Source organism: Chaetodon auriga, chromosome 11 (genome assembly GCF_051107435.1).
Source record: "Chaetodon auriga isolate fChaAug3 chromosome 11, fChaAug3.hap1, whole genome shotgun sequence".
In the NCBI taxonomy this organism is placed as follows: domain Eukaryota; kingdom Metazoa; phylum Chordata; class Actinopteri; order Chaetodontiformes; family Chaetodontidae; genus Chaetodon; species Chaetodon auriga.
In genome coordinates, this window is record NC_135084.1 from 17,494,183 (window position 1) to 17,548,401 (window position 54,219).

The following is a 54,219-nucleotide window of genomic DNA, read 5'->3' on the forward strand; positions in this document are numbered from 1 at the left end:
GTGGGAATTGTTTTGGTGCCCATTTAACTCCACAGTGTAGCACTTGCGGGCAAACATTGTTCCCAAGTAAAGGCTTTCAGAGTACAGAGCAGTGGCTTCATAAGGGGATTTGATCACTTTTACCTGTAATGCTGACAAGTCTTCCCTTCAGTTCAAAAGGAGGGAAAGCGGATGACTGATCAATATAAACGCAGGTGTTTGGAGAGAAGCTGCGGATTGATCAGTAATAGTCCCTCAACCCGGAAAAAAAAAAGAACAAATCACAGGAAAGAAAGTGAAAAGTTAAGTAGGACACTGTCAGGGATTCCCTGGATACGAGTCTTGGAAAAACTGCACAGCACAAATGAAAAAGAACAGAGGAGAGCTGGTTGGGGAATTCAAAAAAGAATAATTAAAAACTCAAATCGGGTTTTTAACTGTGAGAAAGAGAGAGAGGGAGTGAGTGAGTGAGTGGGTTTTTTAAATCCACCAACAAGAATACTCTTGGATGATAACTGCCTCAGCCGTAGGCTATTAAAATATTAACCACCGCTGTCCGAGCTGGGACTTTCCAAGCGGTACTGAGCAGTATCCTCCCCGGATACTGGGCCTGAGAGAAAGGCTCTGCTCCCGTTCGCTGCCCTGTGGGAGGCTCTGGCTTGCATGAGGAAGTGTTTTAATGTTTCTCAGATGCCTGGCTCACTGAGAGAGCTTTGACAAGGCAACTATCCTGGGTGTGATTTAAAGGTGTGCACAGAGGGAACCAGGTACTGGAGCTGAGGGCCTGTTAAGCTACCAGGTGTCTTTCTAGAGGAAAAGGAGCTAACTTTTTTTTTTTTTTCTAATTCCCCTGTTGCTGAGCACAACTTGGTCCCTTAAGTTTGAATCGTTATCATAACATGAAACAGACGCTATAATGTCGCTACGACCTGATATTGTTCACTTAACACTTGAAAATATACAGTGAATACATTTACAGCACTTATCGTGTTGGGAAAAAAATGTGAAAGACTGCAAAATGTTCAGAAAATGAAAAGCCAACAGATTGTTGATATCTGAATTATTTTGGCTTCACACCAGATTTGCATGTGTGCAGAGTTTGTTTCCTTGTTATTTAGTTCAATGAGTGATGCTTCCAATAGCCTCCAATTGCCTGGAGCTTATTACACTCATAATGTATAAGCAGATACTTAGTGAGTGTATATCTAAATCATTTAGTGGGACTTCGTTTAGGGGAACACATGGCAAGGAGCACACTCTTATCTCAAATAGTGCAATTGTAGAGGTTTTATTGACTCTAACAGATAACAGCAATTATTTCTCTGAGTGCGCTTTCTGGTCTCTGCCAAATGTGAGCTGGCAGATTATTAAAAAGACAAGTGGTCTCTTTGATACCGAAACAAAATACAAGGGTGTATTTTTAGCAACTATAAAGGGGTGCCAGCTTTGTTCAGGTGAAATTTCTGCACAGAAAATAATGTACGTTCATGTGCTGCCTGTAGCGAGAAAGTCGCGCATTAAGATACGGTGGTACGTTGAGAAGCTGTTGAATATTCAGAGTGGCAGGTTCTTTGAATGTTTCATGAGATTACAGAATCATGGCATGTATCATGGCGTTGACTGAAATTGTTAAAGTAGCCTGAAGTTCATCGAAAGGGTGAGGTCTCTAATCTTTTATTCCCTAAACTGTGCAGTAGTGTGTTTCTGTCTTCTCCACTCAACTCCTGCTGTCCCGTCTTTGCCTTCACCTTTCTGACGTCCCCTCGACCCGTCTACCGCTCCGGGTTCATCCCGTGTGGCGTCCCAGTTCTCCCGGCTTCCCCCAGTCAGTCCAGCTTTGTCCCCTCCGTTGTCTCGCGTCCCCTTCTCCCCCTCTCTCCCAGTAATGTCCCATCTCTCCCTGGAATCAGAAGCCTGGCTGGCTGGCAGGCAGATGGGACAGATGAGGATGGCAGGGATTGGCTAATCCCTAATCTGCTGTCTCCTTGCCACTCTGGACCGCAGAGGAGAGAGCGAAGCAAGAGAGAGAGGGAGAAAGAGAGGGAGAGGGTGATGGAGCCAGCTAGATGGAGCCAGCTGTCAGATGGAGAGTCTTTCATGGTCCTGCGCACACAACAGCTGCACAGGGCCCGCCTGCACGGCTCTGCATTATTAAGCATCTTTTTAGTTGGTTCCAGATGCAGACCTAGCTGTGTTTACCCAGGCTTTGTGCTTTCTTGCTCCCCCACCCCGCTCTCCACCTCCACTTCCTACTTCAGCGTCCCGTCATTGCCCTGTTTCCTTGTTGCTGCGCAGCTTGATGTGGTCAAAATCACTTGACTTCCCTCACGTGTCTTTGCTTAAGTATAATGTAACGTTCAAGCGCGTGACCTGTGCACCCGGAGGTAGCATTAACACCTTAATAGTTTAGCCTCATTAACGTATTTCCAGTGAGAAGACAAGCGTTGGAATCATTTAAACACGTGAGGACTTTTTCAGGTCAATGCTTTTTCCTTCTTTTTGGGAAGAAATAAAAGTTTAGCTGTGGTGCAGCTTTGCAGCACTCTGCCAAATGGTTACACTGATATCTGCTGACATCAGATGAAAAGAAATCTTTGCTGTAGAACAGATATGATAATGGCAGAGATGTAAAATGTAATTACAACATAATTAAATGGTTTCATTGCTGTAATTACGTACCATTTAATGTGCGGCTGTCATCACGACTGTACGTGTCTGCATATAGAATGTGCAAACAGGCAAACTTGTTTGAACACCAAAGCACAAGCGCACACAAACACACAAACATATGCGCACACTCACACACCACTTCACACCAACATTCAGATATTCACACAGCAACCTTTTGCAAAAGCCAGCTTTGAGAGGGCTAATCTGTGCCTCGGTCCCGTCTCTTGTCAAGTTCAAGAGGGTTAACAAATCTTTACCTCCAGAACAGCCCTCCTCTTCCCCCTTTCATGTCCACATTTGTTCGCTGTATGTCCAAAAATCTACAGAGGCCCGTCCCGACTCAGTTGGGATTGGTTTAGCTGAAGAGCTGGAGGCTTTTCAGTTGCTGGCATCTGTTGTTCCTCTTCCCAGAGCTGCTGGCAGTCAGTTAATGGCCATGCTTGGGACCCAGAGAGAGAGAACAGTGGCTGATTTCCCCATAGCCATCGCACCAATCCCGGCACACCACCAACTGCAGATGAGCCACCAGCAGCTAGAAACATTCAGGCTAATGCTCCGCTTCTCTGAGAGTTTGGGGCAGATGTTCCTCACTTTCTGTGTATCGTCACATAACTCAACACTGTCAAGTCTGTCTTTTGATTTACTCCAGTGTTCAGAAATGCTCCATTTTGGGTCACCTAATGAAAACAGCCGCACGATTAAAAATCTGAAATCTTTATACCGAACAAAAACTAGACAGCAGCCTCAAGACAGCAGTTATTTTAGTTTCACGTATTATGATCAAATCAACAAGTTATTTTTTTCTGCATTTCAATCCTGCGACCAATGCGTGGTTCATCTCGACTTAGCGCGGATCATGCATCTTATTATTGCAGCCACTCCAGGGCTCACTCCTTGGCATCTGCATAATACTGAAGGAGGTTGCTACAGTTTAATCAGTATCTTGTTACTCTAGAGAGTAAGGCTGGATATGTTATCACTAAGGAGGAAGTTCAAATGAAGCTCGATAAATAAATTAATGCCTTGATGATTAGCTGTCACATAAGCAATTAAAATGACTTCAAATTATTCATTTTCAAACAGGTGCAGCGAAAGAAGGGTGTGATTGTTGTAGTAATTGTCAAAATCGAACAATTTGTTTTGATGAACCTTCCATATGCACCTCTTATGAAAAATTCAAGCTAGCGTGCATGAAATAACTCAAAGTCATTTAATAATAGAACCCCATACAGCTTATGTATCAAGGGTATTTTTGTCTCTTGCTTCAGTCATGCCTGGGCCTTTTTTTTCTCTCTCTCTCTCTTGCTCACACGGCTGGTATGAATACTCTGGGCTTTGGAAATCGCCATGACAAAACTGTGTATAAAACTCAATCACATTCTTTTAGCAAATTATTAATTGTGACTGTCATAGTCACAGCATCCTCCTGACAGTCTCACAACTGCCTCAGAAAAATACACTTGACAGCTCAGGACCCCAAATCCCACAATGAATTCGTCCTTGACACATCCTTAATGACGATCATCTTGATGATTGTAAATACATTATCATATCAGATCACGTCTGTGTTGCAATCATCACCTCCATTTCCTTTTAATTAAACAGCAAAGCTGACACCACATCTGTCAAAAAGGAAGTGAGACTTTTTGAAATCGGTGTGAACTTCTTCTTTTTTTCCTTATTCCTGTTCCACAGCAAACAATAGAGAGGAAAAGGGCTTTGAAAATAACAAGCTCTATCAGTGCCTATCTCCTCCTTGCCCTCTCCGTCTCTCTTCCTTTACCCCTTTCTCTCCCCTCTCTTTCTCTCTCTCACACGCTCTCACCCCTTCACCGTCTCGTCTCTCCCCGTCTCTCCCTTTCTCCCACCACTTGAAAGGCAGGGTAATGAGACAGCTAGAGAGCAAAGGAAGGTGTCCACGGAGCATCAGTTGTGCATGGAAGAAGTGAAAATTTACTGCAAATGAGACGATGCCCGTAAATTCATTTTTATTCAGATTACTGTCATCATACATTACAGCTTCCCTTGTAAACATTTGGCCTCGGTCTTTGTGATGAGGTGTCATTATTTGCCAGATTACGTTATTAAGCTATTAACACGTCAAGCACGGCGGGCAACAATACAGGGGCACGCTTAAACAAGCTGAAGAGAATGGAGGAGGTGTCACTGGCTTGACATATGAAGGCACTTAATAGCTACTGCTCTGAGGACAGACGAGAGAAATTAAATAGACAGCTTTCAGCGCAGAATGGAGAGAGCTATTCACAAGTACTCAGAGCTGACTGAACTGTCTTTTACAGGGTGATTATTTACCAGGCCACTAAATAAAATGCAGCAATTTAAGTCTATGGAAAACATATTTCCTCTCACATGTATGTTTATAGCACCTATTTACATGTTATTGGTGTCATTATTAAAAAAGGGGCCCATGTTTGTTTTGATTTTCAAGGCTCAGCAAACTGTTTTATAACACTGTAAATGATACAGACACTTTAAAACCCAAATAGTTTTTAATTCGATGCCTAAAAGAAAGTTTGTGGAACGTGAAGATGTTGATTTAGAGTCTGCAGTTTTAAAACTGTCTGACTGACTAAAAAGTTTCCCTTTATGTGTTGTTGTGTTGAACTTTAATTTTTCATCAAATCTCCTCAAAAAAAATGTCAGCATTATGAAATAAACTGGGGTCCCACTGGTGACATGAAGAGGCTGTACACGGACAGCCAAGTCAGCGGTTTTGAGTGGATAAATCCATGGTAACCTATTGAAATGGTTCAACCACAGCCAAAATCAGCCACGGCAGCCAATGGAGCCAGAGCCCCCCGTTCAGCCAGCACAGCAGCTTAGCAGTCTTAACAGAGAATCCACCACTTATCATCATCGGCATCCAGCACCACAACACTCCACCATGAAGAGGCTTGAGTTAAGCCGGTTAAAATAACACGAGACAATACATCAACAACAGCTTCCTCTTCCCTTTTGATGCCTGCTTAATTTGAATGGTACAATGGGCTGAATCCTGTTCTGGTGCTCGACCAGAGGACCACAGAGCTCTGTCCATCTCTCCTTCACATCAGAGGCTGCTGGAGGAGCGGGGGGCCCCCTGATACTGTGTGGGGTTGGCTGATAAAGGCCTTATTTCAGGGTCTTCCAGTGAGGGGCTGGATTCTACTCCCCAGCAGGGACGGCATGGACCGCGCCGGTTAAGGCAGATGCTAGAAACTGCAGTTAGAGCGGAAACAGCGAGAGGGGAGGGTGGGGATGGAGAAAGTAAAGGAGAGAGTGGGAGAAGAGATTGAGAGAAGAGGGTGAGTGAAAGAGAGAGGTGTTGACTGATAATGGATGCTACCTAGAGAGTTTACCATGCATATGACACCTTTAAGCTATAAATTGGGGAGTTTAAAAGTTCAATCTTTCCACTTTCCCTTTTGTTTTGGGAGGCTGTAAATGTGGCCTCATGGTATTTGACTTTTCTTCCAGGCGCTGACATATGACTGAGGTCCCATTACCACCATCCCTGTTTGCTATTGAGGCAAACGATACCCATTGACTGGTACGGGCCCTGTGAAGCATTTTACCTTGGGCTCATCCAGGACTTGACATGACCTTTGAACCTGAGGAGCACAGCTGTCAAATGTCTCCCCTGTCATTCCCTTTGGAGACGCACTGATTCTTCACAAGACACCACACACACTCAGTGACCATGAATGCACTCACACACACACACACACACACACACACTTTCACCACATTCGTTGGACGAAGAGACTCACACACAGCGAATTCAAGGTTACATATTCTGGTATTTATGGTACATATGGAGAAATATTAATAACTTTTTTTAATGCTATACGGAAACTCCAAGATTAAAATAACTGAACATGCATATGAATATGGATTCCCTTTTTCTTAATTCTTCAGAATATGGTGTAGTAGGGCTTCATGAATATCCTCCGTCATCTTATAAACATGCACATGTAGTGGGAGGAGAAGATGGGGATCAGATTATGAAAAGTGGGAGTGAAAGAATCTAAAATTAGTAGCAGCAAATACAAGTTTCTATTGCAAAAGAGGAGAAAAAGAAACAATTTCTCAAGCATGTCTTGATATGAAATCTAAATTTGCATCATTGTCTGCTGTTTCTCCAGCCCAGTGTGGAAAAAGCCAAGAGTGTATTTATCTGAATCACAGAGAGAGCCAAGCTTGTGAATTCACTGTGACAGGAGCACCACCAACTGGTCAAAACATGCCTCCTCACCATTAAATACCTGACTACTCTCTCCTCTGATGTGCATTGAAAGATTAGTCACATGCATCCAGTTGCAACCTCTACATTTAAACAGTCTTGATTTATTCTTAGTGTGATCTGAAAAACAAGCAAGGTTTTTTTTTTTTTTTTTTCACCTCAAAACCCCCTCGGAGAGGTTGACTTCATGGTATCCATCATCATGCATCTTTAATGACGTCAGGCCAGGAGCATGGGGTAAAATCACAGTAGTGGCCTCAGGCTAAAACCAGCTAAAATGAGGTTCCTCTTACCCCTTCCCACGCAGAGAGAGCTGCACACAGGCCGAGAGGGAGGGTACATCGCACCCATCGATCGCTGAGGAGGCTTGGCGGCTGGCGGCCACTCGGTGGGGTTGATGGATACATTTGTGCCGTAAAAACTCCGAGTTGGAACGCGGTGGGCCCGAGCCACGAGCTGGGAGACAGAAGTGTGACAAACGATGGATGCCTTGATTTATGGGTCCTTCTGCAAGACCAGGGAAAGGACAATCTCCTCTCACCCAGTTTGGTTTAACTGTAAAGGGCCTTTGGAGACCCACCACACAAAGCCTAAAAAAGTAGAGAAACTTCACTCTATTCAAAACACATGTCAGAAATTGGAGCAGGAGAGTAACACTGTGCTTTTGTCCGAGTCTCAATTCTGTCACACAAATCTCCACTTTTCCCATCACCTATAATTCTATTAGTCACGGCTTATCCACAGACAGAAGAAAAAATACTGTTTTTCACATTATGGAGATGAGAAATGGACTTGAGCTCAACTCAATTACATACAGTAACCCTCAAACAAATAAGTCAAATATAGCTCAGGGCCAAAATGCATTTTATGTCACAGAGAGCAAAACAAAAGAGCAAGCAATAAAAAGATCTCCCACATTTCACAGCGTACAGTATTTCTAAGCCGTTTCCTGTAAAACTCTATGATAGTCTGAGTGTGGCTTGGAAACATCTTTCAGTTGCCGAGCCCCCAGCCTTGACCTCGGGGGTCAAAGTCAGTCAGGCTCTTCCTGTCTGTGGCTTTTCCCAGGATCCCCTGCCTGTCGGCATGTCAGCACCTCTCCTGTCTCCTCACCAACTCAGGATGTTGCTTTTGCCTTCCAAGAGTTTCCTGAAACCGGAGGAAAAAAATCAGATCGGTTTCCATGCAGGGGTCACTTGGTGTGAAAAAAGAAACGTCATTAAATATTGCTGTTTTGTATATTTGACTCAATTTTACAAACTTGCTGACCTTTGACTGGGCCTATTTGTGGATGTGAGGATGCGTTGGCCTGTGGGGAGTGAAGAGCGCATAGAGAGAATCGTTTTTACGAAGGGTAAACACAAGACCCACCTTCCTCATTTTCCTTCCTTTTTTTTTCCAGACAGCAGCTACTCATTCAGTTTATTTTCCAACTTGAAATATGGAGTGCAAATAATTTCATTTGGGACGAGGCGCCGTTGACATTTAACCGTTACTCTGATGAAGACCATGCAGAAAGCCTCGGTCGGAAGCAGCTTTTTTCACCAAGATAATTAAAGTTAGCACTAAAATGGGGTCATCTTCTTAATGGTCTGATTAGAGGGCATGATGGACAATTAAGGGTGACGTTGCTAAAAAAGCAGCCTGCTTTTGAGCAGAGGTGACTGGAAATGGGGCACATCATTAAACGGCATGTAGGTGCCTCTCTCTCTTTCTTTCTCCAGGTAGAGAGGAAGAATGAGGGCTAAATGACAAGGTTGCACCCCGGGCAACAGACGTCCTGATTACTTTTTGTCTCAAGCCTCACAGCAGCCCCAAATAAACCAAAGGCTCAAAACCTATACATTCATTTAACAGCCGTGTTTATGATGCCGAAGTTAGCTACACACACCTTTGTCTAAACTTTGATATTAAGTCTGTCATGGATGCTTAAAAATTCTTCTTAGCCCCTGCAGTATACCCGTAACTCTTATTCCCTTGTTGAGCAGCCCAAAGAGTATGTGTGTATAAATGGAAGGCCTGTCTTTTCACATTCATTAAAAGTGAAGTTCCAAAATTAATAATGTAAAAATATGGGTTTTAATTAGTCTTCTATTCTGCCCAATGTACTTAAATTGGATCATCTGGTCCCCGATGCCCTTTCACTTAATAAAGAATTAGCCTGTGATGTTCTGAGCTTGACAGGTAGGATAAAGTGGAGAAAATCACTGCTGTTATATAAAGGATATATCCGTTTGTACGTAATTTGCAGCTTAGTCAATTTGACAGGGGGGAGGTTCCCGGCCATGGATCCCGTGCAGGTTTCCATTTAATGCATTTCTATCATGTTATGGCGTGACCACACCAATGCCTTTCACCGCTCATTTCTGTCACATGATTAGTGACATTAATCCAATTTGATTGGATATCTGCCTCACTTTGGTTCGAGCATTACTTTGGAGTAGAATCTGCACCTACGTAGACAAGCTTCCTGCTAAGTGTGATCAAGTGAAGTTTATAAGTGCTATTAAAAAATTCACATTTCTTTATTTAATTTTATATTTATTATTTTTATTTTAGACGTGATAATTTTGACTTTAACCATGAAATTTAATTATGTTTCTGGCTGTGTGTCAGATTGCACACATGCACGCATGCACACTATACATTGCGCATTTGTGCTTTGAACTTGGACAGAAAAAAAAAAAAAAAAAAAAAAAAACAGCTTTTCATTCATGATCGTCCAAATCTCAAAGCTTGTTGTATCTTAGAGGTTAAATAGGGGGGTTTAAAAGGAGGCTTTAGTTGAAAGCATATGGCATCCATGAGTGATCCTTTACATTCAGTGGCCATATACTGGTGTTTGTGTGCGGTTGAGTGGGTGTTGTCGCGCTATGCTCAGGCAACGAGCCCAGACAGCCCTCACCCTCTCTCTCTCTCTCTCCCTCTCTCTCTCGCTCTCTTTCTCACTCTCTCTCACTCTCCCCCTCGCGCGGGACAGGCACAGCTGTCAGATCAAAATCAATCGCATTTTAAAGGACGTGCGAGCTAAATATTTCATTCTTGCCTTGGGAACCAATTAAGTGCTACATATGAAGTCAGAAGGACTGGTTGAGCCGGAGTCGTACTGGTGCGTACCAGCTGCTCCATTGCTTACACCAACCCCCCTTTACCCCATGCAAATGTGTCAGTGTGAACGTTCGAGTTCAATTACCTAGTGATGTTTTAAAAATGCACCAAAGCCAGACTGGCAGTCCGGAATTGGAGGGGATCCACCCCAGGTATGTTGTTTATTTAGTTGTTGTCTGTTGTGCTGGCTGTAACCCATTTGCCCTGATTGCAGATGTAAAGGATCGCAGCGATAGGAGGGACTGGGGCCTTCAAAGTGCCATGTGTCAGAGAACACCTCACACCGGATGGCAGGGACAACTGGCATCTATTCCTCAAACCATGACCCCTGCCTCCATCTCCCATTACACTGCATCACTATTCACACACACACACACACACACACACACACACACACACAAAAGTTATTTTCAAACTTAATCTTTGTGAATGTTTCCTCTGGGTGTCCTCTATATATTTTTTGCTGATTCCAATTTTTGTCCTTTTTATTTGCTCTTTTGTCCACTTCTCCATTTCCTCTGCACTTAAATCTGATTCCCTGGGTATGATAAATCACGGGCTATGTATTCCTTTTGGAGTTGGAACAAGGTATCGCGTTCTTCCTGAGCATCTGCTTTGTCAATCTAAAGGACAAGTAAAAAACATTTTTAGACTAAACGTGTGTGCTAAGATGGAAGAAAGGCAGGGGTGAAACAGATTAGAGGGTGAAAGAAGGAAAAAATGTCACACTAGGAAGGTTAAAGCATGTATATGTGAGGGAAGGGGGGAAGCTGAAGGTGTGTGCAGTTTGCGACTGAAAACGAAAGAGAGCTGGTAGCCTGAGTGGAAAAGAGGATATCTGAGAGAGGAGGGGAAAAAAAAAAGAAAAAGTGATAGAAAAACAAAAGCAGAGAGTAGAACAGGGAACGACAGAGAATAAGGCAAAGTGAGAGACAGTGGCAAAAGGAAACAGTGTGAAAGAGAGAGTGAGAGAAAGGAAAAGTGGGAGAGAAATGGAGAGAGAGAGACAGGGAGGGAGTATGATTGATAACGGTGCTGACAGAACCCCTCTGGCCATGCTCTCTGTGGCAGTTTGGGGAGACAGGGCCTCCCCGCGTGAGACCGAGCTGCCCCTCGCACTTGTCCCAGCACACACTCCACATCTGGTGGGATCGCCCACGCTAGGTCAGGGGTCACGGCACCATGGGGCTACTTTCGGACTCACATCCCCAGAATGCTCGGAGAAAAACACAAGGCCTGTCGGGTCCGTGCAATAATCAGCATTTTGAAAGTACAAGCATGAGCCTAATCACTCCTCAGGAATATGTTTGCTTTGCACTGACCTGGGGAAAAGGTAGAAAAAAAAAAATAGGAGAAAAATATAGCTTTTTTTTTTTTATTTTTTTAACTACGCTGTGATGGCATGGTGTATCACAAAAACAAAACCTCTGCTGAAGGTAAGCAGAGATTAATGTGCTCATGTGCAATGTGTGTCCTGTGTGTGTGTGTGTGTGTGTGTGTGTGTGTGTGTGTGTGTGTGTTCACATTCAGTATATGTGTGTGCATTACTGCCCGTGTGCGAGGAGACAACACTGATGAATTAGAGATAAATAATGAAGTAGCTCAGGGACTGATTTGTGATAGCAAGAGGGCCCATCAACAGAGAACACTAATACTTTTGAATGCTATGCCGTTTGATGTTGATCAAGTTCAACTCGGTTGACAGGGCTGAGAAGACTGTGGGGAACACAGGGACCGTACTAGAGAACCTACTCAGACAGGTGAAAGAGGAGAGGGACAATACCACTCAGACACACTCACGTACGCAGCCACTCACACATACAAACACACACCTAAGCACACACACATGCCGAGGAACCCTATTACTGCTCACAGAGTTATTTAAACATTTTCCCTTTAAACAAAAAAGGTTAGCACTTTGCTTGTATCCTTTTCTTTTTTTTTTTTGCATTTTAGAAGCCACTTTTTGATAATTAACTGGGTGAAAGTCTTAAGAAACACACATTAAAATGGCTTAGTGCCCTGCCAATTTGTGTCTATAGACATTCATGACATGCCACTGTTCCTGCATTGCTTGGGGCACGGGTCATTTTGAAAGTGTCACCATTTAACCGGGGGGAGGGATGGGTCTCCATACCTCCAGCATTAGCCCATGTGGGCAGAGTTCGGGTGTGTGGAGAGCGTGGCCTCATTATGAAGGAGATAAAGACCGTTAAGGCTGTTTGGTCTTGGGCCGGCTCCAGCCCCTATGGTGAAACACACCTGCTCCCCTCTTTAAAAAGCCCTGCTCCAGTTTAGCTCTTGGCCACGGACGAGTAATGACCTATCCAGGGGGCCGTAACGCCCGCTTCGTTTAGCCTGTCGTTAAGACCCAGAGTCAGCAGCATACTGCGGCACAGTACCGTGCCAAAACTCAGTACAGGGTGTCCTTGCCAAAGATCTAACATCAAGCCTACTCTGTTAGAATATGGATAACTAACTAGCTAACCACATTAATGAAATGGCAGAATATATTTGGCAGCATTACTCTCCACTTGAAGAATTTCTTTTAGGCATATTGTCAGTTGGATTTGGTACTTTGATAATTCAACTGAATCATCAACATGAATATAAATCAAAAAATAAGCCCTTGTATCTCAGCCAATAGGAGCACACTCAAGAATACAGTATCCACTTAGTAATTAGAGAACATAAAGTTGCAGCTTGACACTGCTTGGTTTCCCATTGTTGTCCTGTCTTTGTTGTAACATACACACACAGGCACTTACAGACATGCACAAACACACTCAGCGAGGACCCACACACACATGCACGCGACATGCACGTGCACACACAAGCGCATAGAGGGACACGCGCACGCACGCACACAAACGCGCTCACACACATATAAAGATTTCCCAGTTTCCCAGTTATGTTTTCATCAAAGCTTTTCTTTGGCACTACAGAGCAGCGTCAGTATGGTAATGTGTTGTGCTGCCTGGAAAGCTGTCAAAAAGCTCCCACCTTGGATGAGAGACCACGGTAATTCAACTGGGCTCCTGTCTTCTGTGTGTTCAGGTCTCCTCATTATTCCGCTTTGCAGGGTAATGGCGTCTTGCACTGTTTTATCTGTCAGCTCACAGCAAACTATAGTTTTTTAGCCCTGTATATTAGATGCTAACATCAAAGGCAGCTGTCTTGACACAGGAGAGAAAGAAAAAAATTGTTGCGTAAAAAAATGGAAACACTCCCGGTAGGCGAAAATTGAATCTCTTTACGTCTGGGGTGATGTGTGTATTGAGAATAGATTTGCTGGTTGGCGTCTATGTGTTTGTTCTCGAGTAAACAGCAAGGCTTGTTTGGGTGTAACTGTCAGGTATATGCGTGTGCCCCGTGTGAAAATGGGTTTGTTCGCAAAGTGGGAGTTAGAAAAAAAACAGCAACACAAATTCACTCTCGCTGTCTGATCAATGGGGATTTAAGTTACCAGTGACAACTGCATAGCAGATGTCAAGAGACATAGACCTCTCGCATACCGTAGCAATGCTAGCCGCATATTCTATCAGCAGGTTTTTTGACTTGTCTCTTTTTACCCAGCTGAACGCCTCTGAGAAGTGATTTGTACATGCACCGGTTAGATCATTTGAGCACACATTTTTGTTTGGAGTTTTATTCAAGTTTCAAGAAAAGTGTGCTTCCAGAACTGAAGTCTGGCACCATCCTGTTCTCCCACCTGCAGTCACCTCTATTTGGGCATGCAGGGCTTTTGCCCCCTTGGGTAGTGGCAGATTTGTATACAGTATGTGTGTGTTTATTGCAAGTGTGTGTACTGTGAAGTAAGATTTGTGTTTATACGAGTAGATGAATGTGTGTGAGAGTGTGTGTGTGTGTGAAGGGGGGGGGAAGTAGGGTTCTTCAGAAGACGCGGGTAGAGCAAATTAAAACTCACCGCAGGAAATGAGCGCCCTTGGCACTCCTCTTCCCAAGCAGCTGCACACACCCCAACCATCATCTGCCATTTTGACACATCCACGGGGCGTAGCAGGCAGCGACAAGGGGGGAGCGAGGGGTGCCAACGCGACACCCACGGCTGCGAGCATCGCCGGGCCGCAGCCTCCAGCCAAACAGGTGTGTGACATCATGCCGCTGGTTCCTCTTCGGGGGCCCGGGGAGCAGGCTGGGGGACCGGAGCAGAGAGGGGGGTGGAGGAGGAAACAAAGGGAGGTTAGGTCTCTACCTGACAAGCTCATTGATAACGTTTGGGACATGAGCCCTGAAGTCGATGGCAAATTGCCTCTAATGTCTCCCGGAGATCACGGGCCAAAGTCAGGTGCTGGGCGCTAAATGGGCTCATTAGTTATGATTTTTTTCTTTCCTTTTTTGGACTTTGCAAGGAGTTTCACACACACACAAACACACGTATGCACACGCACACCATGTCAGAGATAGTTGAAGCCAGAGGGCTTTTGCAAACTTGGGACGTCATAACTCAAGACAGGGTTATAGTTGAGTCCAAGTGTTGAGACCTTTTCCTCTCAGCTCCTGTAGCACATACCAAACAGGACATTTTTGGTTTGGAGTTTGACTATTTCAACAACTGAGAAATGCCGAATACACAAGTCACATCCAAACGATCTGAAATCAATCCCACGCAGACAATGAACACTGCAATTTTTTTTCTTCATCAAATCTGTAACCAGAACAAAACTTAACAGAGAGACAACAAATGAAATCAGCACGTACATACTCAGAATTCTCGGCACGTTTCCCACATACACCCCTCTTCACACTTCAGTCGAATCCCCCAGCGACAGATCCTGTAACAGAGGAGAGGGAGGCTGTGAGTAGCCTGGGGGGTTCCTAAAGGCACCCGTCTGGGACCTGCTTCATAATCAGTGGACAGAGAGGATAGTGGTGGTACGGCTTCCCAGAGCCACTCTCTCCCCCTGGCTGCCCGAACTCTGGTAAGCACCCCAGGGCTACCTGTTAAGGCGTTCCCCCCGGTCCAGTCTCTCTTCCTGGGCAAAAAACTCACATGCAGTCTGCTGTCTACAGTCTACAGTGAACAAGACCTGGTTGCTGATTGGATGAGGGGGACAAGGAGTTTGCTTTTTGTATTGTTTATGTGCATTTGTGCACAAATTAATGTCGATGTACACATGCTTATGCATGCGTGGGCGCATTATGCATGTGTGAGCACAAGCACACGCGTGCGTACCTGCTAACGCATGCACATGTTGCTGCGCATATACAAATGCTGTGCTTGGCTTCTTGAGTTACTAAGAGGAGGTATATTATTGTTAGTTGTCAAGGAGACATTGCAAGGGAGCTAGAATTACTCACCCACATGGACATAACTGTATGCCAAGTATTGTAACAGCCTGGACAATACAAGTCTCTCTGCAGACCTCTTTGGCCCTTATCAACAATAATGCTTGTTAATAATGTGAAATGCCTCTAATTAGTCTGCAGTGAAATTAACTGCTGTGGCCTAATAAGAAATTATCTTCCTGATAATAAAAAATTTTAAAAGACAGCAGCTCAGAGATAACGGACGCTAAAGTTGAAATATGGCCACTAATGTGTGTCGTTGGCTTTTTTTGGCTTTTTAGGAAAGTACATTACGACATGTTGTCCAGGATCTGTTTTATCTGTCTGGGTTTTTATTGTAGTTACTGTAGGTATATGTAACATTGGCTGTGTTTCTGTTTCCATAGTCAAGAACAACATTCCCTTGACTGCGCCTCAGGGTATATCTCCTCCTTTCCGCTGTTCTACAGCAGACCTCAACATCACCGCTGCTGTTGTAGATGCAAAAAAACACGGTAGTGGTATGAAACCAAGGAGGCAGGTCTGGGGCTGCAGCCGTGGACTTTCTAATTCAGGCCCTGGCCAAGGGATCTGGGAGAGAGTGTAGATTTTAACAAACACACTGGCCATTTCCAAATCTGCCGTGTGTGCTCAGCCGTCCATGGTTCTCCAAGATATCTGGAGGAGAGGGAGGGTGGGTGGGAGGCTTTGGGGAGGTGGGGTGTACAAGGCGGAGTGAGCCAGGACTGTGCCGTCTCTCCAGTTTGGTTTGGTCCGAGCACAGAGCCAGCTGGCCTCATTAGGACTTGATGGGAGGCGGGCTGGCATGAGACGTGCACATGCATGCACACATCAACAAATGTAGTGTGAAGCGTGGCCTGATGCCCGTGAAAGACCCACACGAAAGTTTTTTTTTTTTTTCTTTTTTTTCTTTTTTTTATGGAGTGCACTGTGGCTTATGGGCAGAGGGAGTGTGTATGATGTGGGAAAACATGATCATTAGTTTATGTCTCTCTTTAAGTTGCTGTCTTTACCTGGCTCACCTGAACTACCTCAGTGCGCTTGAGTGCTTGTGTGAGGGAAGAGCGAACCATGAACAGGGGCAATGAGGGTTGGGGTTGGATGGAGTGGAGTGGGTATAAAGAGACGAGAGGATATGATTCATGGTAGGGTGGGTTCATCACGAGAGACGGCCGCTGACCTACAGTCTGAGGGCCGTTGGACCGGAACCAAGGCCTTGTTCCGACAGAGCGAGTGTAGCGTGAGCTGTGACGGATGGCGCCGGTCTGTTTGAGAGCCCCTGAGCAGGTGTGTGTCTCGCTCACATCTGCAGGCAAGCACAGTGAACCGAGACCAAATGGCAGACGCACGGGGCCCATCGGGTACCTGTGCACTGAGACACACTAATGATTATGGATGCAGGCCTATTAACGGTCACATCTGTAAGGGAGAACAACAACCAGCGCAGTGGGAGTGAGTCAGCAGTTTTAACTCCCCCCTGGAACACAGACATGCTGGTGTCAATGTTTGGATGAAAACTCAAGTCAAAATGCTGCCTTCCCCTCAGTTCAGGTCCAGGTACGGACCTCGGCTCTGCTCAGGCTCCATCGAAAATGATGAGGCGCCGTGGCCTCCTTGAGAAGAGACTTTAGGAAGTTAACTTGTTGAACTTGAAAACTGACACCTACTTGTTCTGGATTTCAGGACAGAAACTGAAGGACATTCAGAGCAGAAAAAAACAAAAAAGAACTTGCTGTTACAGCTCACCACTAAATTATCTAATGAATTCATCAGCTTAAAAACAGCGTTAAATATTCATTCTAAGAGTATAGGTAATAAATTAAATATTACTCATTGACTCATTATTTAAAAATGCATAATATGATTTGCATAGTTTTATCCTGATAGGAAATAATAATGGGTAGTTGTCTTGTAGCGTCTTTCATGACGGATGAAGCTTGCGTCTTTTTGTTCCCTCATCATCCCTCTCTCCTACTTGCTTCTCATTAAAGTTTTAACGGAGGCTGTTTTAATTGTCAATCCTTTGACAGGTTGATAAAAGCAACTTGACAATTAAGTTCATTGGCTCTGCTATGCATATTAATTAGGTCTTATTTGGGTTTCTATTGTTATTGGAAGGAGCACTCATGGTGTAGCAAAATGTCATCCATTAACTTCCCTCTTCTCAGAACTTAATGTAATTAAGCTTGCTATTGTATGACTACGAGAGGAGACTCAAGAGAGAGGAACTTTTAGTATTCATTGTATAAATGAGTAATGCCATTCCTGTGACAGTGCAACAACGCTATTTCTCCAAAATCAGCCATTCACAACTTTATTATCTATAACAAGTGCTGCCAGCTCTTGTTTGGTTAACAGACAAAGGAAGCTTGCTTTCATGTCATTGTGTGTGTATTCACATGTGCATGTACTGTACATGTGAGTGTGAGTGTGTGCGCGTGTGTGTGGGTTTGTTTATGTATGTGTGAAGCGGAGATGAAGCGAGGGAGGGAGTGTGTGTGTCAGAGGGGAAAACGAAGCAGGACATAAAGGGTGCAGAGAGGCTCAGCATCGGGAGGGAGGGGAAAGGAAAACGAAGGAGTGGTGGGGTTGGAGGTGGGGTGGGGATGTTCTAGCAGATTACCCAGTGCACCTTGCTCAACTCTGCAGGCCCACACACTCACATCAAAGTGGTACCCCCTATCTGCCCGAGGCTTAGTCGGCCCCTGTCCACCCCCCATGTCACTCCATACATCCTCCTGTTCATGTTGAATAATTGACAGTTCTGTTTTACATGCTCAGCATTTGCCAGGACATGGAAGTGTGACTCCAAACAGGGCATGACTCGGAGAGGTGCTGTGCGTTGGGCTGACTTCATTATTGTGCCCTACTAATGCTCCGCACGCACCCTGAGCTGAATACCATCAAGCACAATCCATGGAGGAATTGTCTGTTGAAACAGAGAGGTGGCTGCGGTAATGAAGATGCATTTTTGCTGCGGTTTTATCTAGACTTAATTGTCCACATAGCTTAAAGAGTTTCCCTTCCCACATGTGAGTTGACAGCAGGTTTCATTTCCTAGCCAGGTTTATGAAGGGAGCAACAACTCCCTTCATTACAATGCGACTGTTTCAGCTCCTTCTTTGAAGATACTATGTACTGTCTGGTGTGCACTTACATTCTGAATCTGCTGAACTTGTTGGATGTCACTCAAGACTGCCAGAATGGCCGTGCATAGCAAAGGACAATGACTGCCATGGGTGTGTGAAGGGGGCTAGAGTGTTTGTGCCAGGGCGATCTCTGAAGTCAAATAAGCCATTATCAGTCTGTCAAGCCAGGTCTCATTTGAGGTCTCTTAATAACAGTTAGGCAGTTTGGTGAAGTCTCTATCAATGCCCTGGTAATAGCTTTTTACAACTACTGTAGAGAAATTAGACAAAGAACTGAAGTGATAAAGTAAGGTTGCAACAGGGTGGCAAGTTTCTTAAGTTCTAATCGCCTCACGTACACGTGCCGAAATAAGAAAAAATGGAAAAGCGCGTCTGGTGTTCTGCCTTTGCACCACTTGGTTTGTATGGAGATGAAGGCTTTTTTCTAGGAGTGTAGTACAGTATGGTATAGTCCTTACAGCAAGGGAGGGAAAGGCCAGGCTGTTCATTTGATAGTTTACCTTGACCCCTGAAGTGTGTCGCTCGCACCCTGAGGGCTTGGGCTGGCAAAACCTTTCTCAGCCCCCCCTGGGAATGATAATCTCAACGTGGGCGTTTACTCCGGACACCAGACACAACACCATTAGCCACAGCTCCGCTGCTGCTCATTAGGACCCCCGATCGATATAGGCGGCCACAGAAATCGCCAGTGCTGCGGAACCAGCTATCACTCTTCAGAGTTATTATCGTAAACAGCACTGGGCAAGATTTAGGGCAGTACCCCACTTTTGCTGTTTCTATTGGAAATAGAGGGTTGGGAGGGCAATAACTGACTGACTGAGGCCCTTCTAAGGACATTATATTGTATCACTTGTTCTGAAACTTTGCGCTGTGTGGAGTCATTGCCTTGCAATAAAATTAGAAGCAGTCAGGAAGCATTACTGTGTATGCTGCTCTGCTCTCTCTGGGGTTTGGTATTATGACATGGTCAGAGCAGAAAAACACTGACACAGAGGAAGTTCACTCATTACTGCGAAGATATGTGAGCACTGATGTCTCCCTTATTGAATGTCAAGAACAAATGAGTAGGTTTAAGCACAACTTCTAAATTTGCTGAGTTTGCAAAGCATCCAGGAAGATGACACAAAATGTGTTGTGGACAAAAATGGAGCAATCTATAGGGTTAAAATGGGAGCAGCTCAATGTGGAACAGCCACACTGCTTTTCAAATGTTTCAGTGCACCGTGGGACCCCTGTTTGATATCACCATGACAAGATAATTTAATTATTTTCCAATTCTTCCCTCCAAAACATGAGGTGTGGAGACATTAGTCACAGGAAATTGTAGATGAAAAGACAAAAAAAGGATAGTCCATTGGTTTCTGGCAGAGGAGAGAATAATATTGAGGCAAAATTGTGAAAATAAGAAAAAGGGGAGATGTATTGATTTTTGGTGGAGCCAGGGAAAGAAAAGAGAGGGAATAAAGAAGTGCTCTTTGGCCGATGTGTCCAAATGATGTCTCAGGGGAGGTTCTTAATGGTAGGGGGAGGGGTGGAGGGAGGTTAAGGGGGTGAGGTGGGGGTGATGGGGGCAGGTGCCTACCCTGACTAAGGCATGGAACTGCCCTTAGGCTAGGGCTAATGGTATTGGCTGAGCTTACTTTAAGCAGCTCTTTCCTAATGGCCAACTATGAGTGTGCCACAGGATAGACAGGTATTGATTGGTTCAAATGCTCTTGAGTTGACAAGAACTGAAAGTCCCTCAAGCATATACAATCTTGCAGCAAATTATGTCACACGGAAAGGTGATTAAAAACAGAAGCTTGGGGCAGGCACACTCATTAAAAGTGTATATGATATTTTTCTTGTCCTTGTACTGCTCTGTCTTCTTTGTGTTTACTCCTCTCTCTGCCAAAGCCTTTGTCTCTCTGGTGTTTGTTTTTCAGTTTTCTTGAGTGAGAAATGTCTGTTTATACATTGTGAAATTCCACCAGCAACACAGTCTTCAAACCTTGTTTTCCATATTAGAGATCCAGTGCATTGACGGTTGAACCTCCATTGCATCAGTCAAAGTGGTGCACATTCTCTAGTTATGCACTTCATCAGTGGTGCCGGGTAGTCGTTTGAATAGAGTCAAATGGTCTGACATTTTTTAAAAAATGAATACAGGTGTGATGGTTGTATCCCCGTTAAAAAAAAAAAAAGGTGCAGCATGCGGGTATAGTATACAGAGAACAATGCCATATATTTGCTTTGTTGTCATGCCCCCCTTCCTCATACACACATACAAAAAATGCTGTGTACAAGATTTTCTCTTATTCACAAGGGGCGCTTTCTAGACTGCTTGAGGCATCTGCTTTGATTGCATAATTCCCAAGAGACGAACAACACAAAACAAAAATACTGACTGAATTCAGACTTATAATATACCGAACAAATAACATACCAGCTCCACTCTTCAAAACCATAGTTCTCTAAAGAAAAGGAATTGGAGAGTAAATTCAAAGTTGAAAGCTTAGCTCTTTCACAGCGAATGCAGGGATAAGGGTTAAAGATGAAATAAACTTTTTCCTGGCTGAAAATGTGCAGCATTACCAAAACAAATAGACCATAGCATGCACATTTACGTACACTTTAACTTAAGTGGCACATATCAGAGTTGCTATAAAGCATTTTTTTTAGCCGTAAATGCTGCAGATAGTTCAGCAATGACTGGTGAGGAAATGTTTTATTATGCAGGGGTAATACAACAGGTCCCCCACGTCATGTGGTGCTTTGCCAAGTGTAGCATGACAGTTTCAAGCAAAGTTAACAGTGTTGAACAAATGAAAGTTAAATGAAATGACGGGTCGTGTTTCCTCAGGAAAACACGAGACGAGAGAGAGAAAGATTTTCTGCATCCAAATGATACGGCTGCACTCAAAGCTCACAGTTTTCTTCTCTTTCGATTAAATGCTCTTTCTCTGGCTGTTTGTGTTTTACAGTGGAGTGTGCTACATCGCTACTTTCTTCTCTACAGGGGCCCCTGGGCTCCCCAAGCAATAGGAGTAAATTAGAGTGCACCTGTTCCAGCTCCAAGATAAGCCATCTCCAGAGGATTTCCTCTGAGTAAAATGAAGTGAGTGAAGAATAAACAGAATATCACAGCATTACTCCGCCAAGGTGAAGTTGCTGCTGCTCTGGGGACACGGTTCGTTTTGCACAACACCCAGCAAAATATCCTCTATAAACCTCTGGATGTAAGACTGTAGGAATGGTCTCTGCTCACAGCGGAGAGAATAGGCGCTGCACTTTTGTGTTCCAACCAAGGCAGCGAGTCTGCTTTTCGACTGTATCTACTCACAACCTTGACTTGAAATGTTCTTATTTGTGGTCTGGGTTTTGTGGTTTGTTTCCAGCATGTTTTGACTCTGTGTCAACACATCTGCGATAGTCAAACATCAAACCACATACTTCCCCTTTTTCCTTTCCTGTACCGCTGCCAAATATTTCTGAAAGTATCTAATTAAGTCAAGTAAGAAAATTGTCAGTACATCTCTCCCCTCTTCCCATCAGCTTAGCCACATGAGTAACTCCTTGTATGTTTCTTAGAGGAAATAAAAGATGTAACCTCAGTGTGATGCCCAAAGACCACTGACCGTAGATGTCTAGAATGCAAAATTCACTCAGTTGGTTTACACATAAAAGGCAAGGATAATTAGAGGAAAAATGTAATTCATCATACGTTTGATAATCAGTCTGATTTGGTCTCCTATCTGCACCAGGGTATTCAAATAACCCCCCTACTATTAGCACCCCACTCTCCCTCACACCAGTAGTCTGTTTTACCCTCTCTTTGTTCCCCTACAACACATTATCATTATTGTAGCTAATTGCATGGTTTGCCTTGAAGTTGTGCTGGAGACTCGTGATCTGGGGTTGAAACGTGGACAGGGATCCAGTCTTCTCCACAGCTTGCTTTGCACTGCTAATTGCCGTTACCACAGGATAAGGCATGCTCCTCGCTGTGGCCAGCCGGACGAGGCTGGAACAGTCATGGGGTGGGTTGGGTGGGGGGATACTATCACACAAGGGTGGTAAGACGTGGGAGGGAGAGCCAAGGGTGGCATAACTGAAGTGGGATGGGTAGACCAGATTGGGGAGGGAAAGGATAGCGGTTGGGGGTAAGCGGGGGGGATGGAACCGGCGTTAGATGTGGGTCAGCGGGAGTGGAGTACCCTAAAGATTACAGTTGGTTAATGCGACCCCTCTCTGACAGGATCTGAGCCCTTACTCCCAGCAGAGGTGGACCCTGGCATTTGGGGAACCCAGCTATTAGTGAGGCTAATAAAGCCCGGGCAGAAAGTTTTGAACCTCCAGCCGTCCAGAGACATTGTCCTGCCACAGGTCCAAAGGCTGGATCTTAGTTAATATAGTCCTAAATGACTGAAGAGGGTCTTTAAATGCTTATTAATAAGACAATGGAGCTGTGATGAGGCGTAAAAGACATCTATAGGCACCAATTTTCATTTTACAGTCTCTCCTAATAATTGTGTTTTTATGAGCCTATCTTTTTTATTATCTTTGTTTATTAAAGAAGTGTAATGTGAGAGATGAGTTCATCTAACTCTGAAAATCTGAGATTTGTGCGAGCTCTGATAGTTTCTTAATTCAGATGGGAACGTTAGTTTTACACCACAGTATCAACTTCCAACTTCAAAATGAGTCACAGGTCCCAATGGGGTTTTAGAAAAGGAAGTGGAATCACAGACATAACTAGTGACAAAGCCTCCATCACCTCATATAAGATCTCATTCCATCTGTGAGAACTTTGGGTCTACCCTAGAAAAATAATAAATATCCTCGTCTCATGGCTGGCGCTCGTTTTGTTCAAAAGGTGGTTTCAAGACCAAACAAAGGAAACGGTGTCATTAATCATATATATTATGAACTAGGGCCTCTTAGAACAGTTTCCTACAAATGCATGGATAAGGGGTTGATCTCTTTCCTAACAAAGGATCTCTAAAATATGAAGTGAAAAGCTACCCAAGATGAAGCTGGTAAAGAAACAGGCGAGGAAGAGCCTATTTCCACAACACAAACAGATTTCCTGGCCTTTAGCAGTCTCTTACTGGGATACTTTGAGACATATCCATCAAAACACAGCTGTATTCATTCATATTTCATACCTCCTCCTTCTCCCAGTGCTTTAACACTGTTCTTTGATCAAAGGAGAGAAGTCGGATCACAACAGGAAGGTTCCCTGCCAGCCAAGAAGGAGAAGGAAGGCCAATCCGCTACTGTACTGTACATGCTACCATATAGATAGCTGTACTTCAACATCACTCACAAAAAAAGAGAAAAAAAATTAGAATAAAATAAATTAATGCCTTGCAAATGCAAAACTAAGAACACTTGAGAAATTCATGACTTTCCGCAGATGAAATTCTTCAATATGAATTTGCACATTATACAGCCAGTGTGGTTTCAGGCCATGCACGGCTCTGCTGCAAAACTGTACAAAACACTTTTTGTTATAAACACAAACGCCATCAGTCAGCGCGCACCAAAATTAACAGTTTCTGCAGAGTTAGAGATGATTGATTGAAGTATGTGTTAGATTTGGAGGAATAACAGTTTCTGCAACTTAAAGTGATGGAATTGCTGAGAGACGGGGAGCCGGGAGCAGATTCAAAACACACAGCTCAAGAGTGGCACCATGTGGACGTGTGTGGCTATGACAAAACAGTAACCCAGCAGCACTGAGAGCAAATGCTTTACCTGAGAACGCAGCTCAGAGAGAGCGGTCATATTTTCATTTCTTCTGTGACCCCTTCCTTGGATTTTCTAAAATATTTTTTTCCAATTAAATTTCATGTCAACTGCTTTACATTAAGCCTTCAGCCTCCCTCTTTACCTCACCTCCACCGTATCAATTCCAAGACACAGCACTTCCAAAGACCCTTTTCAGTAAGGCTCTAGGAAAAAAAAACTGTTTGAAGACCTCCCTGACATTTAGACTCTCTCTGAAGATGACTTTGCCTTCTACTATAGCCTGCGGGAACATAATAAGACCCACACTAAACTTCAATTGATATGCAGTGCCAGATTCCTCTAGGGGAAATTATCATTCTGTTCATAATAAGAGCCACAACAAGCACCTGGAAAATGACTTTATTATACACTCTGCTTCAATAAAAGTTTCCTATGACCCATCGGAAACACACACATGGCGCACGGAGCATAATCGTGATGAAATGAAAACTATATTATGCATATGATAGAATGCTTATTTGATGGTAGGCTGTGCGAGGATGCACATCTGCTCGGGTGCGCTTGATTGGCAGGTGTGTTAATGCAGCGCTGTAGCCTTGGATGGAGGTGCTCTGAGACCCCTCTTTCCTGAAGTCATTATCCAAATATGTTCTGTTTTTCAAACAAATGAATGGCACAAAAATCAAAGTATCAAAAATGTATTGCCCTTCATAATGGAATTCCCTCTGAGCAAGGACATGTAACAATGGGCCATTCTCAGCTTCCTGTGCTTTCCCTCTCTATATGCCAATGGACGTGACCTCCACAGCTTTAACAATGGGCCATCCAGCAGCACAAGCACTTGGCTTCTCGCCACAGCCACTACGTGCAGTAAGGTTGCTTTCATCTTTGTTGTTATATTTAAGGATGACATCCTAGCCTGTCGGCCTCTTACTATTGTCTTCACCGTGATTATTTTCTACCGTTGTTTAGCCCCAGTTGTGGCTCTTTGATGAAAAGGTCGCCACTCAATTGGAAAACAGTCATTAAAATGCGGTGGGTACTATTCACCAGTGTGCATGGGGGAACCAACTCAACTGAGCTGGTTAATCAAAAGTTAATTATATAATTTTCATGCAGATGAGGGAAACATTCAAATGAATCCCAACTCTACAATCATTACAAAAAATAAATAAAGAAATAATTCTAAAATGCTATAAAATGTTCAGGGACCGGGAGGCTGTAAACAATATGAAGTTTAATTTGAGGTAAACAAAGTGAATATCCACCAGGGGGTCTGGGAAGGAGAAAGTGAGGTTAAATCAAATTTGGAAACATAGATACCAGCAGGTTTTGTTGTCCTGATATACGTGCAATTAGGCAGGTCCTTGATGAGGACACTGGGAGGGAGAAAGTTGGCTTTCACGGCAAATGCTTTGGGATTATTTAAAGGGAATTTATGGGATTTTATGCTTTATCTGTAAACATTAATTATTCTCACACAAGTATAGCAAATTGAATTAAAACCATATTTTAGGAAATGTTATAAAAGCACAATTATCTTTTATGAGGATGTTGCAAACTTATTGAAAACTCCATACAGATAAAGTATAAATCAATTCTAGGAAGACTCACAGTGACTTTCAGAGGAAAATGCCCTGGACAACGTTTTCAGCGTCGTCAAAGAATGTAAACCAGAATATAGTGCCTAACAAAAAATTCTGAAGTCTTTCCTCATCAAAGGAAATGACTGTGTTATGCAAATTACCACCATGAATATTAAACCAACGATGTGAAGTATCACAAATGAGCAAGCATTGTTCTGGAAGTGCAATGGAATGTGGTTTAATTTCTCTTTAATTCTATGTGCTTTTATAATGTTCACCTTTTCCCAGTTGTGCCAGCGGGTTTGGGTTCATTGGTGTGCATTACAACCGCGCTCTAACAATGCAGGGCCTCCACGGTGTCAGCACAGTTCATGAATCCTGGCCCCTTATGCACCAGGCGATTAGTATGGTGCTCTGTCTGTGGGGCTTTGCCAGAAAATGAGTTCTCTTTAAAACATATGCCCCCTGCTGATTCTTTTCCTTTCCTGATATGAAATTCCAATTTTTATAATGAACACCAATTTCCCGTATATGAAGAGCAGGGGGGGAAAAAAAAGTTTTGCACTTTTTCTGTTTTGGATGACGGCAGTTATCCTAAATCAGCGGGAAGGTGTTGTGGACACCACAAGCAGAAAATAGCTGGATGAGCGTCCTTCAGTTTGGGGGCTAATCAACATTCAGGTACGAGCACAAAAAATCAGCTGGTGTAATTTTCCACATCACGTATGCACATGGCTGGTGTGGCAGAAAATGGAATTACCAAAACTGTAACAAATTCAATTAAGTCATTGATTTCTAATAAATTGGCTTAATCACCAGCTGTTGTCATGCTAAGATTGTTGTGTCACAAGTTTGTCATGCTTGTCGGTCGTGGCGGCTTTACAAAGACAATTTAATCCATTTTAAGGCTTTAAAAGAGCATTTTATGGATAAGTAGCATCATTTCGCTTCGAATGGCTGGATCCGCAAGGTGAGATGACACTCTCTGACTGTCTGATTGAACAAAAGATTTGATCGTTCATCAGATTTCAAAACCTTTATTACAATTTGAAAAGGATTGAAATGTTACAGACATACATGTAATTGACATCTGTGCCATAAATGTGATGACTTGTTGAAGTCCTGCGCTCAGGCGATCCATCACTGGCGCCGATGATGATGTAAATACAGTCTCTATTTCTCTTTTTCTCATTCTTCTTCTGCTTGTTTTTAGCTCTTCAGTTAATAGGGAACCTTTTCTTTCGGTCAAAATGACTGGAGTCATCATTAATCTGAAGGGATTGAAATTAAATCTCAGTTGATCTGCTGTTTAAATATTTAATCTAGGACATATTTTAATTTTCATTTATAGATATGGAACCAAACAAAGTCTAAGCAAATTAGTGTTACATCTGCATCTGCCAACATTCAAAAAGATAAAACGAGGCATTCACACATTCAATCATGCAAAAAGGGAAAAATAAAACCAGTCATTGAGCAGTTTGTATATTGTCATTGCTGCTTTGGAACACAGTGGCACACAGTGGTGTAGTGTACATTAATATTGTACAATTGAAGTAGACATTGGTGATAAATTATGTATAATAAGCACTTACTACATTGTATGGTCTAAGTCTCTCTTGGGTTTGGGCACTCGCCTCTTCAGGAAGAGAAACCACTCCTCCTGTACCCATCATCTAAGTACAATAAAACAGAGATTTTAGACAATGAAACCAACGTTGATAGAATATTTGCAGCATTGTGAAAGAAGAGAAAAGGAAGTCATGCTTAACCGACATTAAATCTCATCAAGACGCCACCTTTCCTGAAATGTAGACAAATCCACATTTAAAAAAAAAAAAACTCACCCTGATGGTTGCCTCCAGCTCTCCCACACTTCTCTTTCCACCTGGTAGCCATCCATAGGACCAGTGCTGGGACAGGGTGACCTGCACCACCAACGCCAACAACAACACCTGCACCATCACTCTGCTGCTTCCTTCCATTAGAGCTAAAGACAAACCCAAATTTGCAATAAAAACAATAATGTCACAGTCTTCTCTCTCACGGCCCCACAGCTCACAGATCAGGGGGTATAAAGCATTGTCCAACATTAGTAAACAGCATTTTAGGCAGTAATTAATAAGAGGAATCTAATTTAATGAACATTGAGCAAACTTCATTGCGCACTGACTCACCTCTGTATTTGCCTCGTTAGCATGTGGTGCATTAGCCAGAGGGGGATTTTATAGGTGTTGTAGAAGGCTGCTGTCAGGATTATAATCCCCTCTCTGCAGGTGTGACACATTTACTGACTAATGGGACACAAAATACTACTAATGGAGCTGGCTAAGTGCTCGGCTATGCTGACATCACTGTGAGGGTTCAAACAGCATTAAATATATATCAAAAGCGTCTTTATGTTTGTACTGAATGCATCTGTGCAGAGGTAGACAAACAGACAACATTAAGATGAAATCCGACATTTCTCTCCATCTATAATTTATTGGAATCAGCTTTTAGCAAACAAATAGCAGTTCAATTCCATACAGATTCAAAAGGCAGAAACATCATTGAAACAAGATGCTTGTGCATGTATGTTAACATCAGCTGCAAGGCCTCGCTGTCGTTACCCCGATTTCTTGTTCTTTCAGCATGACAGCACATTAAAATGAAGTCAACAATGCAGGAAACCTTAGTGATGATTAATGACCACAACAGGAATGTATGTACACTAAATAAACAACATGATCTGTGTGTCTTGTATAAACCTATCTTATGACATTATAATAATGGAAGTACAAACACAGTAGAAAGTTCTTTACCCAAACATAAGACTTCCAAGCTTACCGTTCTACAAAGAAGTAAGCAGAAGCCTTGCAAAAATATATGCTTTTGAGTTTGCAGCAATGTTGGGGTTTCCTTGGTTAAATATGAAACTAAAGCCTAACTGGCGTCGTCAAAATATGTCAAAATGCTTGTGCATGCATATTTTATATTTTGGCTGAGCACTGGTTCTTGATATGGATGCTTTTCACTGTCCCAGACATTTTTCATCTCAGTTCCTGAAGATGAACAAGGTTCAGCTGCACCTCTGATCAACTCTTTCATTAAAACAAAACATTTCTGCAGTGTTTCTCTTCTTGTCTTTTACACACTCATTTTAACAGCAATTATGGTACATTTGCTATCCTTAAAATATTCTGAGAAGTGTTTGTACAAACAATGAAGTAATGATCCATACAGGGACCACCATTCAAAAACAATACACTTTTTAAAATGTGTGTCTATCCTATTAAATTAAACATAAACATCTGGCTTATTTGTACTAAAAATTTGTCACTTAGTGACAAGTTTTCATGATTAGAACCGTCTTTCTAATCATTATGGCACTGCTTTATGCACATATGCAAGAGTAAAGTTGGCTTGTTAATGTGTATAAAAATGTTTTTTTTAAGCAGGATGTGATACTTGCCTGCAAAACATTTGTAAGAATGATACGTTTGGATTCATGTAATAACACATTATTTTCTGCCTGTTCCAATGTGGGCTAATTGCATTTTGCAGCGTCAATGCCAACCCACTAAGTAATATTGCCACAGGCAACAAAAGAAAGTTGGTGAAGTTGAATAAAATTGCAACAGGCAGCAGCTGTTAAGTTATTCACAGACAGAAGTGAGGTAATTTGCAGCGTCTTACAGAGTGAAATGTGTCTTATGTGTCTAATGTGTTTTATGCTTTTGTTTGAGCTAGAAAGTAGATCGATAAATATTATTCAGACAGGACATCGTTTTAGCAAAAGCATTAATCAGCTTACCCTACTTATCAAACAGACGATTTATTCTCCTTGTAGCAATCAAACATGTTGAGTGGGCAGCGTAAAATACAAGACTACTGGAAAGCAAAGGCATTGTGGTCAGTAACAAATAAAGCGGAAATAAAAGAGAATGCATGTACTCAATGAGACGTTAGTGATGCACTTCAGGTAGTGAGCAATACATACTGCAATATATGTATATGTATATACATTATTTATATAGGTAAAGTTGGAATACAGTTTTGGAATATTTCCTCTTACAATTTATTAACCCTCACATTGTTGGACTCAAGCAACGTAAATCTCATATATTTTTTTTACATATTGAAAAATCCAGCCAACCCATTGAGTAAACCACCATCATTTCTATATTTTACACTGGGATACTTAAAGATCAAGCATTCCTGAAAGAGGCAGACTCTCCTTGAGCACAGATGCTTTCAATTATATTACAGTGTGTTACATTTTTTTTCCAATCTGTAATCAAGTGCAAAATGTAAAAAGAGCTCGCTGTAGAAAATAACATTCAGAAAAAATGCATTAGTTAATTTGCCAGAAATATTGAGAACAGTATCTGACAGGCATTATTTAAAATTGGCGTAGTCGGAGAAGATGTCAACAAAATCCTGAACCACTCTGTAGCAGAAGTCGTATTGCTCCTGGAAGGGGAAGCAAAGGGAAAAGTATTACTACGCATGTATGTGCAGAAAAGGTTCCAAACAACACAAACGTGAATAAGCTGACAGTTTTTGCACAGCGGGTTTGATACTATCTCGTTTTCCACCTACCACAGTCTGAACCATGTGTGGTCTCTGCATGCGTAAACTCTTGACTGTCTGAAAAACATCCAGGAGGCCTTCAGCTTTCACCCTCTCCAGAATGTTACTGAGGGCGATGAAGGTACCGGTACGACCTGCACCAGCACTGAAACACAAAGGACAGAATTATCAGCAACCACATCACACAATGCAAACACCAGACTGCATTTGAAAATGGTGGGATTCTGCATAAAACTGCAGTTGTGGCTCAGAAGCAGATGTAGAAAGTTTAAAATTCTGCCCATTTCTTTACAACAACGCTGCAATGGAAGTGTTGTAATCTTAGCAGCACATCCTTTTTCCATTTAATGGAAAAAGTTTGCAAGAAAAAAGGTGACCTTTGTGTAATAGTGCTAATAATCATCCTCACTTAAAGAGAGGCTAATCCAAACGCTAACACTAATCAGTTAGGAAGCTCAGTGTTTGACTGAGTCAATGTTTACAATGATGGCGGGTTGGAGAGAGGAAGACAGAGAGGCTGAGACGGGGAGCGAGTGCGAGAGTGATGTGCGATTCGGAAGAGAAGTGTAGAGAGACGTTGGGGATTGCAACGGGTTAGCCCCATTTCCCAGGGGCAGAGAAAAAGCTTTAAAAAGCCCTTCTTAGACAAGTGGTGATGAAGGAATAGAAGAGAGTGATGACACCATTTCCTGTCGTTAGCTCATCTTATCAGATTAATCATAGTGGGAGTCTGAGGAGATTTCACTTTGAGAGGTTTTAATTGACTGTGAATCAGTGGATTGGATCAATCCCACAGGGGCATGCTGCTTTAGAATCACTTCACCTGAAGCTAGGTTCTGATCAAAGCTTTCACAGCTAAGTCTTTATAAGGGATCACATAAGTGGTTTAGGCACAGAACACCAGGTCTACGGAGGCAAAATGTAGAATTTATTGTAACAGACATAAGAAAAATGTATCCGTAAAATTGAAATTGCTTTAAATATCACTCTGAGAGATTCAGGTGATCGGGTAATAAAAGCGCAGTGAAAATGAAAGGGGTTGTATTAAAAGCATGAGTGGACAGAAACACCGCTGAATGTAATTCTCGAGGATGCACATCATGCTGCAGGATAGTCAAGCCCAAATTCCTCACCTGCAGTGCACAATTATGGGACGGTTTCCAGACTGCTGCTGCTGCCTCTGCACAGCGGCAATAATGTCAATCATCCCTCTTCCCTCGGCTGGTATTCCGATCTCAGGCCATCCGTGGAAGTGGAAGTGTCGGACGTGTTGTGACTGCTTTTCCTGGTGAGATGGAGCGCTTACTCTGTTATTCTCATGCAGCTAAAAATGGGAGATTTCATGACATTTCCAGAACTTTCAATGGCGTAATCCGCCGTAAAGACAGCGTTAACAAAACAGGGAGGCAAATATATTCATTTAAAATTGTACAGGTTTTAACTGGTATAGAAAACATTACGCACTGGTCTGTAGGTGAGCACCATGTCTTTGAGAGTGAAGGTTTCACACAGCGAATCTCCAGTCAGCTCAACAGTATAATCTCCAAATGTTACACTGCCCTCTGATGGCCAATACTGGAAACACTTTTCCTGGTTGGAAAGGTCAGATGGAAATACAATTAGGCTGCATTTGACTGATTTATATCCTTTTTTGCTTTTATATTTTCAGTGTGCACCACAAAAACAATATAAAACCATTAAATACATACACAGACTGTCAGGAAAAAAATAAGACAATGACATAACGGAATAAAAAAGACGGTTTAAATGTGCAACTCCACTTTCCAGTCTGTACTTTTGCAAGAGCACCATACTGTACCTGCTCCCTCTCTTTGAGTTCGGTGAGCATAACGATTGAATGACACCTCCACTCCCACACCATCCTCCAGAAGTCCTCCGCTGTGTGAGACAGGGGGCCCTGGGTTGCGATAAAATAGTCCTTCTGCCTGTAGCCCTGGAGGGCAGATCATCCGGTAAACAACACTTGAGAGTGCAGCAAACATAATATTTTGCATTGTTTGTAAAGGAAACAATGAGCTTTATATATACTTGTATGGGAAATCCATACAGCGGGTCATGAGGGAGTGCTTACATCAATAAAGGAGGCATTGATGTAGTCGGTGAACTCCTGTCCTCTTTTCACTGAGAGCATTACTCGGTTGAAATCATCTGTGAAAGAAAAAAGGAAAAATGAAACTTTCCGCAAGTGGTTCCTAATAAAATAAAAGTTTGAAGAGGCTGATGGAAGGAAAAACAGCTAAGTAAAACTTTAGCTGTGTTATTGAGGCCAAACACGCCAGAGCCGATATCAATTTTCACTGTAAAAGTTGTACCCAGGCTTTCCTTTCCCACTCCACTCCCGACTTTAAATTAAGATACAAGATTTAAATGTCACTGATCACACAGGCATGCGCTGATTATCCAGATATCTGTGTACGGCTATCTATAAAATCACCAGCAGTGTGATACTTTGATGTTACTTGGATGTGATGTATTATGAAGCTGTTGGGAGTATCAGAGTAGTCCGTACATGGAATGATCTGAAGCACACGGTTCTTCTTCATGTTGGCAGGAAGGTTTCCAGTTCTCATGTTCTCCTTCATTATGCGAACGTTGGTCAGCTTCTGATGGGAGAAAAAAAAGTTTGTTTTCCTCCGCCCAGGGTGGTGCAATGCTTATAAAAGGTGGGGGTTTTTAAAGCTGGTGATGCTGAGATGGACGTTTTGTTTTTGTTAAATGCAGCTAGTTAAAATCAGAAGTTGGATAAAAAACATCTCTTATTAGTAGAGAAGAAGAAGTAGAAGAAGAGGAAGAAGAGGCAACAGGGAATAATTCCATTCAGTGTGTTGGGAACTGAGAGGGAGCAAAAATGAGAAATTTTCAACAAGCTACAGTAAATTCTGTGTGGCAGATGGTGGTGCCTTATAAAGTTTTAGTTGATTCAAAGCATTGTTATTTATGTTACTACTGCCAGGAGTGGCACCCTGGGCAAGTTTTCCATGAAAATATACCGATGCAGGGCACAGGGTGATGGGGACGATTCATTACTGACTGAAATGTTTAAGAGTGAGCTTCTTTCTTCCTACCCTGAACTCCTCCTCCAGGCCCAGCCTGTCGTGGGGAGCCCTGGTGTTGTGAAGCCTCTGCAGATGGCCCTCCAGAGAGCACACATCTAGCTCTGTGTCTCCATACAGATAGTACTCCAACAGCGCTTGGTAGATGAAGGAGTACTGCATCTGAGGAGGAAGACAGAGGAAGTGAAGGAGACGAAGAGGCAGAAGTAGCTGCTTTAGTTTGCCAAACTATTTCCTACTATTTTCGCATCACAGGCACGGCTGTTTTCCACGTCCTCGGCTTGTTTGTGCCGCGACAAGAGCGAGCGAGTTGAGCTGTCAGTCCGAGGTACAACAGGTCGGAAAGGGTCAACACTTACATCTGTCTGGATGAGTTGACAGCGCTGTTCTCGTATTCTGCTCACAAAGCCAAAGACATCCACCCTCTGTTCCATGTGCATCATGTCGATCATGCTGTCAATGACAATGAACGTCCCAGTCCTCCCCACCCCGGCGCTGTGGAAAAGAGGAAGGCACAAGGTCTCGTCTTTAACAAACAGCCGAGTGTAGCTATGAAACAAAATGCGTCAAATAAGAGCCCCGCACGACGTTGTATCTGTATAGTACAAATTCAACCACAGCAACACAAGAATGCGATAGAAGAACATCAGTTTTTTCTCCCATAACACAGAATAAGCATTGCTATACTAATCCCGCTATTCTTAACATAGACGTCAATTGTGGACATCCCCAAACATGTGTAAAAGTGCTTCACCTCTGAAGCCCAAACACACTCCTAATAGATTTACAAGGGTCATTTCAGCAGACGGCACCTCTGGGAGCACAGAGCTGGGATTCCACAGCGGGGTGTTGAAGCCTCTTCAATGGGCCCCATTGAAGTACAGCAGGCCCTCTCCCTGAGCACCTGTCGCAGCAGTTGCTACAATCGGCTGCAGATTTCTTTGGCGAGGTTCTACACTCGTCGGCCAGACAGGCATATGCACATACCATAATTCACTGAGGCTTTTACTTACAATGAAATACACCTCTAACAGGACATCTTTGTGCTCTTGACATAGGCACGTGTTTTCTCCTTCTCAATAATGAATTGGATCACTCTGACTCTATGTCTGTGGCTTCTCTTAGATGCCCTCTTCTGGCCTTCTTTATATGACACGTTTACCTGCAGTGCACAACAATGGGTCCAGCGTAGGACGGATTGACAGCCTTGACCTTCTTGAGGAATTTCAGCATGCCGATGGGTGAGAATGGCACCCCGAAGTCTGGCCAGCTGGTGAAGTGGAGCTGGGTGACCAGCCGGGGAGCTCGGGGACCATCGCTGCCCTGCTGTGAAGCAAAGACACACAAAGTTTATACCTGTGCCCAAATTATGTTCGCTGTGAAGACACAAATCAGTGAACTAAAAACCTGCAGGAAAAGTAACCTAAAATTAACCGAACAATTTGTATTTTTTTTTCGCCACTTTGCGACAGAATCTAATTATTAAACATGTGTACTGACTTTCCTTTGCCTCGCTCTCATATCTTATGAATGCACTCTCAAGAGGACGTAATTTCATTCTCTTGAACACTCGGCTGCTCTGCGTTCAGAGAGCCGAATGTGAACAGTCAGCTTGTGCTGCAGCGCTGGAGCACAGTCACAGTTTTCAGAGTCAGAGAGGATATCTGCACCTCTCTGGCTTCAAATGGAGAGGGAACAAAGTGAATTTTGCAATCTGAAGGCTTCGCAGTACACTGAGCTTGGTAGTCAAAAGCACAGGAAAAGAAATACAGGTACTGTATGAACTTCTAAAGACCAGTTTTGAAGATTTGTGCAGTATTTATTGCATGTTGAATATACCCACACATTGATAATTTGACTGTGTTTATTACACATATCCTTTAATATTCTTTAATGTGTTTTCATTTATTTATTATATTTTGTATCCTCTAACATTTTACTGAAATGTTTCAATTTCCCCATGGGGAACATTACTTTTTTACACCATCTCAATGCAGCTTTGTCTCATCTTTAATTTTTAATAAGCATCCAGCTATTATGCTTATAGATTTTCATAGCAATTAAGAACTATATTAAGAACTGTTATTACTACTACAACCACTATTATTTTCAGAACATGTGTATGACTAAATAAGCATTTATCTCAATGTTAGGTCATTTTTGGATAAATGTGGTCAGTGCTCCTACTGTGCAGTATAATTTAAATTTAATTATAATGAATGTGCAGTGAGGTAAGTCAAACTCCGTGCTGTGCCAAAGGGGACGCTGTTGTGTGTTTAAAAGTGATAAAGACTTGATAATTAGCTTAAAAAAATGCATTAATGTCATTACTATTCTGATATGTACATCCATATTTTTTACTTACATATTGAACACAAAATTTCCTTATGGTGTAGTCCACCAGGACAGTGAAGTCTTCCATTGCCACCCTGACATTCCCGTACATCCAGCAGCCTTTTTCTGGCCAATACTGGAAACATTTGTCCTGGTAATAGAATCACGACAATAAGGAGGTTATTCTCTTTGAACTAGAGGACAAATTTAGGTATCTAAAGAACACATATCATTGCAACTCAAATATCAAACGGTTGTAGAGCAGCATCTATTGTGTGTATCGTATGTGTGCGGGTGGGAACGTGTATTTGACGTTGTGTATTTCACAATCCAATTCAAAGGCAATCACGGGGACTTTGTGCGACTCAGTCAGTCAATAAGATCTTCACCGTGACGTTTCAACTCATTAACTAGATTCTCAGACTAATTATCATGAAGCCTCTCAGGATCTTATCAACAATTATTCCGTCATTGATCCCCAATGCCTCTATTCTGCCCTATCAAACCTGCTGTTGAGCTCTCAATTGATCATCCCTTTGAGGCGAAATTTAATGCGATGCTAAGTAATCTGCTGGGTGACACGTAGTATAGATTCTAAGTTGGGAAAGGGGTCAAATAAATTATGCCCATGACTTTGGGTCATGAGAATACAAAAGGGTTTCACTAATGGCGCACTGGAGGCATATAGATTGTATAGGTTCACGTGATAACGCGCCCTGCCTGGTAGTGTTAGAAGAACGCAGTGCAGAGGGAGACGACTCTTAGACAAACCTCCTTCCTTTCTTTGAGATTCGTCAGCATTACTATGGTTGCTGTTTTCTGTTCCCAAATCATTCGCCAGAAGTCGGCCACTGTCTCAAGCTTTGGGCCTGAAGCAAAATCAAGAAAAGTATAAAAAACATGCCACAAATGGTCAAAAACTCAACTGCTTGCATGTGCAAAACCTCTTCAAATACTAATGTGTGTAATGTAGCTTTACCTTGAGCTGCAATGAATTTGTTCTTCTCTTTAAAACCCTGTGTGGAGAAAACACAGCATTAACCATAATTTGCCAATCAGCTGCATTAAAAGCTGATTTATAAGGAGAACTCACTTCGATGTAAGATGCATTTATGTAGTCTGAACATAGATGTCCATCAAGATGACTTAACACCACTCTTGAATGATCATCTGTGGAAGAGAGAAAGAAAAAAGGCCAACTGCCTGCATCAACTTTCCTCACAATTTAGTGATCAATAAAACTAAAGGTTACATTAATATTGTCTGCTGCAGACTATAGATCCTCACTCACATGGTAAAATGTTGGGATATCTGTTTTTCTCTCTGTTGTGCTCTCTGCTCGCCTCCTCAAAGGACCCGTGGTGGTAGTAACACGGCAGCGACTATAAAGAAAGAAGCCAATCCTCATGAGATAAAAATAAAGCCACGGACACGCAGCCTACTAGCATAACATTTTATTACTGTCTTCTGCACCGCGTCTATGCATGTAGGACAAAGATCTTTAGTCAGATTCGGGCGGCGCTGCACAGTCCACGCGACACAAACTCAAGCTTACATTGAACTCTTCTCTGAAGAGCTTGCCGTCGTCCGCAGAGCGTATCCGGTATTCCTCCTCCAGCGAGTCCAGAGGGATGGGAAAGTACCTCTTGGATGGCGAGGGAGATCTGGGGAGGAGGACCACTGTCTGCTCTCCTGTGTTTAAAGGAATATATGGCAGTCAGGCCGCTAACGTTTCCCTATAGAGAGCATTACAAACTCTCATAGCACCTGCAAAAACAAGCCTGATGGCCATTAAGATTTCCTGCTTTTGTGGGTACATGACAGAAATGATTTCTTGAGTCATAAACATGCCGCTGCTGCTGCTGCACAGAACTGTCTTAACTCAGAATTTGGCCTTTCCCTTTATTTATTTATTTTTTACTTGAAGTCAAAGTTTATATGGTCCCTACGTGCTAGGAAAGCTAAGAGCCTTCTAAGACCTTTCCAGCTACACTGGACTTCAGATCGTGAAACTTTCCTAGTCTATAAAGACCATAAAGCCACAATTAAAATAAAAAAGAAATAAAAAGTAAAAGGCTGAATTATATTTTCATGTACTGGTGGTTATATTGAGTACAGCACAACAGTACCTTGTTCCTCCAAGAAGCCATTTGGGATCTTTTTATCCACCGAGGTAACTAGAGCTTTCCTGTGGTTTTTGAACCTACAGTAATGACAGAGAGAGAAGCAGAGAAAGCAAATGCATCAGAGAAGATAAAGGGCAGATATCTGTATTGAAGAATGTGCCCCTGATTTCTCCAGGAGAGAGCTGTTAAGCACATAAGGTGGGCAAACAACAAATACCAAAACCACTATCAACCATCTCAGAGAGGCAAAGCTGTTCCTCCTCATGCCGTCGTCAGCTTGGCCGGCGGATGAGTGCCTGCGGCCTGACCTGACCTAGCTGTTTTTGTTTGCTGTCTTACTTGAGGTGCAGCTGTTTACCCATAAGCCACTGCTCACCGCCTGTTTCCAAACCACCCCCACCCTGATGCCCTGACCTGACCCTCTCACGCTCACACACATGCTCAAAGGGAAAGAGGGAGAAAAGAGGACGCGGTCAAAGACATGCAAACAGAGTAAATTGTGAATGTGTGTGCAGGCTTTTTCACCTTAGACAGTAGATGGTCAGCAGGACGACGATGATGAGAAGCAGGGATATGACCAGTGTTGAGGGCAGCACGTGCGCACCCTGATGGGTGGGATTTTCTGGATAAAGAACACACAGACAGATTCAGACAAATTGATACATGACATTTAAAGCAATACTTTGACATGTTGGGAAATATCATTATAGTCTTGGTTTTCTTGCCATCTGTCCATTAAATATGCAGCTCGAGCCAGGAGCTGGTTAGCTTAGTTGCACACAAAGGCTGGAAACAGGAAGAAACAGCTAGCTTGGCTCTGTCCAAAAGGTAGAAAATCTGCCTACCAGCACTTTCAGAGCTCATTAATTAACACATTATATCTTGTTTGGTTCATCTGCACAACAAACAAGATATGCTGTGTTAATTAGTGAGATTTAGATGTGCTTGTAGGCAAATTGTTTTTTTTTTTTAACTGAGCCAGGCTAGCTGCTTCCAATCTTTCTGCTAAGCTAAGCTAAAGCTACAATCGGCAGATATGACAGTAGTATCAATTGACTTTTTGCAAGAAAGCAAAAAAATGACATTTTCTAAAATGTCTACCTATTTTTTATAAAGACAACAAACTGACTTAATATCATCAGTTGCACAGCAGTATCTGTCTAAAGACTGCTAATAAATATCAATTACAATTAGCCATTGTATCATAAAGTACCAGTCATACCAGGTCAAGTAAGGCTATAGCAGCAAAATCCCAGTGTATTAAAGTGAGTAAGGGTGTGATTTAATTCTATTAGATTCAACTTTTCATCTTGGTACAGATGAAAAAAAATATCTATTTAATTTATAAATAGTTACACAGTCTCCCTTTAACATCTGATGCTTGCTATGGGCAGTATAATTGCATAAATTACCTGCAGTTTGGTTCTCATGAGATGAATTATTCACAGCAATAGAGATCCCAATCAGAAACAACACCATTGTCACTGTGGATAAAAACAACACAGTCACTTAAAATAGAGAAACAGACGGAACCCTGTAATTGTTCACAACGTCCACTAGAAGGCGCCAAATCAAAAGGAAACGCATCTGCAGCTTGGAGAAGCACAGCGAGGACTGAAAGGAGAGCTCAGCTTTGATGAGGCTTGAGAGCCATGTCTGTCTCTCTGCTGAGCAGTTAAAGTCCTTATGGGAAATCTGCTTGCAGTCTTGTCCTGTCAGGCGGACTTGAAAGAGCAGTAGCATATCAAAAACCTGATATTCAGACATCAAACGAGAGAGGAGGCTTTAACCCACAGGTGACAGTAACCATATCCCCCTGTGGACCCTGTGGATTTGACAGTGGAGTTGAGCTCAGCGTAGTATTTGTTAGAAGCCATTTCATTTTGCTGTGTTGTCTTTGATGTGCAGCGCTGTGCAGCCTGGCAAGGCATCATGCACAGTGACAGTAAGACACGCACACTGCTCCTCAATGTAGTGGCTGTTTTAAAATGCAGTAAAATGGCCAAAACTATGATTTCAGGGCAACAGAAATATTGATAAACAGGCTTAAAGTGCTGTGTGAAAATTAGCATATGTATATAGGTTATATTGTTGGCTTTATGAAGTGGGCCAGATGGTGTTGTTTTCCTTGTACTGCAGCTTATCCCTTTTTCCTCCCTCCATCACTCTGCCTCTCTCTTTCCATCCCTCTGCAGTGAACCATCATTTTATTCTAAATTCTCACTGTTCCCTTTTACGTTATTGCTGGAAGCTATTAGTGATTTATTTGGGGCAGAGCTCCGTGAGTGTCTCTCTGAAAGGAAAGGGATACGCCAAGTTCCTTGCAACTACACCAGAATTAAATCGATTCTGACACATTATCCTTGTGTCTTATTATCTCAAAAATGTAGCAGCCAATTTCTCCAAACTCACATCCATTTCCTCTTTTCTTCCCCCCGTCCTGCAAATAAGAGGGTAAGAAATCACAGAATAAATTGGGCAAACGGGGCAAATCTGCCTAAATGGCTTTGATGGAATAAATGAGAGAAGCAAGAAACGAGTGTCCTAATTTATCCTCTGTTCCAAGTCCCCTTCTCGTTATAGAGGCCACAAGACTGGATGGAATAATTCATTGTGTCAATTTAGTTCTTCTAGAAATGGGTCATCTAGGGGCCTAATTTGTGATCTTTGAGAGAATTTCATGCACATAGCGCTAGGGGGTTTCATATAACTATATCTCCCAAAGCTTTTTAGAAAACGGAGCAACATAATAACGCTCTAACAATGTGCTCAAAACTAAATTTATGTCAAAACTTATAAAGTATCATTGGACAACAAATTAGGGGCTCTGTGTTTTGCACATTATACAGTCTCTCTCTCTGCAGTACACCAACACCCACATGCACATTTGCACACATGCACATTTGCAGACTTTGTAATCAGGGTGGCACCAGCTGAACACCTTTTATTTAATTAATTCAATGTTCTCACTCCAGTCTGGTGTCTGTTTTTCACACTAATAATATTTGGACAAACAAATAAAATCTCCCAGAATCATAAATGTGTGCAAAATTCACAACACACATCGACACGATACACACATACACCTCCTTTTCACACTTCACATGTATGCATGCCTGCACATACGTCCCACAGCCAAAGGCTATGTGTTGCATATGTGCCACACTCTGTTGGAGGAGCCAATTCTCTCTCCAGTGTTAACAAGCTGGCAGTGTCGGCACCTGTTCCCCACTGTACCCCACTGGGCAAGTCACATTCACTCACTCAGAACCGTCCTACAGCTCTATGCTGCAAGGCATGCTGGGTCACTGCACAGGCCACAGCATATCTGTCATCTCCTGGCAGCTCCAGTATATAAAGCACACAGCCAGGAAATGAAAGAACAACAGAAGTGAAATGTCAAAATATGTCAAATATATTATCACTTCAAGTGATGAAAAAATGCTATCTCTGGTGTAGATTGAATGTTTTCCTGTGAAGCTGAAGAGAAACAGAGAAGGTGGTAAAAAGAAAAATAGAATTAGAATTGAGATGTATCTCTTGGTACAGTCGGTATTGCAGTGTGGCCATCTGACCAACAGAGGGAATTGATAACACAACTTGTTCTGCTCAGTAGAGGAAGCAAAAGTCGATACCTTAGTGCATTGTACTGTAACCGTTACAGTGTGGCCACTATTAGTTTATTTACAGGGGATGAATGCACTTGTTGTAAGCTGCTTTATATTCTGCGGAGGCGCCATCTAAATAAGTGTAAGGTCATTTTTCAAAAGTGATAAACATAAAATAAAAAATACTGACCAAAGCATTTAATAAGAGGTCTTCAGTGTCATCCTACAAGGCATCAAAAATCCTGTATTATAGACATAATCTTTATATATTCAGTTCCTTGGGGTTGTTTTCAGTAAAAGTAACTGACAGAACATGACTGACCCTCATTTAAACATTGATTTCTGTAATGATTTTGATCTAATATCTCATTAATTTAAAAAAAATATCTACATTAATCCTCATGAAACTTGTCATGCCTCATTGTGGCACAAAATCATTATGGCTCATCTTTCTTACTATACACTATTTATACATCTTAATTAGCATATGACATCATCTGACCCTCATATGAAAGAGGATTTGTTGGAGAGACACATTTTAAACAAGGAAAGAAATGCTTTGCTATAATTGGCCTTGCCATCCCCACCAACTAATGCATCATTCAGTCCAGATCCCTGCTTTTTCTGTCTGTTTAATGATACTAACAACAATGTGATGACTTCAACCTCCAGCACCTGCTCGGCATAAATGTTCCCAGGGAATGAAATTATACTGCATCACTTGAGCTGGGAGTGCAGAAGCAAATCATCCCATCCATGCATGATGCAATGGTAGCATTCAGAATGCATCACATACTAGTTCAACCTTGAGGGTAATTTTAATATTTTGTGCACGAATATGCATTATTCAACACTGATCTGCTTTGCTTTCGTGCTTGTGAACATAGGCGGGATGAAAATAGCACACTGATGTGCATTAAATGTTCGATAGGTATAGAAACTTGAAAAATCCTTAGCGCAACAAAAAGCAGGAATATATACTGTACATGTCTCAAATCCCAAGACTCAGAGCACCCTGAAATGAATCTGTTCTGCTTCGCTTCAACGTCTCCCTCACCTTGGCTCTCACATAAAAACCAGAAAACTGACTTGAACAAAACAGACATCAGAAATAGAAACACCAACCACAGAAATCTCTCTTTTCTTTGTGCCAGACCTGCAGCCTGTTCACTCATCTTTATCATTAATTCAGAGCAAACTGTGCAAGAGAAGGTGATGTATTATCCATTTCCAACCAGACACATAAAAGGTGACTAACTCACGTAAGAGGTGTTCCAATGAAACCCGGGTTTTTAACCTTGTTAGCACATCCATATGGTGCTTTTTATATGTTACAACACATAAAATGAGCAAAATCAGCAGTCAACACCATGTCTGAGCCCTTAAACCTCAGAACTGCAGTGGACCCATGACAGCCTCAGTCCAACACAAATGTTATTTTTCTCATGTTTTATCCATTGGCTGTGTCTAAACAAATCTGGACATGTATGGCTGAATTACTCATGTATTAGCACTTGTCCTTGTGTAGCGTACAGTAGCTCATCAGAACAGAAAAGGTTTGTGTGTTTGGTGAGCAGGTACGCTCGAGCTGCAGGCGAATGGCAGAGGGGTGGGTGGAGACAGAGGTGGGACTACTTAGATCCGCGTATACTAAATGAAGGCAAAGGTGTAGGAAAAAAAATATCTGAGTTGATTCATGACAACTCACACTTCACTTCCTTATTTGACTGCTGAGGCTCATCATGTGAGGACAGGGTTCACACAGTGCACATTGAAACTGTTAAAGTATATGTATATGTGCCGTCACAGTGCACTGGTTTGATTCAAGACAATAAACTGCAGCCCTGTATTTGTGTTCAATCTATTTCAGCTTCACAGCCAGGAACATCAGTGAGTAGTTTGCTCAGCGATCTTTCCTTAAATCTTTATCCTAAAAGCATATGGACAAAACATGGAAAACACAATGATGAAGTGTTTATACCTTCACAGCGCCTGTGACAGGCCAGCTGGTAATTATTATCGCAGTCTTATTAAAAAAAAAGGAGTCTGCAAATTAAAATCTGCAAATTAGAGAGAAACATATCTCAAAAACTGAAAACACTGCTGATTATGCATGTTTTAAATTAGCACTTGGCACTGTTTAAATGGCACCAGCATTCATCCACTTTGCTGTTATTATGCTGTTAATTTAAAAATCAAAATCAGATCCTGCTTAGGGTTATGGGTGCATGTAGTCTTAGCATGCAATGGGCAGGAGGCTGGGTGCATTCTGGACATCTCTCCAGTCTATATTGTGCAGTTCTAAGTTAATAAAGGGCCTGTATAAAACCACATGTAGCTACAAGCAAAGCCAACAGTTGATTGCTATGTCATCATATCCTGATTAATGAATATGGTTTGAAATGTGGGTAGAATAATCTTCTGTACACTTCCATTTGTTGCACAGTTTAGCATGATGCTAAGCAGAGTGCAATAAAACAAGGCTCTACTGCACCTCAGCATAGCAGTGATTTGAGCTAAAAGCTAACATCAGCATGCTAACATGCTCACAACAACGTTAACATGGTGATGTTTAGCAGGTATAATGTTTACCGTGTTACATTTTTAATTTAGTATCTTAGCATGCTAACATTTGCTATACTTTATTTATGTTACTTATGTCATCATATGCTAATATCTTATCCAGTGATAAACACAGACACACACACATACATATAAAGGGCCTATATATATTACTGAGCAACAACCCAAGGGCACCATATCTTTGGTATTGGTATCTTTTTTATCTATTGTTAATTGTATTTTGTATCTTTTTTTATTGTCTATTTTGTTCTACTTGCTCTGTTTTTCTACTCCTCCCTTTATTCTTCTTATCTTTTTTAGCACTAAGGTACAGCTGAGATTGATAGGGATGAATTGAATTATAAAGTACTGCACGAATTAAAATTTGGCCTGATTATAGAGCGAGATAAAAACCAAAGTTACTATAATTCATCCTGAGGGAGACATAAATGTGTTTAACAAAATTAATGGCAACCCATCCAGTAACTGTGAAGACCTTTTGTCCAAACGCCAAACATTAACCTCACGGTGGCACATATTAAGAAATTTCACAGCAATCCATTTAATATTGACATATTTCTGTCTGGACCCTACGTTCTATGTTGATTAATTGGCATTCACCAAAACAAACCATTGATTTGAAAAATGGATGATTTCTGAATTATTCATAATCCATGAATGGCACTGTGTCGAGGATACTCATTCACATTTGCCAGATATAAAGCCTACTGACATATGTCTCTGTCAGGAACAATAGGAATACTGTTAAAAATAGCATTTAGCATTTGTACTGCAGGATAAGGATTTGCTTTACAACAAAGGTGAAGAATGCTGTGTTTATGGGGGTATCTCAAACAATAACAAAATACATCAAACAGATAGCTGCATCCAATCATGTCTCAGCTTCTTCAGAGATCAATACAGCCTCAAAGACAGATCCACATTTTGGGCTTGGCACAGAATAGATGGCATGTCTTGTACACAGAGAGATAAAAGTTGTTCTTTTTTTCTTTCTTTTTTTTTTTTTTTTGTTTCCAGGGAGAGGCAGAACAAAGACAAAGCAAAAACCAGAAACAGCCACCACTTCCATCGTCAAGTGCCAAGGAATAGGATGGAACGAGAGCACAAACGCATTTCAGTAAAGTGTGGCAGCAGAGAGGAGAGGAAAGATGAGAGAGGAGATGAGATGAGAAGAGAGGGGAGAGGAGTGAAGCTGGAGGAGATAAATGTCTAGATTCTGGGTTCAGAGATAACAGCCATAATGGTAGACATCCTTAGTACACAGAGGCAGTAGAAAGGATGAAGCTGCATGGTCTGGTAACTCATGCTGTATCTTCAAATGCACTTTGCTGTATTTCATACATGAAGGAGGCAACAAGGCAGCCTTTCAAAACACATCTGGCGTACACTTTCCAAAACATCACAGTGCAACACCTCCACTCAAAAAGACACCCAACACTGCCATCGCATCTTTATTTCATCTCCTCAATCCGGTTCCTCTGATCTCTGTCTGCTGCACAGTTAAGGTCAAAAGAATCAATCTCGAGAAATGATCTGAAATCCAATTAGTCTCATTTAGAAAGGAGGCACTGTAATTATTGGATTATTTCCCATTTAATGGATTACATTTCGATTGATTGCCTGAAACAGAGTTGACCTGGTTTGTGGTCAGAGGGATTAATTAAAAACTTACACTTGCAAGCAAGGCCAGCGTGATCTGGTATCAGTTGACCCGTCAGTCCATAGCCGCCACGTGATGCCGGTTCCTTTCTTGGTTGGACTTATCTGGATTTCCTATCCTCAGTCCCTCTCCTACTCACATCCTCTCTGAGATATCGATAACAGCACTGGATGAAGACCTGACTGGGGCTGGTGGTGGCGCCTGAGGTCGTTTTGAGGTGTGTCAGAGCTTCAGATTGGGATCAAGGCACAGGGGATGATGGGAATCTGGAAAGTTAAGCAAAAGAAAATCAGTAGAAATGTATAGAAGTTCAACCAAACCCAAAAGCTATTCAACACATGATATTGCTAAGCAGAGGCATATTTTCTATGACTCACTGTTTGAGGCTGACTCAAAGAAAAAAAAAAAAACATGAAATGTATGAATACACAACAAAAGAGCAGGGGAATGAGTGGGAGTCTGCATCTGTGATCAACTGGGCGAGTGCGTGTGGATGTGCAACCATTTGCGGAGTACATGCTCGCTGTTCGTGTACTGTTAAGTGCTCTCCTCTGCGACAACCTCTGTTGCAACTTACACAAGCCAATGTTGCAGAGCAAAAACATTAACGAGCTACTCATCTCCAACCATGCAAAACTAATTATCCCCAAATAAGTCTTTCCAGAGAGTGTTTGTGGCGCACACGAGGAGTTTACACACACTGACGCTCGCTGAGTGGTGTTCACAATCAGTGTTGCCCAATTAAAGTTACCACTACACAGGGCCCAGATCTGTCCGTGGACATGTCTGTACAAGGAAAGCACTGAAGTATGTTGGAATTAATCCTTCACTATTTACACAAAGGCTTTACTGTGATGATATTCTATCGTGCTGCTGGAGAAAGAAAGCATGCCCTCTTTTGCCCTTCACTCCTACTCTCAGAGAGTCCCACTGCCCACAGGTGTGAGGCACAAAGCCATATTGTTAACACTTGGCCGCCGTGACACAGCCGAGCAGAGAGCAGCAGAGAAGAGGTGAATTAGTCACCAGGCCCAGCTGGACGAGCCCGCTCAGTCTGAGGAAACTTAATGAACAAGGTATGGAAAACACCGCTTTTCCGTATCATGAGAGCCGTGCTCAACTTTTCCAAACGCTGAGAAAGTCTTTGGCATTTGAGCACAAACACGTTTGCCATTAAAAGCACCCCATTCACCTAGAGAACTGTAAACGTCGTCAAAAGATCCTTCATAAATGAGGCTTTAAAAATGTGCTCCGATGGTTTAGTATTACACTTCCACGAAGTTTGTGAAGAGACGATTTCGGCATGGCTCGAGGTGGAAAAATCGAATCAACATTTTGGAAAAAGCATACATCTAGAGTTAATATTTTTGCAATAACCATTGCTGAGTTTTACTGTAATCAGCTCATAAATTCACCCACCCACCTCAATGCTGGACTTTTAACGCTGGTGCCTATCCTTCAATAGGCTTGTTGTATAGACCTTCATTAATGTTTAGCGAAGCTGTGATTGGTATCATTTTAAAGGACATATTCTCAACTTTCACTGAAGTCCTGTTGTCCAGTCTGAGAGAGACAGAGCACAGCAGAGCCTTTCAAACTCAATGGCATATATTTTTCCACAGTCTCCTTAAGTTTTGGTGTTTTCACACTGTGAGAACTAATAACATCACAGGCACGAAATTCCAAACATAATCACTCGACCCATAGTTCACCCATACTATCCAATTATCTTAAATTAGGAGAGAAAATCTCCAAAATAAGTGAAACTACAAACAACTCGACAAAACGTTTTAGGCAGTGTGTTTACTGCTCCACATTTACATCAGATTCTCATTCAGATCGCACCAGAAAGGGCCAAACAGATGCAGCACAGAACAAGTTATGCTGACTTTTAGTCCTTAGTATAGCTGAAAATCCAGAAACTCTACATCGTACATCAACCATGATGTAACTCCTTTACAGAAACTCCCTGCCCGGCTAACACCCATGTCTTTCAAACTCCACGCCCAAGCAAAGATTCCTCAAGTGATGTCATTTTCTCAGACCTGACACAGCTCCTCCTGAACCACAGAAAACATAATACAACTGTTTTCACGGGCTGTGCAGCACCCCCTGAACAAGAGCTCCTTTAAGCTAACATGTGTCCAGCATGGTAACAAGTGACTCTACGGTGCATTTATTCTACATGTGCAACTGACGAATACACCAATGATACAAGGTCAAGCTAAAAACATACCATGAATGTATGTCACAGCACAGCTCCTGCGACCTTTGACCGGGCCTTCAAACATTAATCTTGTTACTGAATCTGTCACTCAAAGATGAATCAGAGTAGAAATGGTATTTTTCTCCGGATATGAGCACATTTCAGCCCCTAGGTAGAACTCCGTGCTAGCTGTTATACAGCAGCTTTAAGACAAAAGGATATTAAATGATAGATAAAATAGTTAACGTGCCACTAGGCTAGGCTTTTTTCAATGGTAACAGTGTATATTATTATTATTAATGTTGGAAAGCCTGAACTAAATGATAATAGGTATAAAAATGGATAAAATATACTATAAGTTATTCATACTGTAGTTTAACTGCCTAAAAGTCTTTTGGGAGACATTTATGGAGCCAACTTCATCTTTTCACACAGAGTATTGTTCAGCTTTCAGCCCTGCGCATTTAGACCAGAGAAGGAGACATGCTCACGGCATACAATTACTGCAGGCACAAGGACTTCCTTTCTGTGCCTCTCTGCCCATTGACTAAGAAGGGAAACATGCAGGCCATTAAAGTTTTATGGGAGTGCAGTCATCACCCAGCACTCTGAGGTTCAATCATTAATTCATACCCAAACAGACAACACTGAGTACTGTAGCTAAGCACGGCTACAAAGCAAAGTTATTTCTTTTGATTACATAGTTTAGAATTAAATGTCATTGTTGTTGTCTTTCTTCAATACTCAGTTTTTTTTTCTTTTTGGAAAATATTTCAATCCCATGCCTAAATCTGATTGGTGCTATTCACACACCCCTCATATTAAGTCAGCTCGATGAATCTGAAGCTATTCATGCTATTCACACTGGTGCCTTCCTGACACATAAATCCAATATTGATGGCTCCTGCCCCAGAGGCACACGTGGTTTCCTGAGTTGATGAATCCACGGGTTCATATATAATGGGCTCTACTACTGTAAGTCTTCAGAGAGCACAGATGCATGCAGTGAGCTTCATTCATGATGCTCAATGTGCAGAGCTAGACTGTATTTTGTCAAGTCAGCTTGGAGAGTACCTGTATGTTTGCTAATTCAATTCCATCTGCGTGTTCACCTGCTAAGAAACAAGAAAAAATGCTGCTTATTATAGAATGAATGGGATAAAAACATAATAATGCTGACAAGGTGAAGCAATTGCATGTTGTACAAAATATATCAAAAGACATTTCTGACTGTTCATGCAAAGTTCTGCCACTTTGAGACTTCATATTACCTCCAACTCACACAAATCCTGAACCTTAACTGACTGGTCTACTGAGCATGTTAGAGCCTGAGCCTCAAACACCCATGCTTTGAAGTAAGTGGTTATTGCCGAGGGAAATAGCTGAGAAACATTATTTTCATGCCTGCGTACAAGAGGACGAGTGGATTTATCTCCAGCCTCGAGTTTGAGGACTCTGAAAACGACACTTCTGGGGCACAGATAGGTGAAACCAGGGACAAGAGACAATAATGATTGCAATTACAGCTTCCCCACTAGCTCCTGCAGCTCAGCTAAGGGTAACAAGTTTGCTCCTTTTGCTCGAGTCCAGTATGAGTGGGTTAGGGACTGCGAATCAAGCAAACAGTGATACAGCAGTTCAATCCACACTGCTGTTCTGATTAATATGGCCATGCTCAGATCTGCTTGTCTCATTCACCTTGAGTGTGTTTCCTCTTTGTGTTCAAGTGCAGCAGTTCTCATTAAAATGAGCTTTCTTCCAGACAGAATGACAACACAAGCACTTCCTTTTTCTTACAGCAAGTTACACCACAAGTCGCGCTTTGTTTATGAAACACTGACTCCGCATGGCAAGCAGCTAAGCCTCAAATAGGCTGTGTGTGTGTGTGTGTGTGTGTGTGTTAATGAAAGATGATAAACAAGAGCCAGAGTAGAGTCAGAGGTCAAATGCAAGCAAGAAACTTTCTAAATTGGGTTGTGATGGTGCACTGCATGGCTTGTGAATAAAATGTATGGATGGAGAGGCTGAAGATTATAACAGAGCATTCCTGGCCTACATCCAGCTGCATATATAAGGAACAGTCATTTTCATCCAGCACACTGTGTCATAATCAAGACTGCAGAGGACAATCCAATCAAAAACAGCTGCAGCGTTTCATGAGGTTATGAGGTGTCTCGCTGCTCGTTTCAACAGCCAGCTCACACTGGTCAGTTCACACATGCACACACGCTTATTAATATAAGAGGGCAACAGTAAGAAAAGTCAGTTTAAATCAAACTTAATACGTTTAAATTAACCTCTGATTAGCCCACAAGACTTAATGTGCCAGCCACAACAAAAACAACGTAGTTATGATATTAAATGTTAAACATATAAATCAAATTCAAGTGTTCTCTGCTTGTTTAGAAATTAAGATGAGAAGCCATTATCAGACTTTCTCCGTCCTTCTTTCAGCCCACCAATGTCACACCTGGTGGAGAGGCACAGAGGTAGGTTTTATGACCGTCGTCCATCTACGGCAACCTCTGAATTATCCCTCAAGCAGATGGACGTCACTTTAAAGCAAGAGAAGTGGATCCTGCTGGCTCACCAATGACTCATGTCTTTCTACACAGGCTGTTGTCATATCAGTGTCCTGCATTCATGTGTCAAAGTTTACATGAACTGTCCCATCCGTTCCTGTGTAACCCTCACAGCACAAGTTTGAAACAGGACGGCGTGGATGCGTTTAACATGTGACTCACTCTCACCTTAGGATATTAAACAGCACATCATCAAGAAATTAATCTTTATATTACCATGAGTCTAACTATAGCTCGTGTATTCCCAGGGTGAAGAAGATGTGGGCTACGCAGCCTGATATTCAGACCACAGACGAGGAATCTGAGGTAACTCTAAAATTAACATCAGCTTTTACTGGGCCATTTAATCAGGGATGGAACTGGAGGTTAAGATATTGTGAATGAGGTTATGGTGAATGAGGGACGTTTATAATTCATGTATGAACACATGGCATTCCCATCAGTTTCCCATGCTGCAATAATTGCACATCATCTCATTGTCACATTATCATCATACTAAGATCAGGCTGCACAAACCAATTAAAAGCTATGATAAGGAACTAGCTTTCCATATTCCTGCCTATTCCTTTCATGTTCACTTGTTCCACATTTGCTATTAGTGCCTGCTAATGCGAGAAACCGAGGAAATGCGTGTTTTGAAACTGTTTTATTTGAAAATATGCATCAAAATACAATGAAGCGACCCGTTGGGAATATAAAACAGCCCATACTGTGGAGGCTACAGCATCCAGGATGGTTGGTGAGTATGCAGCACACAGGCCTGTCTGATATATGAGGAGCTACTACGTGTAGTCGCCCCCCTTGCTTTTTCTGTCTAGACCGGTGATACCGGTGATAATGCGCCCCTTCCCCATTAAATCCAGGGAAATTTAACAAGAATCACTCTAGAATGAATGCACAAACAATATTTGGTAAAAGAGAAAATAACCACATGGAGCATCCTGGTGGTCGCAGGGCGGGTGGATTTGCTCCACTAACCCATATTTACTACAGTCCATGTTGTTTGTGTTCAGGAATGGCAGACTTCATAGAAATATGCACCATGTCCAGTGTCCGTGCCCTGCAATCGTTTTCCATCCCCTGATGAGCGTTCTCTGCTTTTAGCGGAACGCACTGTGGTCTAATTAGAAGACGCATGGAGCGTTATGCATCACAGCTGCACTGAGTGGTAGCAAGAAAAAAAAAATGAGGCTGGGTGTACAACCGACAGAAAAGACTTGGTGTTTACGCATAAATACGCGGATGGAGCGATTTCCCGGTTGGTTTTCGGCGCTGTGGGGTTTTTTTTTTTCGTCTTACCGTGGTAATCTGCGGTGACCTCGCCTCACACGGCGCAGCGGATGATGATGATGATGATGATGATGTCGGCTTGTGCCTTTTCCTGCGCGGACCCGACGCCTGCCTTCGCCGTTATGTCCTTTGCAGAATAACGCAAGACACACCAAGTTGTCGAAACATCTGACCCAAGCCGAAGGATGCGTTCATGTTCCCCTGGTGATCATGTTTCCTGCAGATCTCTCTGAGGATGCGCTTTCCCCCTGCCTGCCTGCCTGCCTGAGTCGAGCGGTGTTATGGCAGCCAGAGTGGAGACTGGAGACCCTCCCCCGGGCGCAAAGCAGTGTATCAGGTGGACACTCAGCATCCTTCACATTCCTGCATCACTGGACGATAAAAGGGCAGGCCTGCGCTTAGACAGGTCCAGTTTGCTCTTGTTTTATTCTCCTCTGTGATAGTTTTTACGCTTGACATTTTAGCATATGACGTTTGCTCAACACGCCAAGAAAGGCTTTGAACTGTAATTTTGCTGTAATATTCCTGTGGGGGGGTTATATTGACCTTATCAGACTTCGTTAAAAATATGCCCCCTAACATGCGAGTGTGTAGCATCACATGATGTGGAAAAAATAAAATAAAAACAAATCTGTGTTTTGGTATTCGACCAGGAGCTTCATGTTGGGTGGATCATTGCATTTTAATTTTTAAAAAGACATTGTGCAGAGTGTTTCAGAGCAGTGCATCATAAATATGGACAAACTTTACAGTGACAGAAGAACTGGCCAAAGGTTGCGTTACTTTAAGAGCTTAGATGTAAGTAGAGCCATCTGCTGGCAGTGATGAACCTGCCATGCTACCTTCACAAAACGTTGTAAATAGGATGAGCAAAGAGTAATAAGATCATGATTTTGTATATAATAAGAGCATGGCAATTTCATGTTAATGTGTCAAGAGGAAAAATAAATCAAATGTAATAATATATACAGGTGTGCGTTTGATGGTGTTGCAGAGAATACAAAACTTTATTTTATATATTTTCTTTGTTAAATTTTACATTTTATTTCGATTTAATTATATGTATTTATTCTACTGCTGCATGACAACTAATGTAAACAATCAGATTTAGTTACCATTAAATTCTTGTGCACAGTAAGTGACATTTGCATGCGTGAGTCAGAAATACGAGCTCCCAGGGAAAACTTGAGGGCAGCTTTGGTAAAGGGCAGCTGCGTAAAAGCTCCTCTGTTCCCAGGACGTGCAGCCGAGCAGGCAGATTTCAAGTCTGCAGAGGCTCTTGAATATCACAAAGAATACTTAAAAAAAAAAAAAGCTTTATATCAGTGATACAATGTCATACACAAATGTGATTCTTACACAGCTGGGACACTCCTCTGTGGCTACAATTGATTTTCCAGACACATGAAAACAAATCATGTAGTCTAACTGTGCTGCTTTTGCTGACCTCTTGTGGAAGCTGCATTGAGTTAATGGAGAGATTCAGTCTTCACTGTGGGGGAACAGACTGCTGTCAAATAAATACATTCAAGAGGTGGGACAAACGATTACGTGACGTCTGTGTAAGATCTAGGTTGAAAGATCTATTCAGTAGATTTATCCACAAGCTGTGAAGTCTTGGGAGCGGGAGGTTCAGTATTATTTGGTTTTTATTTTATTTTTCAGCTTTGTTTAAGTGTGAGTTTTTGAATTAGCATGTGGAGGATTCGCTGACAGTATTTGAGTCCTCATTTCATTAAAAAAAAAAAAAAAACAGACTGACTCAGACTCTGTTATATTTATTATGCACACATCAAGTGGGAATAGTCCCAAATACAGCGACTATTAACATTAATGGAGTTTGAATTTTCTTTTAATGTGGCCCAGAGACTCATGGGTGGACGCCTGTGGGAGAGTACAGTGCAGTGGGCAGGACAGCTGGCACAGTCATAAGGGTCCTATATTTAATTGAGGACAAAGCTGAGCTGATTTTCTTGGAGAGCTAAGTACACAGATCACAAAACATACTCTATATGATTGATATGATTAGATGGCTTTATGTTGTTTTTGTCTGTCAGCGTTTGCTAAACATACGATTCCACAACTCACAGTCAGCTGAAGCTTCTCATGCTTGGACAGTCAGAGATGATCAACTGTTTGTCCTAGAAAATAATTTGCAGTCCTGTATTGTCTACCAGGTGATTTAAAAAAAGTCTTCAAACGTGTCAAACATGGAGTGTAAGCACTCTTTAACAGCCTACAATTTTTATAGCAGAATTTCTAGTCCATTTATTGTACAGCTTCATCACTGGCTGAGAGTTATCAGTTAAAACTCAGCCACATTTTTGATGCACTGGCATGTTTTCAGCTGCAAAACGTAGTCCAGTCATCAGCTGAAATCATTTAAAGGGACCATATTTCTGT

General features: G+C 42.2%; 1 protein-coding gene across 1 annotated transcript; it reads right to left on the reverse strand.

The window, feature by feature from the left end:
* Positions 1-28,226: 28,226 nt before the first annotated feature.
* LOC143328053 (receptor-type tyrosine-protein phosphatase epsilon-like) lies at positions 28,227-52,134 on the reverse strand. The gene is made up of 21 exons (XM_076742962.1): positions 51,826-52,134; positions 45,751-46,004; positions 39,300-39,371; positions 38,413-38,509; positions 37,891-37,964; positions 37,317-37,453; positions 37,053-37,143; positions 36,855-36,931; positions 36,741-36,777; positions 36,533-36,630; positions 35,793-35,912; positions 34,590-34,753; positions 33,787-33,922; positions 33,440-33,589; positions 32,884-32,977; positions 32,446-32,522; positions 32,173-32,307; positions 31,818-31,943; positions 31,487-31,638; positions 30,363-30,498; positions 28,227-30,233 (listed from the first exon to the last, which is right to left on the reverse strand). Exons 3-21 carry the CDS (start codon positions 39,364-39,366, stop codon positions 30,159-30,161), a joined length of 2,043 nt encoding a protein of 680 aa, XP_076599077.1. The 5' UTR covers positions 39,367-39,371; positions 45,751-46,004; positions 51,826-52,134; the 3' UTR covers positions 28,227-30,158.
* Positions 52,135-54,219: the final 2,085 nt, after the last annotated feature.

Coding starts and splice junctions, on each gene's coding strand:
- LOC143328053 (XM_076742962.1), bottom strand. CDS start 39,366: ATGGTGTTGTTTCTGATTGGGATCTCTATTGCTGTGAATAATTCATCT. Junction 32,978..33,439: donor GCCTGGAGGAGGAGTTCAGG/GTAGGAAGAAAG, acceptor TTCTCCCATCAG/AAGCTGACCAACGTTCGCAT. Junction 31,944..32,172: donor AACTCAAAGAGAGGGAGCAG/GTACAGTATGGT, acceptor CTTTCCAACCAG/GAAAAGTGTTTCCAGTATTG.